General features: G+C 37.9%; 4 protein-coding genes across 6 annotated transcripts; all 4 read right to left on the minus strand.

Annotated features, from left to right (window-relative positions):
• Positions 1-627: 627 nt before the first annotated feature.
• On the minus strand, positions 628-4,061 carry LOC131355676 (E3 ubiquitin-protein ligase TRIM68-like). Its single transcript, XM_058394097.1, is given in 1 exon segment — positions 628-4,061. A coding segment is annotated over 1 exon segment (582 nt). The 5' UTR covers positions 1,773-4,061; the 3' UTR covers positions 628-1,190.
• A 23,492-nt stretch (positions 4,062-27,553) lies between these two features.
• LOC131356259 (butyrophilin subfamily 1 member A1-like) lies at positions 27,554-40,172 on the minus strand. The gene is made up of 14 exons (XM_058395175.1): positions 39,818-40,172; positions 37,840-38,190; positions 37,435-37,704; positions 37,101-37,220; positions 36,396-36,422; positions 35,521-35,547; positions 34,660-35,183; positions 33,650-33,725; positions 33,443-33,604; positions 31,887-32,093; positions 31,611-31,712; positions 29,115-29,147; positions 28,786-28,812; positions 27,554-28,579 (listed from the first exon to the last, which is right to left on the minus strand). The coding sequence occupies exons 1-14, from the start codon at positions 39,873-39,875 to the stop codon at positions 28,041-28,043; spliced, it is 2,523 nt and encodes an 840-aa protein (XP_058251158.1). The 5' UTR covers positions 39,876-40,172; the 3' UTR covers positions 27,554-28,040.
• A 4,458-nt stretch (positions 40,173-44,630) lies between these two features.
• Positions 44,631-51,736, minus strand: LOC131355672 (butyrophilin subfamily 1 member A1-like). Of its 3 annotated transcripts, none has more exons than XM_058394089.1 (9): positions 51,471-51,736; positions 49,976-50,326; positions 48,724-48,993; positions 48,439-48,558; positions 47,262-47,288; positions 46,554-46,569; positions 46,367-46,393; positions 45,936-45,962; positions 44,631-45,667 (listed from the first exon to the last, which is right to left on the minus strand). In XM_058394089.1, the coding sequence occupies exons 1-9, from the start codon at positions 51,526-51,528 to the stop codon at positions 45,646-45,648; spliced, it is 918 nt and encodes a 305-aa protein (XP_058250072.1). In that variant the 5' UTR covers positions 51,529-51,736; the 3' UTR covers positions 44,631-45,645. The 3 variants fall into 3 exon arrangements, with proteins under 3 accessions (XP_058250072.1, XP_058250069.1, XP_058250071.1); XM_058394086.1 differs by having other exon boundaries at positions 46,554-46,580; XM_058394088.1 differs by lacking the exon at positions 46,554-46,569.
• A 13,096-nt stretch (positions 51,737-64,832) lies between these two features.
• LOC131355675 (E3 ubiquitin-protein ligase TRIM39-like) lies at positions 64,833-69,194 on the minus strand. The gene is given in 5 exon segments (XM_058394095.1): positions 64,833-65,952; positions 66,219-66,242; positions 66,633-66,659; positions 67,775-67,801; positions 68,602-69,194. Coding segments are annotated over 5 exon segments (600 nt in total). The 5' UTR covers positions 68,618-69,194; the 3' UTR covers positions 64,833-65,446.
• Between the last annotated feature and the right edge of the window lie 2,895 nt (positions 69,195-72,089).

The following is a 72,089-nucleotide window of genomic DNA, read 5'->3' on the forward strand; positions in this document are numbered from 1 at the left end:
ACTGTTTTGAAAACATTGACCTAAGTTTGCCAAAAAAGTGTGATATGGATTAAGATAAACCCATAGACTTTGACTTGGTCTGCTCTAAACCATCAGACAGTAAGACAAGTTTTTGCTAATGCTCAAAATAAAATAAGCTCATACGAACAAGTTTAATATAATTGAATAAAATATATAATCTTTATTGTACAATACCAGCAAATGCATACATTTTCAAATTACATTTTACATTATTCCAATATATTTATTTTACATTTTTATTTCATTTCTTCATTCCTTGCTTGCTTTTAAGATGTATTTCTGAATGGTGTTTCTCCTAAACACTGTTTAGAATGAGAAACTTTGTGCCAGTCAGTGACAGCAGAGCAGTACTGATCACTAAAAGAAGACTTTACGGAAGTGAGTAATTTTATTCCTTCATTCATCTTCATCAAGTGATTTGTCCTGGTCTGTGTTATGGTGGATCCAGAGACATTAAATTACTCATTTTGCTGAAGTCCTTCATATTCTTGCTCATATTTATATTTACAAATTATGCAACAAAAAAAGACATGGAACTTTTAATAATAATAATAATAATAATAATAATAATAATAATAATAAACACTGTATTTTACTCATGTAAGACATCCGGAAATAGAACAAATCTGTAAATGCCACATTAGTCACAGTTACTAACTACTGCCATGTTAGTGAATGCTCCATACCTTCAGCTGAGATTAAAACTGCAGGTCTGTGGAGAGATGCAGGTCTAATCCCCACATCTAATCACAAAACAAACCTTACTGATCATTTACCAAATATTAACAACATTTACTAAGAACTGACATCATGTTCTGGAGAAAATAAACAGCATTAAATAGCATCCTAACCTGAAAACTCACCTCATTAACAGATATACACCTGGCAAGGTGTCAGATTCTCAACTACAATAAGTGGTGATTTTTAGTGGTGGAGAAAATGTTAGTTAACACTCTAAATTCAACTCAAGTGAGAGCTAGAAAGTAGCACAGATGGCAGCTTTAATGACAGGAATCATATTAACAGCACATAAGCTCTAAATAATCCAGTAACATTCATGCGTCTTTATAAAATTCCTAAATGTCTAGAGTTGAATAAATCCATTAATAATAATAATAATAATAATTATTTACAAAAGTTCAAAATGTTAAAAAATATAAATCAGATATTTATTCAGTAACAGCAGAGATGATCAGTGGTGCTGAATTACCATTTTCACTATACCAAGGATTGAAGTATGGATAAAGTTTCTCAGCGAAAGACTGAGCAGTGAAAGAGTAGATATAAGAGCTGGACTTCACATCATAAAAGGAGACCAGACCCTCCTCATAATCCACAAATACCCCCACCACCTCCACCTTCTCTCTCAGTGTGAGGGGAACATCAGTATCAGCATAAGCCTTATACTCATTCTCATTCCTCAGTCCCACAGTCCAGAATCCAGTCTGAGGACTCCGTGGAATCCACTCCTTCCTGTTAATGTTCTCTCTTACAACTCCTAATGTCCATGCAGATTTCTCTCTGACCTGCACCTCAAAATAAAATCTCCTTTCCTAACTCTGCTTTCCCAGAACACAGAGATAATTAAATCTCTGTGGTGTATCAGGGAGATCCTGTCATGTGTCTCCATGTGTCACTTGTTTTCCATCATCAGACACAGTGAGTTCAGGATGAGCTGTATCAGGATCCAGAGTCACATCCACTGAGAGAAACACACAGAAACATTTTATACCATAGCACCAATTATTCATTCAGAGAAACTGTGTATGAGTGCATGAGAGAGACTGAGTAATTATTGTTATGTTATAAATAATCATGATGAATAACAGCATCCTGATGTTGTTTGTGAGGTTGACGTTGCTTTAAAGAGAGCGCACACAAACAAGATCAACATTCACACAAAAAACACAAACACAGCACAGACTTTCATTTCATTAGACTGAAGAAAATGTTGAAATTGTTCTTACCTGCAAATAACCTCTTCTTTAGTTAATATTTAATATTTTCTAATTTTGTAACACTTTCAATTGTCTAACATGTATTCAGGATCAGCTACTGCTCACTCTGATTTCAGTCTAAAAGCCTTCTATGATTTATATGACCTGAGCTGAACGGAATTTGTTAGGATTCTTTTAAATTAACTTAGAAGGAGCTGGAATTTCTACCCTCTGCTCAGATCTGCACCTTTTTGTGAACCTTCACAATGTTAAATTGTGTCTCTAAGTCAAAGAGTCTGAAACAGTCTAACATCCTCACAGTTACCTTTATGATTCCTCTGATGTTATATAATTGTTAAATGATTAATTTCACTTCACAAAGTGGAACATGATGTTACAGGTCAGTTATGGTCATATAGCAAATGTCATTTAATGTCCAGGGACCGATGATTTTGATTCTCTAATCTTCTTACCGAACCCTTTATGGAGTGAAATCAGAGTCAATAGAATCTGTACCTCTAATTTGAATGATAAGTAGAAAAATGTTACATTTTCAATCTGAAATTCAAATATTGAAAATGTAGGTTGAATTCACTCAATAAATCTATTTCCTGTTTACTTCCGGTTTACTGAATTTGCTAGCATTCATTAAAATAAACATGAGAAGGAGCTGAAATTCTGCCCTCTGTCCTGATCTGCATCTTCTTATTAAATTGTGTCTCTAAGTCCAAGAAGCTCAAACAATCTAATAACCTTACAGCTTCATTTGTGATTACGTTTGATCAGTGATATTGTTTTTTTGATATTGATATTTATTATTGATATTTATTGATATTGATATTTTATTTTCAGTGATATTTATTTTAGTTATTTAATCAGTATGATTTATAAAAAAAAAAAGTTCATTGTTACCTGCATTTTGCTTGTATTTTTGAAGTTCTGAGGAAAAAATATATACATTTGTTTACAAAACATATAAACAAACTAACTAACTAAAATAAATTAATTTGTCAGTAAGTAATATAATGTACTATGACTGACGTGTTTGTATAACCAACACTTTTTTAACACAATTGTTGTAACCAAGTAAATAATATATGCACACTAACAGTAAACGGATGTAGTCATTTAAATCACAGTTTCTTAGATAGCACATGAGTATGCAGGGACTAAGCAGGGTTATGTTAATGTTAATAGTCAACAGTAATAAAACCAATAATTAGTTCATAAGTACATACTGAACAATTAACCAGCACTCATTGGTAGTTAGTAATATTGAATATTTTGTTGATTCTTGCTCTGCCACAGCTAGCTGGAGCTGGGCATGTTGCCATGGTAACAATCAGATTGGCTGACAACAATCTGTTTCACTATTGTCTGCTAGCACCTTACTATAACATTACTAAAACATCAGCCATGCAGTGTGGAGGATTAGCAGCAGTATAGCATGCTGACAGACAAAACAACATGCTCTCTACTCATAGTTCTTCCAGCCCATGCCTGCTGCTGAACAAGGGCTCTAGTACATTAGTACATTAGCTTTCAGAAAACCAGGGTGCTTAGGAGAAGCCTGATGTGTTTTATTTTTATCCTTGTAGCCTTTTCTGATTGTAGATTACTCATAAATACTTTTTTCAGATGTGGTAGTGTGAGCTTGATTATGTTAAATAATTATTCTGCCTCATATAACAACATTCTGATGTACAGGGTGAGGCTCTATACTCTCCCAGTTATTTTTTATTAATGAAGTATCCTTTCACTTTTGTAGAAAGAGCTTGTGGGAATAGAAGTGAATAGATTGAGGTGAGAGTTTGAGTCCATACTGATTTAAATCACTCTTTACAGACAGCATGGGCAACTCTGGACTACTGACTAAAACACAGGTTCTTTATTCTTGGGGTATTAAAGTGAGAGCATTAAAGCAGGAAAAACATTATGTCCTGGATTTCTCCAGGAACACAGTTGGGAATCTGTGTGGACAAAAGATAAAAAAGGTAAAACTGCAGTATGATTTAGATATTACCTTTCTCGTAACCAAAGTCAAAGTCAAAGTCAAGTCAAAGAAGCTTTACTGTCACTTCAACCATATATAGCTGATGCAGTACACAGTGAAGTGAAACAACGTTCCTCCTAGACCAAAGATGCTACACATAACACAGACAAAGTACAGTGACGCAGACAAACATTGAGATAAACATAGAGATAAAACTAAACTATACTTAAGGTGCAAGAAAACTAGACATACAACAGAAGTGCACAGGATGACAAGACAGGACAGTGCAGACAGACAACATATAGACCGACTCTGTGTAAAAGAACAGTGTAGACAGTGAGTGCAAATATTAAAGTGACACATGTAAACAGGAAGTGTAAAGTGTAATGTAAAGTGACATATGCGCGCAAACAGGACAATTTGTGTGTGTGTGTGTGTGTGTGCGTGTCCAGCTCAGTTCAGTTCTCTGTTGAGATCAGATCTTGGTTGTATATGTGTGTGTGCGTGTGTGTGTATGTGTGTGTGTATGTGTGTGTGTGTCCAGCTCAGTTCAGTTCTCGGTTGAGATATCTGATTGCCTGAGGGAAGAAGCTGTTCAACAGTCTGGTTGTGCGGGTCTGAATGCTTTGGTACCTCTTTCCGGATGGCAGGAGGGTGAAGAGTGTGTGTGAGGGGTGTGTGGGATCATCCATAATGCTGTTAGCTTTGCGGATGCAGCGTGTGGAGTAAATGTCTGTTATAGAGGGGAGAGAGACTCCAATGATCTTCTCACCTGTCCTCACTATCCGCTGAAGGGTCTTGCGATCCGAGACGGTGCAATTCCCAAAACAGGCAGTGATGCAGCTGCTCAGGACGCTCTCGATGGTCCCTCTGTAGAAGGTGGTCAGGATGGGAAGTGGAAGATGAGCCTTCCTTACCAGATGAGGTCCTCCGCCAGGTGAATGCCAAAGAATTTTGTGCTCTTGACGATCTCCACGATGGACCCGTCGATGTTCAGTGGAGATTCCATAAAGTTGTATAGGACAGTCAGGAGAGTCACACACAAAAACATCCCTGAAAGAGTTTATCTTTATCGCTCCAGTCTGTTTCACAAGATAAATAGCACTATACAAATTACACTAGGTGCACAATTCATCTGATCTCAAAACTCAAAACACTTAATAATTAGTTGTCTTAATAAATCGCTAAAAGAGACCCTTTGTCTCACAGCTCTGCATCATATTGTTGTTTCCGTGCACCAGCCCTTATAATACACCTGTTTTTCTGGTTTTGGAGTGGGGGTTTTGGAGTGGGGGTTTTAGGGAACTTACAGTGGGAAGTGAGAATATTCAAACTAAACCACACACTCGGTTATTAAAGGGATACTCCACCCTGAATGATTTCTATAGTACTCTACAGTGTTGTATAAAGTACCCAAAAGCCGTACTTGAGTAAAAGTACAGGTATTTTGTTAGAAAATGACTCAAGTAAAAGTTAAAGTCAACCATTATAATTCTACTTGAGTAAAAGTCTTAAAGTATTTGAAATAAACTGTACTTAAGTATCAGAAGTAATATTTTCATGAATGTATTGAGAGTAAAAGTAGAAGTAAATTAATAAAAAAAAAGCAAGACTGTAATAATTTGGAGAATTATGAATTTTATTCTGTATTGCTTTCTTTCTTAAACTTCTCAATAAGTGCACCACCAAAAAATAAGACTTGCATGAAAGAAAGGAGAGGCCTTTAGAACTGTATTGTAATGAAGTGTACAGTATCAGTGTTTCCATACATGTGCGCTTGTAGCTAAGGCCATGTCCACACATAGCTGGGGATTTTTAAGAAGGGAGATTTTTCTCTGTGTTTTGACCTTTTGTCCACATGCTAATGCAGTTTGAGGTCGTTGAAAAACTCCAAAGTAAAGATTTTCCAAAACTCCGTTTTGAGTGGTGTTGTGTGGACAGGGGAAACAGAGATTTTGACAAATTGACATCATTGTCTGTGTGCCCGTCTCCTTGATTTGATGTCAGCCTTGTTTATGAAGATATTTTGTGCAATAGCAGACTTGCATAAACTTGCGTAAAACGTTTCTTACTGGACTTTTTACATGCGTGCACATACACGCGCTGTTACTCACACATTACGTTCATGAACAGAGGGCCGGAATGTAATACGGAGCTCACTGCTGCTGCATACAGAAGTCCCACAACACACACAGCAGTGGCGGTTCTGGATGAGACCCGGTTGGACTTCTACATTCTACAATGAAATTTTCGCATGTCAAGGGCATCGCTTTCACGCGACACGCCATTGTTGTTAAACTACCGGAACCGGTAATAAAGTTTTGTCTTGGCTTCTGATTAACTAGGCATGCTCCTGAAAGCACTTAACAGGGCGTTTTGCGTTTTCATGTGGACAAAGATATTTTTAACACGTAGGTCGTGTGGACAGAATAAATAAAAACAAAGAAAAATCTCTGTTTTTAAAAATACCCAGCTACGTGTGGACATGGCCTAAAGTCATCACTAACCACAAACTTCCTTTACCGCAGATTTGGACGCAGGTTTTTTTTGTAGTAAGTAACGAAAATGCCGAACAGAAAATGTGTCGGAGTAAAAGTATAGAATTTGTTTCAAAAAAGTAGTGAAGTAAAATTAAAAGTTGACAGAAATATAAAATCTCAAGTAAAGTACAAAAACTCTCAAAAAATACTTAAGTACTATAACAAAGTAATTTTACTTTGTTACATTACACCACTGGTACTCTATGTAATTATCTCTAAATTAATTTTTGTAATGACATTGCAGGTTGACTGTATTAATTTATAGTGTTTATTATTCTAGAGTGATGCAGCAGAGCTTTAGTCCTTCAGTCTGTCCAGCTCTCTGAACTCCTCATCTGTTTATGAGACTTAAACAGAGCTCTCCTTGATCCTGTTTTACACCAGACTGCTCTAATGCTGTGATCAATGCACTTCCAGATTCATTAAACTGCCCTTTACACCAGACACTGACAGAGTATTTCATAACAAACAGCACATGTGTAATGTTTCCATCTGCAGACTCCTGTAACAGTGAAATCTCTGGCATCAGTTCAAAGTGCCACAGTGCATAGACGTAAAAATCAAAGTTTATGTAATAATATATAGTGGTAGTGCATGGTTAATTCTGTTTCAGTTAAATGTTATTTGTAAAGCTATTTTAATAATGGACATTTACAGGAATAAATCATTTTAGTAAATACAGTAAATGGGCAGTGAAGCTTGGGACATGCAGAGAGAGAGAGAGAGAGAGAGAGAGAGAGTTTCTATCTTGGATATTTCCCAGAGAATCGAATGGAATTGATTTGAATGGAAGCAACACTACTGCTACTATGGCGACTCTATCAACTTGGAGGATTATACAGCATCAGTGACCAGATACATAGGCCAGTGCATTAATGATGTGACTGTCTCCAAGACCACCACACACCCCAACCAGAAGCCATGGATGATTGCAAAAGTGCGTGTGCTGCTGAAAGCTAGAGACTCCGCCTTCAGATCAGGGGACAAGACGGCCTTAAAAACAGAAAGTGCCAAACTGCCCCGAACCATCAAAGAAGCAAAGCCACTTTCAGGACAGGCGATCACAAAGTATAAGACCACTTCACCTACCTGTGATAGTGACGCCTCCCTCTCAGATGTGCTGAACGACTTCTATGCACGGTTTGAGGTACAGTACAACGAAGCGGTGAGGAAGACCATCCCTCCTCCCAACGACCAGGTGCTCTGCCTATCCATGGCTGATGTGAAGAGAACTCTATGCTGAGATAACCGACAGAAGTCTGCTGGACCAGACAACATTCCTGGCAGAGTGTTCAGGGAATGTGCAGAATACCTAGCCGATGTCTTCACTGACACCTTCAACATTTCCCTGAGCAGCACTATTCTTCCTACGTGCATCAAGACAATCCCCATGCCAAAGAAGCTACCACCCCCACTGGACCCCTTGCACTTTGCATATCGTCCAAACCGCTCCACGGACAGTGCCATTACCAAAACTTCCATCTGGCCCTCACTCACCTGAACAATAGGGACTCATACATATGATTGCTGTTCATAGACTTCAGTTTAGCATTCAATATAATCATTCCTCAGCACCTGATTGAGAAGCTGAGCCTGCTGGGCCTGAACACATCCCTTTGTAAAACGGATCCGGGAAATTCCTGACCTAAGTCAGTCCAAATCGGGAACAGCATCTCCAGCACCACCACACTGAACACTGGAGCTCCTCAGGGCTGTGTGCTCAGTCCACTGCTGTTCAGTCTGCTGACTCACAACTGCGCAGCAATGCACAGCTCAAACCACATCAAGTTCATCGATGACATGAACGTGGTGGGTCTCATCAGCAAGAATGATGAGGCAGCATACAGAGATGAGGTGCAACAGCTAGCAGCCTGGTGTAAAGCCAACAACCTGTCTCTGAAAGTCGACAAAACTAAAGAGATGGTTGTTGACTTTAAGAGAGCACAGAGTGGCCATTCTCCGCTGTACATTGATGGATTCTCTGAGGAGATCGTTAAGACTACCAAATTCTTTGGTGTTCATCTGGTCACTCAACACCAGCTTAATCACCAAGAAAGCCCAGCAGAGTCTCTACTTGAGGAAAAGCAGCTGGAGGTGCATTTATATGACAAACTTGATTCCTGTGTGAACAAATAAGCAAACTGGATGTGTTTTGTGGTGTGTGTTAGTAACCCAGTGTACATCTTGTAGATTGTAATTGTTAATGCTATGTGAGTATGTAAATATTGCTAATTTAAGTGAATTTTGAACGTTATGCCACTGAAAAAGCAAAAAAATAAAATTGTTTAGATCACCACTGTTTTGAAAACATTGACCTAAGTTTGCCAAAAAAGTGTGATATGGATTAAGATAAACCCATAGACTTTGACTTGGTCTGCTCTAAACCATCAGACAGTAAGACAAGTTTTTGCTAATGCTCAAAATAAAATAAGCTCATATAAAAAAGTTTAATATAATTGAATAAAATATATAATCTTTATTGTACAATACCAGCAAATGCATACATTTTCAAATTACATTTTACATTATTCCAATATATTTATTTTACATTTTTATTTCATTTCTTCATTCCTTGCTTGCTTTTAAGATGTATTTCTGAATGGTGTTTCTCCTAAACACTGTTTAGAATGAGAAACTTTGTGCCAGTCAGTGACAGCAGAGCAGTACTGATCACTAAAAGAAGACTTTACGGAAGTGAGTAATTTTATTCCTTCATTCATCTTCATCAAGTGATTTGTCCTGGTCTGTGTTATGGTGGATCCAGAGACATTAAATTACTCATTTGCTGAAGTCCTTCATATTCTTGCTCATATTTATATTTACAAATTGTGCAACAAAAAAAAAGACATGGAACTTTTAATAATAATAATAATAATAATAATAATAATAATAATAATAATAATAAACGCTGTATCTTACTCATATAAGACATCCAGAAATAGAACAAATCTGTAAATGCCACATTAGTCACAGTTACTAACTACTGCCATGTTAGTGAATGCTCCATACCTTCAGCTGAGATTAAAACTGCAGGTCTGTGGAGAGATGCAGGTCTAATCCAAATACATCCCCACATCTAATCACAAAAATCTTACTGATCATTTACCAAATATTAACAACATTTACTAAGAACTGACATCATGTTCTGGAGAAAATAAACAGCATTAAATAGCATCCTAACCTGAAAACTCACCTCATTAACAGATATACACCTGGCAAGGTGTCAGATTCTCAACTATAATAAGTGGTGATTTTTAGTGGTGGAGAAAATGTTAGTTAACACTCTAAATTCAACTCAAGTGAGAGCTAGAAAGTAGCACAGATGGCAGCTTTAATGACAGGAATCATATTAACAGCACATAAGCTCTAAATAATCCAGTAACATTCATGCGTCTTTATAAAATTCCTAAATGTCTAGAGATGAATAAATCCATTATTTACAAAAGTTCAAAATGCTAAAAAATATAAATCAGATATTAATTCAGTAACAGCAGAGATGATCAGTGGTGCTGAATTATCATTACTTCAGTCCTTGGTATAATTATCACTATACCAAGGACTGAAGTATGGATAAAGTTTCTCAGTGAAAGACTGAGCAGTGAAAGAGTAGATATTTCCCTCTGACCTGCACCTCATAATAAAATCTCCCCGAGGAGAAATTCTGCGTTCCCAGAACACAAAGATACATAAATCTCTGTGGTGTATCAGGGAGATCCTGTCGTGTGTCTCCATGTGTCACTTGTTTTCCATCAGCAGACACAGTGAGTTCATGATGAGCTGTATCAGGATCCAGAGTCACATCCACTGAGAGAAACACACAAAAACTTTTTATACCACAAAACCAATTATTAATTCAGAGAAACAGTTTGTGTGTGTGTGTGTGTGTTACTATTATACAATATTATAAATAATCATGATGAATAACAGCATCGTGATGTTGTCTGTGAGGTTGACAGTGCTGCTCAAAACAAGTTATTTAACACCTACTACACCTTTTAGTTTGGACAGTTTAACTCGTTATAATTGTGTGTGTGTGTGTGTGTGTGTGTGTGTACATGTTTGAGAGAGAGAGAGAGCACAACACTCGCACAAACACATACATAGCAGAACATTTACTATACTGAAAAAAAACATTTAAATTGTTCTTACCTGCAAACAACTTCTTTGTTAGAAGCTCTAAAGAACAAAACAATAAAATAGTTACTATTTAATATTTCCTAGATTTTCTAATACTTTGAATTGTCTAACATGTATTCAGAATCTGATTTCACTCATAAAGCTTTCTTCCTGTTCATAAATCTGGAGATATGACCTGAGCTGCCTAGAATTTGTTAGGATTCTTTGAAATTAACATGAGAAGAAGCTGTAATTTCTACCCTCTGCTCAGACCTGCACCTTTTTGTGAAGTCAAAGAGGCTCAAACAGTCCAACAGCCTTACAGTTACCTTTATGATTAGAGTGATATTGTCTGTTTAATTTATTACAATTATATAATCACTAAATTATTTTAAAGCACAAAACAATACTTACCTGCTCTTTGCTTCTGCATTTGAAACTCTGAGGCTGGAACAGAGAAAAATGTTTTGAGTATTTTCTGTACATTCTATATAAATAAAAGTATACAGAGATTCATCAGTGTAATGTAATGGTAAGGTAAATGGACAACACAAATCAGATTGTAGAAATAAAATTTGATCTTCTGATGGTATATACAGTATTTGTTAAATGATCAAGTTCACTTCACAAAGTGAAACATGATGTTACAGGTCAGTTATAAATCATATAGAAAACAAGTCATTTAATTTACAGTGACTGATGTGTTTGATTCTCTGCTCTATGCTCAAAAAATGTGTTAAGATTTGATTGATAAGTAGAAAGATCTTAAGATATTTTGATATTTTGATTTTGACTGAAATTTAATCTGAAATTCAAATATTAATAATTTAGGTTAAGAAATTCAGGTTATAAAAATGACTTTGATTTCACTCAATAAGCCTACTTCCTGTTTACTTCCGGTTAAATGAATTTGCTAGCATTCATCAAAATACAGTGGCAGGCCATGCATTTCACACCTAGGCCTTCACTGGTGTCCTTCCTGAATTAATCCACCTCTATACCATCATTATGATGCCATGGCAATAGATACTATGTAACAAATTTTTACTTTTTTCTTGTTCCTGGGGAATAAGTGTTATTTTCCCATTCTTTGTAAACCAAATAAGGAGGAAAAAAAAAACAAACCTTAGCCATGAAAGTTTGGGTTTGAACCCTGGGAAATGGGACTCTCAAATTCTCATAATTCTCTAAACATGTGAAAAAGAAAGGTTCCAAAAAACCTGTTGAATTGCAATGAAACTTTGAAAATGTACTATAACTACCTTTAAAATTAAGTAGAAATTTCTGAAATGTTTCTGATAGCCACCCATTTTTTCTAGAATCATCCAGAAATTTGAAGACATTCTTGGAAAAAACAAGAAATTTGGAGAAAATCAAGGTCTCTTTTTCTGGAATATTCTAGAACTTTGTTTTTAGAGTAATTTAGATTTTTCAAGAACGTTCTAGATTATTTGGAATGTTCTGGATAGAATATTCCAGAATTTTCTATTAATTTCTGTAACTTTCTATACCTTTCCATATTATAGCAGAAGCATCAGTTGGAAGTCACTAGAAGGCTGTAGATTTTGCAAGAAGTTTTGAGAATATTCCAGAATTTCTCTAGCAAGCTATAAATTCAGAAGCTCATCACTGGCCTCCTCAGTCTGAACAGCTCTAACTCAGAGAAAAGATGGCTTCAAGAAGTTGTAAGCATTCTCCAGATAACTTCTGCTATAGTACATATGTGGTGAGTTCATCAAGAAAAGGGGGAAGAAGTACTCTGTGACAACCTCAACAAAGATGTGAGGCTTACAAGGCATATTTTGGAATGCCAGTTGGTGATCAGGACAAACCTTGGGCACATCATTTTGTGTGTGAATAATGCAAGAAAACTCTGGAAGGTAAGACAGGGAAATCTAATAGGAAGAATTTGATAATGAAGAATTTTTCAAGAAGCTTAAGAAGAAGGAGAAAGAAGCATGGAAGTGCTTTGGTGCAGTAGTTAAAGGTGTCTTAGGCAATAACAAGGCAGAAAACTAAGTAGAACTGGTTGAAACTATGGTAAAGAACTACAGTAAGATGGGTTGTAGAATGTATCTCAAGGTCCATATCCTTGACTCACATTTGGAAAGCTTCAAGGAGAACATACTCTAGAGCTGGGGTACTCAATAGGCGGACTCCGTTCCGCATCTGGACCCAGACACGGTTAAATCTGGACTGACGCCAAAACCAACATGCTAATTTAATAATAATCCAAATGAGTTCTCAATGGAGAGCGCAATTGTGATTCCGCGCTATATATCTTTGAGGCTTCTACTCGGTTTGGCTGCTTCATCTATGTCCAATCACAGCAGCTGTAACAGCATCGCTATAGCAATGTCACCACTACTCACTCACTCACTCAAGGCAGCCAGATTTATCTACCGGTCACATGCTCTGGGCCAGGCAGGAGAACAGGCAGTCACATCGTTTGCGAGCAGTGCAAGTATCGATAACTGACTTTTTTTTGTTGACTGAAAGTGAAAATGGTGTGCTCAAAGCTGGCCGTTGATAAGAAAAGAAAAGCTGATTTTAAAAATCGCGAATTTAAGAGTGAGTGGACAGAAAATTATGCATTTGTGCTCCCCGTGGGAAGCAGAAAACCAATGTGTTTAATCTGCAACGAGACAGTAGCAATAATCAAAGTGGTAACGTGAAACACCATTATGAAACCAAGCATGCACATTTTGAACAAAATTACTCTCAAAATACAGAGGTAAGGACCACAAAAATAAACCAGCTGAAATCATCCTATGAAGCTACAAGCAGTGTAATAGTTAGATCAGCCACACAACAGGAGCGGGAAACGGAAGCCTCACTAAGAGTAGCATGGGTCCTGGGAAAACACAAGAAACCCTTCTCTGATGCTGAAATAGTCAAGGAGTGTATGAGTGAAGTGGTGACTGCTTTGTTTGAAGGGACTCAAAAGGATGAAATAATCCAGAAAATAAGCCAAATACCCTGTTCTGATTCCACTGCTGCAAGACAAACTGAAATACTTGCTGGTGATTTGCTTGAACAACTTAGCTCTGCTATAAAAAAAGCCAAATTCATTTCATTGGCTGTGGATGAATCCACAGACACCACAGACAATGCACAACTCTTGGTCTTTGTCAGATTTTTTGATGAAGAAAATGGATAATTTCATGAAGATGTTTTGGGTCTCAAACCTCCATGGACACACAAGGGGGGATGACATTTATGAAGCAGTGACACAGATGCTTAGAGACAGAGAGATAGACCTGAAGCATGTTGTTTCCATTGCTACTGATGGTGCGCCATGTATGATTGGGAAAGAGAGGGGATTGGTGTCATGCTTGAGAACTCACCACCCTGACCTCATGGCATACCACTGCATAATTCACCAGATGGTTTTGTGTGCCAGCCTTGGAGAAAGGTACTCAGAAGTCATGACAACAGTCATGAAACTTGTCAACTGTCTGAGAGCATCCTCTGCTCTGCAACATCGTTTGTTGCGCTCATTTCTAATAGAGGTGAATGCAACATTTGATGATTTGTTCCTTCACAACAATGTCCGGTGGCTTAGTAAAGGCAAGGTACTGGAGCAGTTTTGGGCACTGCGGAAAGAGCTGGACATATATCTGTTGGATCAGAAGAGTGCAAAAGCCAAACCGTTTGTGGATTTCATGAAGAATGAAGAGGAAATGGAAATTGTTGCTTTTCTAACTGACATTACTTCCCATGACCTTAATATGAAGCTCCAGGGCAAAAACAGCACAGTGTGTGACCTCATGTCAGCTGCCCGTGCTTTCCAGAGGAAGCTGGAGGTGTTCAAATGTGACTTACAGCAGGACCTGCTTCGCTTCCCAAGACTTTTGGATCAGACTGCAGGAAAACATCACCATCACAATTATGCTGAATTCCTGGACAATCTGATTAAAAATTTCCAAACTTGCTTTCAAGATTTCCCTCTGGGAAAACATGTCTTGCTGTGCATCGAAAATCTATTTCTTGTCAAAAATATTGCAGAATTCTCAAATGAAGCCACGAAAGTCTTCCCATGGGCCAGTGCTGCTTCTCTGAAAACTGATCTAACTTTGCTAATTGATCTCCAAGAAAACCTAGCACTGTGACCGTGTCACCTTCTGGACAAAAATGGTTACTGCAGCAGGTGTTCCTCTCCTGCAGAAGATGGCCCTTCAAATTCTCACCAAGTTTCCCTCAACGTACTGCTGTGAATCTGCCTTTTCAACTATGAACATGGTGAAAAACGCACTTACATCAGTGCCTCTGCCTGGCCCTCACACCTTTTATGCCCAAGTTTAAACAACTGGTGGCACAAAGAAGGTGTCACCTTTCACACTGAAAGGCCTACCATGTTGTTTTTTGTGTATAGTTCGAAAGTTTTGGGGATTGCCTTTTCTTTGTTGGAGTTCTCTATTTGGAATTTGACTGTCACTTTTCCGGATCTCAGACTGAATGGAAATTTGGTAAGTGGACCTTTCAAATTTAAATTTGAGTACCCCTGCTCTAGAGGAACAAGGAGACAGCTTCCACCAGGACATAATGGACTTTGAATACCGCTACCAAGGAGTGTACAAAACATGATGGGAGACTATATTTGGGGGCTCATACGGAAAAGTTACTTACAGTATAGTCCCAAGTGTCGCAAAACTATTCACTTTTAATTGTTTAGTTCTTTTAATGTTAAAGTCTATTCAATTTGTAAAAATTTCTTGTGGCTTATTTTATGAAAAAACATTCATAATTAGGCAGTTTTTTTTAGTAAAATGGGCTAATTTTGAGGTTTTCGTTCTCTTAAAAGCCCAAACCCAAACTTAATGGCTTAATAGCTATTTATTATCATTTTCCATCGAGAGTAATTGGAAAATGTCATTCACTACCCAGGAACAAATATCGTGTTACATAGTGTAATCAACCAAAAATATCAACTAAATAGCAAAGTAAAAAAGAATTTAGGCAACAGTATTTCATACCTCACAAGAAATAGTCAGTTTTTTTACAGTCTGCCTTGAAAATGCATTTGTAAGGATGTCTGCAACCAAATCGATTTCTTCTCCTCTGTCAGCCATTGTAAGTTAAAATATATATATTTTTTATTTAGTTTGTGCGGTTGGCTGCCTCTGACTACTCCAACTATCCAATCAAAGGACGGGAAACTGCTGACGTAATCGTATGCCTGCTAGATGGCCCCAGTGACGCCAACCTGAAATCTGATTGGTTAATGTTACAATTTCATTGCCACTTATTTTAAACTACGGGTGCCTGCACTATTGATTCTGAAGGCTTTAAGGCAGATTTCTTTCACCCTGGCAACACATGATGTCAGCCACTGGCTGAAATATGATTGGATAAATTCTCTTATCATAAATATACACTACTGGAAGCAGCACAACCAAGAAAAAAGCTATGAAATGTAGAGAATAGACTATTGGGGATAATTTAATACACATTCATGGAAAAATATATTAAATATATTAAAATGCAAGTCAGTGATTCAGATCTCTGCTGTTTAGGCCTTGCTGGCCCTGACAGCTGATTTTTTAAATGAAAAAAGTTCATCGTTACCTGAATTTTGCTTGTCTTTTTGAGGTGCTGAGGATAGAATAGGTACATTTGTTTACTAAACAAATCAACAAAATAACTAACTAAAAAAAAATTAATTTGACAGTAAGCAATATAATGTACTCTGACTGATGTATGTAATGTATGAACACTAACAGTAAATGGATGTAGTCATTTAAATCACAATTTCTTAGATAGTAGATGAGTATGCAGTGACTAAGCAGGGTTATGTTAATGTTAATAGTCAATAGTAAACAAAACCTATGATTAATTTAATAATAAATACTGAATAATCAACCAGCACTCATTGGTAGTTAGTAACATTGAATATTTTGTTGATTCTTGCTGTCACAGCTAGATGGAGCTGTGCATGTTGCCATGGTAACAAACAGATTGGCTGACAACAATCTGTTTCACTATTGTCTGCTAGCACCTTACTATAACATTACTAAAACTTCAGCTAGTGCAGTGTTGTCACGTCACACGGGGAGGCTGAACACCAGAGAGAGCCCTCCCCCGAACTCTAATCACGCCGTTTCAGTTCCCACACATATAAAAGAGACACGCTCACTTCATTCAACGCAAAGTATCGATCACGTGTGTTCATACCAAGCCTTCTCTTCATTGTTATCTGTGGATTCTGTGTTTGACCTAGTTTTTGTGACCTCGTTCTTGTGATTTTTACCTAGTGATTTGGATTTGTCTCTGCCTCTCTGATTTCCTGGTTTGACCTGATTTGCTTCCTTTCTGACCACGTTTTTGCCTGCTGTGATTGTTCGAATACATCTGCTTATGGATTCCAACACTTTCACCTCCGGCGCTTCCTTACAAGTGTGGAGGATTAGCAGCAGTATAGCATGCTGACAGACAAAACAACATGCTCTCTACTCATAGTTCTTCCAGCCCATGCCTACTGCTGTACAAGTGCTCTAGTACATTAGTACATTAACTCATGGAAAATCAGTGTGCTTCGGAGAAGCCTGCTTTTTTTTTTTTAAATCCTTTTCTGATTGTAGATTATTCATAAATATTTTTTTTCCCAATGTGGGAGGGTGGGCTTAATTATGTTAAATTATTCCACCTCACATTAAAACATGGAATGTAACTGGGAATGAAAGTGAATAGATGAAAAGATTGAGGTGAGAGTTTGAGTCCACACTGATTTAAATCACTCTTTACAGACAGCATGGCCAACTTTGGACTAGTGACTAAAACACAGATTCTTTATTCTTGGGGTCTTACTATTTGTAGGACAGGAAACCCCCTGTCCTGCACATAGTACTTTTTTCTGTGCTCCAACACACCTGGTTCAGATAACCAGCTGATTTAAAGTCCTTCCTGAATTATAGTAAGTGCATTAAAGCAGGAAAAACATTTCTCCAGGACCACAGTTGGGCATCTTTTTGGTATAAGGCTATGGTATAAACTGCAGTATAATTAAAGCTAAATATGTTATTAAGGAAAATGATTTAGATATTACCTTTCTGGTAACAAAAAGCTATTAATCCAACAAGACAGGTTACCAGCAATCCAACAGCAAGACATGATGAAATTATAATGATGACAAACCTCCTCCAAACACCAAAGACTTTACCTAAAGTGAAACCAAGATTATGAGATTGAGATATTTTTAAGAAAGTGTGTAAGAATTATTAAATAACTACAAAACAAGCTCTTACAAAGAGAACTGCTGCCAGATCATCAACAGATATAATGAAAAATAATGCAGAAATACTGATGCATAAATTGTGTTTGTACTATTGAGTAGATTGTTACAGTCTAACTCTATGTGGTGTTTAAATCATAAACACTTACTATTAATGATAATGTCAGTCTGCATCATGTGATGTTTTTGTTGAAGTCTGCAGTAAAACCTGTTGGAGTCGCTAGAATCATAAACAGTGATGTGGCTTTTAACACTGAAGCCCTCAGAGTCCTTGTGTATCTGTATATCTTCAGCAGGCAGAGTGACTCCTTCTCTGTCCAGCCACAGAACCTTAGGTTCAGGTTTCCAGCCTCTGGACTCACACACTAGATTAATCCCTCCTGAGTGATCATAACTCTCCATCCTGATCACTGGGTGGCTTCCTAGAACTGCAGGCAATAAAAAGTATTCTTTTAAATATTTTGAAATCAATCAACTGTCAACCCCAATAGTTTATTATTTTCTGCTCATTGTCAGTGTAAAGACTGTTTAAGACATGGTCAAAAATAAGTGTGACACTAAATGTTTGTATTTGTAAATATGATCTTTGGAACGTAACACTTTTTTATTGTGCTACATTAGAAGTATACTTGTGTAATGTAGTGCAATTCTTAACAATATCTTGTGATAATTAATTGTGTTTTCAGGGAAGCTAATGTTTTCTGTAATCCTTCCTGTTGGCCTGTATGCTGTTCTGCTCCTAAACAATATGTAAATTTATTAATATTTTAACAACAATTATCCCATCTTCTTAATTGTGAATAATTTGGACATGTGACCTGCTTATAGAGACTTTTAGACAGTACTACACTTTAATTAAATTTGCACATCCTGATGTGCTGTAACCAGTTTAGCTTTTTAGGGGGGTTCATGACATGTACTGATGTATTGATCATTGAATCATTGAATTAATCATTGGAGATTTTTACAGGAGGCTTGGACATCTTGACATTTTCATGAACTTAAGTTAGTCTTTGTGTGCTCAGAGCTCAGAGCAATTAACTGCTTTTCCTGTCCTGTAGAGACACCTTCACAAGCTGAGCCTGTATTAAAACCTCTGAGTGTAAAATATTCAGAGAGAGATAAAATAAAGTTTGGTTTGATTCTTACAGAAATTAACAGAAAGCCTATTCAAATTCTTTATTCCTGTCAGTGCTTAAATTCAAGAGAGGTCAAGAAAAGTCAAATTGATAAAACATCTGTAATCAGACACAAACTATGTAGCTTTTGGAACAGTTTTTCAACAGACTATAACAGGGGTGTACAATATTATCAGGAAATGACTGGTGTGTGTGCAGGTTTTCATCAAACAGTGTTCAAACTAGACATGACATTTTGGTGTTCACTTAGCTCATTTGTCATATTTTAGTAAAGTTAGATTAAATTAACCATGAAAGCACACTGCAGCACTAGTTTGAAACACACATATTTAAAATAATAACAATAATAATAATAATAATATTGTCTCAACTTGGATAAAACAAAGATGAATTTTAATTTATAATATATATAATTATTATATTCATCATAAGCTGTATGAAGACTGATTATTATTATTATTATTATTATTATTATTATTATTATTATTATTATTATTATCATTATTATTATTATTATTATTATTATTGCTGATTGATGTATACAACAAAAGTGGGAAATGGGTGTGTTTTCTGTGTCAAAAGTAAAATAAATGGATCTTAAATGGATCTTACCCTCGACAATAACATGAAGAATGATGTCATCATACCAGGATTTGTTCTCAATTAGACACCTATATTTTCCTTCATCAGAGACTTGGAGAGCTGAGAGTTTGAGTGAAGCGTTTCCTTTCTGTAGCTCCTCTTTAAACAGTGATGTTCTTCCTCTGTAGGACTGAGCCTGACCTTCATTTCTGTCTTTATGATCTCTATAGAGATGCACTAATAAAGGTCCTTCCTCTGGTCTCAACCACTCCACAGTCATGTCCACAGTACTGGTGTTGGGTTTGATGTAACAAGGCAGAACCAGATCTTCACCAGCTACAGCAACAAGAGGAGCTTCTGGACCAATCACCTGCAATTGCTCTGTGTTTTTGGAAAAGAAACAAATACTTAATATAATATAATTTAACTTTTTTATTGTGTAAATTAACAATAGTTATTACGGTCATAACAATATAAGAATGAAATTGTCAACAAATATATTTACAATTCAATTTTTGTAAAAAAAAAAAAAAAAAAAGTTTGTTGCTCTACAGCAGCTGTTTGCTCTGACTGAAGAAGCATTAGAGGCAAACTGAGTTTCACCAAAGTAAATTTTTAACTTATATAAAATTTATGTGCAATTTGAAATAGGCATTGTTTTAGTTTTAATAATGTAGGCTGTTATAGCTATATCAGCCCCTCCCTGAACCGCCACCTTATTGTGGTGGAGGGGTTTGAGTACCCGAATGAGCCTAGGAGCCATGTTGTCAGGGGCCTAGTGCTCCTGGTAGTCTCCCAAGGCAAACAGGTCCTCGGTGATGGGTCAGTCTAAGAGCGGTTTAAATCATGAGTGATAAAAGAGCCGTTACGTCGCCCGGACTGGTGTTCCCGGGGCCCCACCCTGGAGCCAGGCCTGGGGCTGGGGCACGCAGGCAAGCACCTGGTGGCCGTGTCTTTGCCTATGGGACTCGGCTGGGTACAGCCCGAAGGAGTGACATCCGCAGGAAGGAGCATAAGGGGTCAGTGCTATGTGGTTTGGGCAGCAGTCATGGGCGGGGGCCTCGTCGACCCAAACCCTGGTCAAAGAATCTGGCGCTTGGGACATGGAATGTCACCTCACTGGGGGGAAGGATCCTGAGCTGGTAGGGGAGGCTGAGCGGTACTGGCTAGAGACAGTCGGGCTTGCCTCCACACACAGCCTGGGCTCTGGGACCCAACTCCTTGAGAGAGACTGGACCCTCTACTACTCTGGTGTGCTTCATGGTGAGAGGCGGTGGGCTGGGATGGGCATGCTTATAGCCCCACAGCTCAGCTGCCATGTATTGGAGTTTTCCCTGGTAAACGAGAGGGTGGTTTCCCTGCACCTTCGGGTCGGGGATTGCATCTCACTGTTGTTTCGGCTTATGGGCCGAACAGTAGTGTGGAGTACCCGACCTTCTTGGAGTCCCTGCGAGGGGTGCTGGAAAGTGCTCCGACTGGGGACTCCATAGTTGTACTGGTGGACTTCAACGCCCATGTGGGAAATGACAGTGATACCTAGAGGGGCGTGATTGGGATGAAACTGTGACACTCAGGTGAAGAGAGGGGCTGGGGGACCGGAGCAGGAACTTGGTTTGCATTGCCAGCTCTAAGTCAAACCGGTTCCCAGTGCATGTTCTACTCGGGCAGGGCTGTCCAGGTTCTGTTCATTATTGTTATGGACAGAATTTCTAGGTGCAGCCAGGGGCTGGAGGGAGTCTGGTTTGGGGACCACAGGATTTCATCTCTGTTTTTTGCAGATGATGTTGTCCTGTTGGCATCTTCAAGCCAGGACCTACAGCATGCACTGGGGTGGTTTGCAGCCAAGTACGAAGTGGCTGGGATGAGGATCAGCACCTCCAAATCTGTGGCTATGGTTCTCAACTGGAAAAAGGTGGCTTGTCCCCTCCAGGTGAACCATTTGTTCCTCCCTCAAATGGTGGAGTTTAAGACCCAGGACACGCTGGAGGGACTATGGAGGGACTATGTCTCTCAGGTGACGGAAAAGTTGGAGGAAGTGTCTAGGGAGAGGGAAGTCTGGGCATCCCTGCTTAGACTGCTGCCCCCACGACCTGGCTCCGGATAAGCGGGAGACAATGAATGAATGAATGAATGCTATAGTTATAATGTTATAGCTATAGCTACATATAGTTGTGCTCAAAAGTCTGCATACCATGAAAGAAATTGTTAAACATTGCCATTTATTTGGAAAATATGACTGATAATGCCAAGCCTGATGAAAAGTTTACATATCCCTGAATGTTACATTATAAAAACACACAGGTTGACAAATCAGAGGTTTAAATTAAAAGGAAGTTTCCACACCAGTGACTCATTGTAATTGTAATTAGTGTCTGTGCATAAATAGTCAGAGAGTTTCTCAGCTCATGAGGTGATGCACTGACTTGGCAACTTGGCTGAATACTGCCCCATGCGGAAGACAAAAGAACTGCCAGTGGTCCTGCATAATTAGGTAGTTGAACTTTATAAAGCAGGAAAAGGACATAAAAAAATCTCTCCACACTTGAAAATGGCATTCACTACTGTTCAAACTTTAATAAAGAGGTGAAAAATAAGATGTTCTGTTGATACTAAAACACGGTCAGGTGGACCAAGAAAGATTTCACCCACTACTGCCAGAAAAATTGTTTGGGACGCAAAGAAAAACCCACAAACAACTTTTAGAGAAATACAGGCTGCTCTGGAAAAAAGTGGTGTTGTAGTTTCAGGGAGCACAATAAGGAGGTACTTGAGCACAAATGACCTGCATGGTCAAGTTGCCAGGAGAAAGCTGTTACTGCACCCATGCCACAAAAAGGCCCACTTTTAGTACACCAGACAGCAACTAGACAAGCCTCACAGCTTCTGGAGCAGAGTCATTTGGAGTGTTGAGACCAAAATTGAACTTTATAGTCACAACCATGAACACTATGTTTGGAGAGGAGTCAACAAGGCCTAAAAGTACACCATCCCCACTGTAAAGCATGGTGGTGGGTCTCTTATGTTTTGGGACTGTGTGAGCTCCAGTGGCACAGGGAAGTTAGTCAAAATTGATGGCAAGATGAATGCAGCATGTTATCCGAAAATACTGGCAGACAATTTGCATTTTACAGCATGAAAGCTGCGCATGGGATGCTCTTGGATGTTCCAACATGACAATGATCCGAAGCACATGGGCAAGTTGACAATAAGTTTACAAGTTTACAATATTTTGTAAAGCATGATATGAAACAGAGGATCTAAGCCATAACATCAGTATAAGTGTAATATGTGCCTGCAATTCTAATTATGATGTATAGTCATATTATAACATTTTAGAAGTAGTCAAATTTAACAAGAGTCATGCCTAAATGTCTATTAAAAAAGCTGGATGATAATTATAATTAAAATGATTGTGGAAGTAGGGGGTGCACTTTTTCCTACTAGGTTTCTAAATACTAGTTTACTTAAAAAGAGACTACAGAGAGAGAGAGAGAGAGAGAGAGAGAGAGAGAGAGACTACATACTGAAAACTGTGGTGTTCTTGTCACCAGAGGTTATTTGTTTATAGAAGTTGGTGAGGATCATACAGTTGTTATTTAGGCTCTGAAAAATCTAAACTTGAGGTGAAATACTAGGTAGGGTATGGTTTCTCTTTCCTGTGACACAGCTGATAGTAGGTATAGAGAAGCAGGTTCAAATAGCCTAGTCAGTAGTTTTGAGTTTCTGTGTCAACCTCTGTGACTAATGCAGTTTTCCCTGTTCACTGCTTTGCTATTCTATATAAATACACCAATCAGCCATGACATTATGACCAACACCTGCCTAATATTGTGTTGGTTCCCCTTTTCCTGCCAAAACAGCCCTGACCAGTCGAGGCATGGACTCCACTAAATCCCTAAACGTGTGTGCTGTGGTATTTGGCACCAAGATCCAAGAGTTATGAGGGAGGGCCTTCATGGATCGGACTTGTTTGTTCAGCACATCTCACAGATGCTTGATTGGATTCAGGTTTGGGGAATTTGGAGGCCAAATCAACACCTCAAACCTGCTGTTGTGCTCATCAAAACATTTCTCAACCTTTTTTGCTTTGTGACATGGGGCATTATCCTGCTGAAAGAGGCCACAGCCAAAAGGGAATACTGTTTCCATGAAAGGGTGTACATGGTCTGCAACAATGCTTAGGTAGGTGGTACGTGTCAAAGTAACATCCACATGGATGGCAGGACCCAAGTTTTCCCAGCAGAACATTGCTCAAAGCATGATAGTGCTTAAGTGACGCACACGCACGTGATTTAAAAGAAAATGTCATTCATCAGACCGGACCTCCTTCTTCCATTGCTCCGTGGTCCAGTTCTGATACTCACAAGCCCATTGTTGGTGCTTTCAGCAGTGCACAGGGGTCAGCATGGGCACCCTGACTGGTCTGTGGCTATGCAGCCCCATACACAACAAACTGTGATGCACTGTGTATTCTGACACCTTTCTATCAAAGCAGCAATTAACGTTTTCAGCAATTTGAGTAACAGTAGCTGATGAACGACTTTCTGTTTGCATAGAGGTAGGACTGAGATATTACACCGGTGCTTTCACTATTCATTAACACATAACATTAGTCTGATTGTGTGCATCCAGACATATTGTAGCACAAAATAGTGCACTTCCTTCAACACAAAAACCACCTACATTTCTTAGCCCTCTTCCCTCTAAGGCAGTTCAACTAAATTTCATTAACATTAAAACTGCAGCTTTTCCCACAACAAATTGTACTCGAGGCTGAGCAAAAAAGTATTACATACACCACGTTTCATTTAAACCAAGTCTCACTCCACCGTTTTCAACAGGCTTTACCCTACTCAGATTTACAGAACCTCTGACGCACTAAAAACAACTGCTATTAAACCAGCCGCTCTTCCCTAAAGCACGGTTTAATCAAACCACACGATGATTTCAGCGGCGCAGCTTTTAGACACTAAATGGTAATAGAGCAGATGAGTTTCAGTTTCGCCCAAACACAAAGCAGCTTGCTACAAAACGATGCTTTTTAAGCCATTTTAATTGGACAATTAAAATTGGTAGACAACAAACCCACTCATATCAGTTTATGGTAATCTACCTATTAATTTTATTGTAAGACGCTCTTTTTTGCGCTATTTACCGCTAAGAGTCTAAAGGACGCGCAACTTAAAATCTACATGCGGCTAGATTTACTGGAATTTCAGAAAAAAAGCAGGTTTAACCACATTTTTAAAAAATTACAGCTTAATACACACACACACACACACACACACACACACGTAGTATGTTACCTGATTGAGATTCCATAAAGCTGAAGACAGTCAGGAGAGTCACACACAAAAACATCCTTAGAAGAGAGTTTATCATTACCGATTCAGTCTGTTTCACAAAATAAATAGCATAAAACGAATTACACAGTTTATCTCATCTCAGAAACTCAAAACTTAGTACTTACTTAGTAATTAGTTATTTTCTCAACAAAACGCTAAAATACAATAAAAGAAAGCCTTTGTCCAAAACATCCTATTGTTGTTTTCGTTTTCGTGAGCCACGCCTGTGTGCACTACACCTGTTTTCCAGCTTGTAGTGTGGACTTAGTGATAATCCATCATGAAGGATTTATATTGTACTTTATATTACATATTATTTATTGAATTATCTTGATATTATTTTTGTAATGGCATTGCAAGTTTACTTTTTTAATGTAAACTTTTTATTGTACATGTTGGTGATTTAAAGTTTGGTTTACCCACAATGCCATTCGATGTCTTTGAGATTTAAGTCTTGCTACATCTCTTCCTAAAGAGAGCAATGCAGCAGAGCTTTAATCCTTCAGTTTGATCAGCTCTCTCTCTTCCTCATCTGTTCATGAGACTTAACCAGAGCTCTCCTTTACCAGAATGCTGCAACGCTGTGTTCAATGTTACTTTCTTGTTGATCAAACTGCCCTTTACACTAGACATTGACAGGGTATTTACATAACAATGTATATTGTTCGCAAAGTTCAAACAGGGACTCCAGCAAAACTAGCTATGACAGCATAACTAAAAGGGAGAGCCAGAAAGTGACACAGACAGGAGGGCCTCCTGAGACATAAAGCCAGTTACCATCAATAAACCTGTGTGAATGCATGAGAGTGGAGAGGCCACAACATAAAAAAAATCCAGTTAACCACAACACTATGCCACTGATCCCTCCAGATGTACTTCTTTACCTAAGAAAAAGACTCACAAAAAGCTTGACTAAACAAATGTGTTTTCTGCCTGGAAACACCTAGACTGTGTATGACTCGCAAACACAAATAAGAAGGCTGTTCCATCTACAGGCTTTGTACTGGACTTACTAGAGCTTGCTAATGAACCTACTGGAACATCCAGACAGTATTGCATTACAATAACCTTTATAAGCTTTCGAAATATTTCCACATGATTTTTACTAAAAAAGTGCAAGAAAAGTACAAAAATGAATTCTTCATGACCTGACGCATATGGGCCTTAATGCTTTGGGTGTATTATGGGCTTCACACTCAGGATATTATTAGATGAACTGCTACTATTTCCAAGCTGTTACTTTAAGCTCTTAAACAAGGCAAAAATGAAATATTTGTTAGAATGATAAGTATTGTAACAAAAAAAAAACATACACTCCATATAACATTATCAGTTAAATAAACCAGCAACAAGATCATTGCAGTACCAGGCGAATGGAAGAAGTACTTTAATGAACCTTTATAAAATAGAGAGAGAGAGAGAGAGAGAGAGAGAGAGCGAGCGTGTTTCTATCTTAAAAATATTTCCCAGAGAATTAAAATTGAATGTAAGGAACACTACTGGTAAACACTAAGCAGGTGAATTTCTCTTAGCTGTGATAGTCACAAACGAAACACTACTTCGTTTAAAAAGTTATGAGGTTTGTCAGTGTGATGTTGTGTGCACTGTGTGTGTGATTGCACATCCTTCAGAGTGACCTTCATTGTCTTCCTCTCAGACACCCTGCATCCACATGAGAGCGTGAAAGGTAATACATTAGTGTATGGTATTATTGGCTTGTGTAAAAGCAGTGTCCATGTAGAAAGTGCCCCTTCTAAACATGGACTCTTCCAGTCACCCAGTCTTTCAGCAAGAAGTGCACAAAGTACAGGTAAAGAGAAAGTGTGTATTCAAATTCAAATTAAAATTCAGATTCAGGTCGTAAAGGGAAGTGAGTAGGATCAGTATGCTGTAAAATGTTATAGAGGAAAGTCAGCAAGTTTTCTGTTCATACTATTACACTCTGCTGCTACTGCATTGTTGCACTTCAGGTCATATGCATGCACTCAAGAGATGCATGCACTCTTGAGATATCAAGAGGAGAGCAGCCAAGCTCATGTGCCCAAGGCATGCACAAATCTTCTGGTGTAAAATGGGCTCCACATTCATGATAGTATTACATGAACTGCAATAAACTGTTGCTACCATTTCCTAGAAGTTATTTTAAGTCCTTAAACTGGACCATTAAAATGAAATAGTTGTTGAAATGATCAATATTAATAAAAACAAACAACTAAACAAATAAAAACAAATTCACACAAAAATAACAGTTAAATAAACCAGCAACAAAATCACTGAGGTACCATGGGGACAGTTGTCTCCATTGTTCACCTGACTAACACATGCTAGCAATTTAAGATACCAGATTTGCTATGAGTCAACTTTGAGAGTCAACTCCCTCCAGGTGAAGAGGAGAGTCTGCCCCAGGTGGAGGAGTTGAAGTATCTATGTTTCTTGTTCACAAGTGATGGAAAGGATATATATATATATATAAATAGGAGATATTAATATAGCAACATTCAAACAGGAAGATAGTATAAAATGCAATATATATATAATATAATATATGGTGTATAATAATATAATAGTATAATATATACTATATATTTTCAAATTATGCAACAAAAAGAAAAACAATAATCCTTATATAATAAAAAAAAAAACCCTATAGCTTCTTCATATAAGACATCCAGAAATAGAACAAATCTGTAAATGCCATATTAGTCACTAACTACTGCCATGTTAGTGAATCCTCCATATCTTCAGCTGAGATTAAAAGTGCAGGTCTGTGGAGAAATGCAGGTCTAATCCAAATACTTTCACAAAACCAATTACAAAACAAACCTTACTGATCATTTACCAAATATTAACAACATTTACTAAGAACTGACATCATGTTCAGGAGAAAAACAGCACTAATCAGTATCCTAACCTGAAAACACATCTTTGACAGCTATACACTCGCCAAAATGTCAGAACCTCAACTATAATAAGTGGTGATTCTTAGTGGTGGAGAAAATGTCATATAAACACACTTCTTGACTCTAAGTTCATACTGTTTAGAGTTTATGTTTATATAAAATTAAAATAAATTAACTGATTATATCAAGCTGTGAAAAAGTAAAATGTTAAAATGTTACAGAATGTAAACAGATATTTATTCAGTAACAGCAGAGATGATCAGTGGTGCTGAATTACTACCATCTACTAAGTATCGAGGACTGAAGTATGGATAGAGTTTCTCAGTGAAAGACTGAGCAGTGAAAGAGTAGATATGAGAGCTGGACTTCACATCATAAAAGGAGACCAGACCCTTCTCATAATCCACAAACACCCCCACCACCTCCACCTTCTCTCTCAGTGTGAGGGAGACATCAGTATCAGCATAAGCCTTATATTCATTCTCATTCCTCAGCGCCACAGTCCAGAATCCAGTCTGAGGACTCCGTGGAATCCTGTCCTTCCTGTTAATGTTCTCTCTTACAACTCCTAATGTCCATGCAGTTTTCCCTCTGACCTGCACCTCATAATAAAATCTCCCTAAGGAGAAACTCTGCTGTCCCAGAACACAGAGATACATAAATCTTTCTGGTGTATCAGGGAGATCCTGCTGTCTCTCTGCTCGTGTCACTTGTTTTCCATCAGCAGACACAGTGAGTTGAGGATGAGCTGTATCAGGATCCAGAGTCACATCCACTGAGACCAATTATTATTTCAGAGAATTGTGTGTGTGTGCACCTGTTATGTTAGATTCTGTTGTGTTAGACAATTTATTTTTATTTTTATATCTCCTCCCTCATCTCTCTCTCTCTCTCTCTCTTTCTCATTTCTGATAGATAAATACACACAGCAGAGACTCTGATTTTACTGTACTGAAGATAAAAAGTTCAAATTGTTCTTACCTGCAAACAACTTCCTCTTTAAAAGCTCTTATGAAAGAAAAAAAAACAATAAAATAATTAATATTTAAACTGCAGAGATAAAAAATACAAACCAATAAAATAAAACTACTTTAAAATATCACAAGTTCCATCAGTAGATTTTTTTTGCACCATTCCTGTGAAACTTCACCAGGTTAAATTGTATCTATATCAAAGAGACAAAATCAGTGTAACAGCCTCCTAGTTATCTTTATGATTGTATTTAATAAGGGTAATATTGTCTGTTACATTTAATTAATCTAATTATATAATCATTACATGATTTTAAAGCACAAACAGTTCATTCTTACCTGCATGTTGCTTCACCTGTTGAAGCTCTGATACTAAAACAGATAAAATAGTTTTTAGTATATTGTGTGAATTTTACACAAACAAAAGTATAAATAGATTAAGCCGTGTAATGTTAATGAGAAGGTAAATGGACAACATACTCAGATTGCAGTTATGAAATGTAACTGTGCTTCTGATGTTATATAATTGTTAAATGATTAAATACACTTCATAAAGGGGAAACTGATGTTACAGGCCAGTTATAAGTCAAATAGAAAACAAGTCAATTACTGTACAGGAACTGATGTGTTTGATTCTCTACTCTTCTTACAGAACCCTCTATGGAGTGAAATCAACAGAACCTGAACCCAAAATGCACAAAAAGAAATGTGTACATGTGTACTAAAGGATGTTAATGATTGTAATCACTTAAAACCAATCAAAATGAACCTATCACAAGACACAGGACAAATAAAACATGATTAACAAAATACAATGATAACATGGAAACCTAGCACATGACAGCAAAAGAACAAACAAACAAACAATGACTGACAAAGACAGGTACAATAGGGCTGATATATATAGGCCAGAACATTAGGGTAAAGGGGAACAGGTGACATGGCGGGAAAGCAGAACAAAAGATGGGGCTTGGCACAAAACACGTTGGAAATACACATACAAAAAAGCAGGCTATAATGAATCACCTGCCAGCACCCCCTCTGGTGGTCTGGTAGGGAACTGTCCCAGCACTTCCTGACAGCTGTATAGAACTGTGCATGTTACCATGTGTCACGTTGTACACTGATCCTGGCCGCCAGAGGGAGCCCTCGCCTGAGTATTGACTGTTTGCATGTTGTTTCCGGTTTCAGGACTTTTAAGCAGCGTGCTCCCTCTGGCTGTGTTTCTTCATGTGTTCCGTAATTTCGGCCTACCTGAAGACATCGTGTCTGACCGAGGGACACAGTTCACGTCCCGCATCTGGATGGAGTTCTGTCGTCAGCTGGGCATCAATGTCAACCTGAGTTCCAGTTATCATCCGCAATCTAACGGCCAAGTAGAACGCCTCAACCAGGAACTGGGGAGGTTCCTTCGAACCTAATGCAGCCGCGAACAACAAAGGTGGAGCGAGTTCTTACCATGGACCGAGTATGCCCAGAACTCCCTCCATCATTCATCTACAGGTCTGACCCCGTTTCAATGCATCTTGGGCTATCAACCTCCACTATTCCCCTGGTCTGGTGAACCCTCTTGTGTCCCCATTGTGAAGGATTGGTCTAGGAGAAGTCAAGAGGTCTGGGAAAGGGCTCATGTGAGGCTCCAGCGTGCTGTTAGGAGGCAGGAGATACAGGCGAATTGCCGGCAACGCCCCCACCCTACATACCAAGTGGGACAAAAGGTATGGTTATCTACTAAGAACTTGAAATTGCGATTGCCATGTAGGAAGTTATGTCCCAGGTTCATTGGTCCTTTCAGGGTCATTCGGCAAGTTAATCCTGTCTCCTACCACCTTGAACTACCGCATTTCACCCACCTTCCACGCTTCGCTGCTCAAACCCTATCACGAACCCTCCGGCGCCACCCCTGTGACTCTGGAACCACCTCCTCCCTTGGATATTGACGGCACATTAGCCTACCGGGTGAACTCACTCCTGAACGGGGTGGTCAGCTGCAGCATTTAGTGGACTGGGAGGGTTACAGGCCAGAGGAACCGTGTTGGGTCAATGCAGTGGACATTCTGGATCCTGCTCTCACAGAGGAATTTCACCGAAACTTCCCTAACAGACCCGCCCTTAGGGGGCGTCCTTGTCGGAGAACACCAGGAGGTGTTCCTAGAGGGGGGGTTCTGTCACCTTGTACACTGATCCTGGCCGCCAGAGGGAGCCCTCGCCTGAGTATTGACTGTTTGCATGTTGTTTCCGGTTTCAGGACTTTTAAGCAGCGTGCTCCCTCTGGCTGATCGCGAAGTATTGTTTCCTCGAGTTACGTACCAAACCTTGATATATTCTGATTTAGACATTTTTGTGTATGCTCCCTGCCTGTTTCCCGGTTCTACGATTCTCGGTTTCTGTTTTGGTTTTGTTCGCTCAGTATTTGCTTTTCCGGTTTTGACCTTTTGCCTGCCTTCCCGTTTCTGATTCTGCCTGCTGTTTATTAATAAATCTGCATATGGATTCTACCTCTCACGCCTCCAGTGCGTCGTTACACCATGGTAATGAACAGAAGTTTTCTCTGCTCAAAACTTACTATAACATTACTAAAACTTCAGCCAGTGCAATATTGTTAGATATCAAACTTGTTTCATTCCAGAGCTATCTATTTATTTGCTTACTTACTTATATAGTGTTTACAATATAGTCTTTGACATTTATTTGTGTCAAACCAAATAATATTGGGATATGCTCACTGAATTTTGTATTGTGTGGTGAATCTGTGGACTTAAGCTATGGTATAAATGTAATATAAAATCTAATATCATTTTAGCTGTATAGGCAGGAAAATTATTTGAATATTACCTTTCTTGTAACCAAAAAACACAGTTACTATCAATCCAACAGCAATAAGACATGCTACAACTGAAATGCCGACAGCCAACTTCCAAACACCAAAGACGTTATCTGAAATGAAAACAATATCTCTACGTTAGAAATACATTACTTACAAAACACATGCGTACAGAGAGAACTGCAGCCAAATCACCAACATGTGTCATAAAAAGCAACAACGCTGCAGTAATGATTATAGTAGAATGTTACAATCTAAATCTAAAAGTTTTGTTTGTAGACACTTACTATTAATAATAATGTGTGTCTCCATCATGTGATGTTTTTGTTGAAGTCTGCAGTAAAATCTGCTGGAGTCATAAACAGTGATGCAGCTTTTCACACTGAAGCCCTCAGTGTCTCTGTGTATCTGTGTATCTTCAGCAGGCAAAGTGACTCCTTCTCTGTCCAGCCACAGAACCTCAGGTTCAGGGTTCCAGCCTCTGGACTCACACACTCAGAAGATTAGAAGGCAAAATTATAGACAAGCACGTCAAAGGTAAAGGCTATAAGAGCATCTCCAAGTAGCTTGATGTTCCTGTGACTACAGTTGCACATATTATTCTAAAGTTTAAGGTCCACGGGACTGTAGTCAACCTCCCTGGATGTTGTCAGAAGGAAAATTGAAGAGACAGGTATTACAAATGGTAACCAAAGAGCCCAGAACAACTTCCAATGAGATTAAAGTTGAACTCCAAGATCAAGTTACATCAGTGTCAGATTACATTTACAGTGTAAATTACATTTACGTTTCCTGCATTACATTTACATTTCTGGCATTTGGCTTTTTTTTTTTTAATTACACATATAACAATACATAAACATGGAAAGATAATAGCCAGTTTAAGTGCTTCAGGAAAAGGTTGGTCTTAAGACATCGTTTGAAGACAGTCAGAGACTCTGCTGTATGGACATCTAGGGGAAGTTCATTCCACCACCTCGGTGCCAGAACAGAGAAGAGTCTAGATGAATACCTACCTTTTGCCCTGAGAGATGGTGGGACCATGGTTACCCCAAGGTTGGGAGCAGTGGCTGAAGGGGAGATCATTGAGTCGTTCAGAGATAATGCAAGATCCTGGGCTGGGGATGAATCACCCAGGATGACCAGCAGTTCAGTTTTGCTGGGATTACGTTTCAGCTGATGAGCTGTCATCCATGATGAAATGTCCGCCAGACACGCTGAGATCCGGGCAGAAGCTGTGGTATCTGAGGGAGGGAATTTGTCCTGAACAATCAAAATCCCTTCCACTGAGATAGAATTGTTATATAAAGAAACAAGATTAAAGATTTTCTCTTCTTTCAACATATTGTCCTTTAAACTTGTTTTTGAAATTTTGCTAATCTAATGGGTAAATTACCAAGTGAGAAGGGGCACTGTAACAAAATTCAATTCCTCCAGTTTTCTTAAAAAAAACAAAAAACCACAAGAGGTCACTAGACTCACTGTTTGCTACAGGAGGAAATCAATTCATGACCAAATTAAGGAACGAATAAATCTCTTGAATGAAAATTAAGTCACTTCTGAGTTCTTTGCAGAAACCTATGGCTTTAATAGAACATAACTTTAACACCACCAACAATGGCAAACTCAAACAAATAAAAAAAGTAAACTATTATAATATAAACTATTATTAGTAAAAAGTACTATTAAAGAGAAAGAAAAAACTCTTATCTCCTTCTATATTTGAAAATATAGACAAACAGCCATATAGTAATTGTAAACTAAAACTTTTGTCAGGTCTTCTCCTAAGCATAGTTTGCGTTCTTCGCTGTTTTTTTGCACTTTTCCAGACGAAGACTCTCACCAGGCGCAGCACAAAAAGGATGATAATGAACCTCGCCTGGCAACATGGGCCTGCCCAGTTTATGAGCTACATCCACCGCCTCACTTATCTTTGCCGTGAGCTCAGGTGCCACTTCCTTGCATATCTCCATCACCTTGACATTTTCATTTTCCACTTCTGGAACTTCGTATAGTCATAAACACCACCTCTGTTTGTAACACTCTGCACCTATGATTCTGTTTTCCAACTGAGATATAGCTCTTGCTTGTTCGGTAACTTTGGCTGTTAGTACGACTTTAGATTTCTACAAATTGACAATTTCTGTGTTGAGAAATAGGAGGGATGATTTCAACTCTTCAATAGTGGAGTCAGTTCTCTTGTTGAGGGCAGTGATGATGTTCTCTTGTAGCTCATGTAATGAGAGATCAGCTTTAGATTTCTTTGATGCTGGGCTATTTGATGGTGTTCCAGGGAGAGGTGTACACAATCTGCCAAGTTCTTTTGAAGAACCTCTTGTCATGTTAGATATTGCAGGGTACGAGTGGTCCAAAAGTTTCTAAAGGCCTTTCTTTTGCTTTCCATTTATGCCACACATTCTAACATGGTAGCAGTCTTGGCTCTATTAATTCAAATTCATTTCAATTCTTTTAAGGTTTTTTAAGCCAAATTTTACTTTGAGTTCAAGCATTCCAACTTGCATTGTCAGCGCCACCTTGTCACCTTCCTCATTATGTTATTATTTGAATTATAGCAACGTTATAAATAATCGAACCTGCCGTAAATCTTTTCGTCATACTTCAGACAAGAAGAAGACACATTTCCACACATGCACAGTACAAATCATGTTTCCGGTACGGATCGAATAGTAGCTTAACCTATATAGCAGTAACCCAGAAGCTCAGGCATGAGCCAGAAGTGTCAATATTCTGGTGATGTTTCCCTCTGGCGGTTGGATGGTGGAATTGCCACTGATGACGTTACACATCCCCACATCCAATCACAAGACAAACCTTACTGAACATGTACAAAATATGAAGAACCTATAATAAGTGGTGATTCTTAATGCTGGAGAAAATGTTAGTTAACACATTCAACTTAAGTGAGAGCTAGAAAGTAGCACTTTCCAAGATGTCAGCTTGACTGATGCATCTGATTCAGCTTCCTGAGGCATCTAAATCTTCATTCTTCAAAACAGTTCAAAATGTTAACAAATATAAATCAGATATTTATTCAGTAACAGCAGAGATGATCAGTGGTGCTGAATTACCATTTTCACTATACCAAGGACTAAAGTATGGATAAAGTTCCTCAGTGAAAGACTGAGCAGTGAAAGAATAGATATGAGAGCTGGACTTCACATCATAAAAGGAGACCAGACCCTCCTCATAATCCACAAACACCCCCACCTTCTCCACCTTCTCTCTCAGTGTGAGGGGAACATCAGTATCAGCATAAGCCTTATATTCATTCTCATTCCTCAGCCCCACAGTCCAGAATCCAGTCTGAGGACTCCGTGGAATCCTGTCCTTCCTGTTAATGTTCTCTCTTACAACTCCTAATGTCCATGCAGTTTTCCCTCTGACCTGCACCTCAAAATAAAATCTCCCTGAAAAGAAACTCTGCTGTCCCAGAACACAGAGATAATTAAATCTCTGTGGTGTATCAGGGAGATCCTGTTGTGTGTCTCCATGTGTCACTTCTTTTCCATCAGCAGACACAGTGAGTTGAGGATGAGCTGTATCAGGATCCAGAGTCACATCCACTAAGAGAAATACACAATTTTCACACAACAAAACCAATTATTAATTCAGAGAAACACTGTGTATACGAGTGGCTGAGTAATTACTATTTTAATTACTATTTTTTAGCATTTTTACATCATATAAATAATCATGATGCATGTTGTCTGTGAGGTTGACAGTGCTGCTCAAAACAAGTTATTTCACGCCTACTACACCTTTTAGTTTGGACTATTTAACTGAATTGTGTGTGTGTGTGAGAGAGAGAGAGCACTTGTTTAAACAAGCAAACACTTGTATAATACACAACAGAGGCTTTCATTTAACTGTACTGAAGAAAAACATTCAAATTGTTCTTACCTGCAAACAACTTCTTCATTAGAAGCTCTAAAGAACAAAACAATAAAATAGTTACTATTTAATGTTTCCTAATGTTTCTAATACTTTGAATTGTCTAACATGTATTCAGAATCTGATTTCACTCATAAAGCCCTCTTCCTGTTCATAACATTTTGGCAGATGCCCTTATCCAGAGTGACTGAGCAATTGTAGGGTTAAAGGCCTTGCTCAAGGGCCCAGCGATAGCAGCATAGTGGACTTGGGATTCAAGCTTACAGCCTTCCGATCAGGAACCTAGGACCTTAACCACTAACTTACAACTTCCCTCAAATATTATATCTTTGGAACATGATGTTACAAGTCAGTTATGAGTCACATAAATAACAAGTCATTTAATATACAGGAAATGATGTGTTTGTATCTCTTCTCTTCTTACAGAACCCTCTGTGGAGTGAAATCAGAGTAAACAGAACCTGAACCTGTAATGCTCAAAAAATGTATGAAAAAATGATTCGACTGATAAGTAGAAAAATCTTAGGATATTTTAATATTTTGGTTTTGAATGAAATTTAATCTGAAATTCAAATATTGAAAATTTAGGTTAAGAAATTCAGGTTATAAAAATGACTGATTTTACTCAATAAACCTATTTCCTGTTTACTTCCTGTTTATTGTATTTGCTAGCATTCATTAAAATAAACATGAGAAGGAGCTGAAATTCTGCCCTCTGTCCTGATCTGCATCTTTTTATTAAATTGTGTCTCTAAGTCCAAGAAGCTCAAACAATCTAATAACCTTACAGCTTCCTTTGTGATTACATTTGATCAGTGATATTGTCTGTTAAATCTATTTCAGTTATTTAATCAGTATGATTTATAAAAGAAAAAATAGTTTACCTGCACTTTGCTTGTGTTTTTGATGTTCTGAGGAAAAAACAGACGCATTTGTTTACTAAACAAAATAAATGAAATAAATAAAATAATTTGACAGTAAGTAATATAATGTACTATGACTAATATAAGTAATATATGAACACTAACAGTAAATGGATGTAGTCATTTAAATCACAGTTTCTTAGATAGTAAATGAGTATGCAGGGAATAAGCAGGGTTATGTTAATGTTAATAGTCAATAGTAAACAAAACAAATGACTAATTTAATAATAAATACTGAATAATCAACCAGCACTCATTGGTAGTTAGTAACATTGAATATTTTGTTGATTCTTGCTGTGACAGTTAGAGGATTAGCCGTAAAGCATGCTGACAGACAAAACAACATGCTTTCTATTCACAGTTCCTCCAGCCCATGCTGCTGCTGAACAAGAGCTCTAGTACATTAGTACATTAGCTCTTGGAAAAACGGAAAACCCTGTCCTGCACATAGTACTATTTTTCTGTTTCAACACACCTAATCCAGATAACCAGCTCATTTATAGACCTTCCTGAATTAAAGTGAGAGCATTAAAGCAGTAAAAACATTATGTCCTGGATTTCTCCAGGAACACAGTTGGGAATCTGTGTGGACAAAAGATAAAAAAGGTAAAACTGCAGTATAATTAAAGTTAAACATGTTACTGAGGAAAATGATTTAGATATTACCTTTCTTGTAACCAAAAGCAGTTAGTATCAGTCCAAAAAGACATGTTACTAGCAATCCAGCAACAAGACATGCTGAAACTGCAATGTAGACAGGCCTCTTACAAACACCAAAGACTTCACCTAAAATAAAAGTTAGAAATATTTTTAAGAAATTGTATAAGAATAATTTAATAACTACTAAACAAACTCTTACAAAAAGAACATCAGCCAAATCACTAACAGATAAAAATGAAAAATAAAGCATAAATACTGATATTCCACCCAATACATATTGGGTGGAATATTGAGTAGATTGTTACAGTCTAACTCTGTGTTTCAAATCACAGACACTTACTATTAATGGTAATATCTGTCTCCATCATGTGATGTTTTTGTTGAAGTCTGCAGTAAAACCTGTTGGACTCATAAACAGTGATGCGTCTTTTCACACTGAAGCCCTCAGTGTCTCTGTGTATCTGTGTATCTTCAGCAGGCAGAGTGGCTCCTTCTCTGTCCAGCCACAGAACCTCAGGTTCAGGTTTCCAGCCTCTGGACTCACACACTAGATTAATCCCTCCTGAGTTATCATAACTCTCCATCCTGATCACTGGGTGGCTTCCCAGAACTGTGGGCAATAAAAAGTAAATAAAAAGTATTCTTTTAAATATACTGAAATCAAATAACTGTTAACCCCAATAGTTTATTATTTTCTGCTCATTGGCAGTGTGAAGATTGTCCATGACATGGTCAAAAATCTTACCCTCAACAATAACATGAACAGTGATGTCATCATACCAGGATTTGTCCTCAATGAGACACTTATATTCTCCTTCATCAGAGACTTGGAGAGCTGAGAGTTTGAGTGAAGCGTTGCCTTTCTGTAGCTCCTCTTTAAACAGTGATGTTCTTCCTCTGTAGGACTGAGCCTGATCTTCATTTTTATCTTCATGATCCCTATAGAGATGCACTAATGAAGCCTCTTCCTCTAGTCTCAACCACTCCACTGTCATGTCCACAGCACTGGTGCTGGGTTTGATGAAACAGGGCAGAACCAGATCTTCACCAGCTGCTGCAACAAGAGGAGCTTCTGGACCAATCACCTGTAGTGGCTCTGTTTTCAGAAAATAAACAAATACTTAATATGTCTATCTGTCAGGGACAATTCCCTGCCAGACCTGCAGAGGGGGTGCTGGCAGGTATATTGCTATACCTTGTGAATGTTGGTCATGTGGTTTATCTCAAGTGCATTTAAGTGAAAGTTAAGCGCACTAATGTCCATCGCTTTGTCAGAGAGCGAGAGAGGAAAAAATGAAACGTGTTAGAATAGGAGAAAGAATAATATGGTGTAAGCTGCCTATTTTAATAGTTCCCATTATTATCATCAACAACAAAGTTGTTCACACTGGACATCATGTCACACCACCTTCTGTTGGGTATCTGAATGTTCTGAAGCAACATGAAACTGCAATGAAATCGACACATCCAGTGTGCACCTCCTCTATAGGCAATCCAAAACTATCCACTATAGGCAACTACAACTTTTCACAATATTCTAATTCTCTGAGACACAGAATTTTGGGTTTTCCTTATCTGTAAGCCATAATCATCACAGTTTCAAGAAATAAAGGCTTGAAATATTTTACTCTATGTGTAATGAATCTATATAATATATGGGTTTCACTTTCTGAACTGAGTGACAAAAAATATTGACCTTTTTCATTATATTCTAAATTTTGAGATGTACCTGTACACATCTATGTGTATCCACTCATGCACATTTCAATCAAATGGTCTGTAAATGAAGACTGGTCAGAAAAAAAAATCTAACCTGCTTTAAAACCCATCTACACAACTGTAGCTGTACAACCACCCAACAGCAACACAGCTTTAACAAAGAGTTATATATATTTCCACAATTCATTTATACCGTTTTAATATACATTTACACCATTGTCCAGGCTCCTCCCTCCTGTGTGCAATGCGTTGTGGGCAATATTACCTGTTAGAGTGTGCATCGTTCTGCACTTTGAATTTCTACCGGAAGTAGTAGACCATCCAGGAATTTTTGGAATACTCTTTTCAGTATACTGCGATTTGGGGCATACTAATTCTATTTTTGAATACTATTTAGGACACATAGTATGAGAATTTGGACACAGCATACATTTTGTGTGTTAACTAACATCATTACCAATGTGTTGGTGGTGTATAATATACAAAGCATATCTTCGTCCATTTTGTCAGAAATTGATCAGTTGAGCAATTGAGTTAAAAAAATTATGGAAAACCACTGAACTTTACAACACGTGACGCTACAAGAGTGAAAAAAATCATCCTATGATTAATGTAACTACTTTCTACTCAATGACCTTGACAGAAATGTAGTGGAGTAAAAAGTAGAGTATTTGTCTTTCAAATGTAGTGAAGTTAAAGTAAAAAGTATCCAGAAAAAATAATACTCAAGTAAAGTACAGATACTCAAAAAGTGTACTTCAGTACAGTACTCAAGTAAATGTACTTCTTTACTGTCCACCTCTGCTCATATCAGTTTACTGTAATCTGCCTAGTAATTTTATTGTAAGACGCTCGTTTCGGCGCTATTACCGCCAAGAGTCTAAAAGCCGCGCCCGTTAAAATCTACATGCGGCTGGATAGAACAATGCTTTCAGAAAAAGGTTTAACCACAGTAAACAATAACACACACACACACACACACACACACACAGTCGGTGTGTTACCTGATTGAGATTCCATAAAGTTGTATAGGACAGTCAGGAGAGTTACACACAAAAACATCCCTGAAAGAGTTTATCTTTATCGCTCCAGTCTGTTTCACAAGATAAATAGCACTATACGAATTACACTAGGTGCACAATTCATCTGATCTCAAAACTCAAAACACTTAATAATTAGTTGTCTCAATAAATCGCTAAAATACGCTAAAAGAGACCCTTTGTCTCACAGCTCTGCATTATATTGTCGTTTCCGTGCACACCCCTTTGTGCCATGCGCCTGTTTTCCGCTCTGGAGTGGGGGACTCTGAGGAAACTTATTTACATAGAGTATAACCGTTATAACGAGAAGAAGTGAGAATTAACCTAAACCATACACTCGGTTATTAAAGGGATACTCCACCCTGAATGATTTGTATAGTACTCTATGTAATTATTTCTAAATTAATTTTTGTAATGACATTGCAGGTTGACTGTATTAATTTATAGTGTTTAATGTACATGTTGATGATTTAAACTTTGGTTTAACCAGATTCTAGAGTGATGCAGCAGAGCTTTAGTCCTTCAGTCTGTCCAGCTCTCTGAACTCCTCATCTGTTTATGAGGCTTAAACAGAGCTCTCCTTAATCCTGTTTTACACCAGACTGCTGTAATGCTGTGATCAATGCACTTCCAGATTCATTAAACTGCCCTTTACACCAGACACTGACAGAGTATTTCATAACAAACAGCACATGTGTAATGTTTCCATCTGCAGACTCCTGTAACAGTGAAATCTCTGGCATCAGTTCAAAGTGCCACAGTGCATAGACGTAAAAATCAAAGTTTATGTAATAATATATAGTGGTAGTGCATGTTTAATTCTGTTTCAGTTAAATGTTATTTGTAAAGCTATTTTAATAATGGACATTTACAGGAATAAATCATTTTAGTTAAAAAAAATAATAATGAATAAATAACAAGACACAGTGTAAATGAGTGTTAATGGGCAGTGAAGCCTGGGATATGGAGAGAGAGAGAGAGAGTCAGGGAGAGAGAGAGAGAGAGAGAGAGAGAGAGAGAGAACGATAGTTTCTATCTTAAATATTTCCCAGAGAATTTAATGGAATTGATTTAAATGGGAGGAACACTACTACTAAGGAAGAGGAGGATTACACTGCATCAGTGACCAGCTACATCAAGTGCATTACTGATGTTACCATCCCCCAGACCATGCACCACGTGCCCCAACCAGAAGCCACGGATGACCGCAAAAGTGTGTGTGCTGCTGAAGGCTAGAGCCATCAGAGCAGGGGACAAGACAGCCTTAAAAACAGCAAAGGCCAAACTGTCCCAAGCCATCAAAGAAGTAAAGCATGCGCATGCCCTGAGAATCCATGGCCACTTTCAGGACAGGCAATCACAAACTACAAGACAACATCACCTGCCTGTGATAGTAACGCCTCCCTCCCAGATGTGCTGAACAACTTCTACACTTGGTTCAAGGTACAGAACAATGTAGTGGTGAGGAAGACCATCCCTCCTCCTAACAACCTGGTGCTCTGCCTGTCCATGGCTGACATGAAGAGAACTGTATGCAGAGTTAACCCATGGAAGTCTGCTGGACCAGACAACATTCCTGGCAGAGTGCCCAGGGAATGTGCAGAACAGCTAGCAGATGTCTTTACTGATATCTTCAACATCTCCCTGAGTAGCCCCGTTGTTCCTATGTGCCTCAAGACAACGACCACCGTCCGATGCCAAAAAAAGTCTACAGTTTCCTGCCTCAATGACTATCATCCCATCACAGTCACAGTCATCATGACAAAGTGCTTTGAGAGGCTCGTCATGAGGCACATAAAGACCCAGCTACCACCCTAACTGGACTCCTTGCAGTTTGTGTATCATCCTTACCACTCCATGGACGATCACCACAACCCTCCATCTAGCCCTCACCTACCTGGGCAATAAGGATTCATACATACGAATGCTGTTCATAGACATCAATTCAGCTTTGAGTACAATCATCCATCAGAACCTGATTGAGAAGCTGAGCCTGAACACCTCTCTCTGCAACTGGGTCCTGGACTTCCTGACTGGGAGACCTCAGTCAGTCTGGATTGGGAACCGCATCTCCAGCACCACCACACTGAGCACTGGGGCCCCTCAGGGTTGTGTGCTCAGCCCACTGCTGTTCACTCTGCTGACTCATGGCTGTGCGGCAATGCATAGCTCGAACCACATCAAGTTCGCAGATGACCCAACCGTGGTGTGGATCTCATCAGCAAGAATGACAAGTCAGCATACAGAGAAGAGGTGCAACAGCCTGGTGTAAAGCCAACAACCTGTCTCTGAACATCAACAAAACTTAAACAAAACTCTCCTTTATCTTTGTCAAGAGCACCAAATTCCATGGTGTTCATCTGGTGCAGAACTTCACCTGGTCACTCAACACCAGCTTCATCACCAAGAAAGCCCACCAGAGTCTCTATACAGAGGGACCATCAAGAGCAGATGCATTACAGCCTGGTTTGGGAATTGTATCATCTCTGATCGCAAGACCCTGCAGTGGATAGTGAGGACAGCTGAGATCATTGGAGTCTCTCTCCCCTCTATTACGGATGTTTACTCCACATGCTGCATCTGCAAAGCCAACAGCATTATGGACAACCCACACACCCCTCACCCACACTCTTCACCCTCCTGCTATCTGCCATCTGGAACCTCACACCCACACTGTGTAACTGTTTCTTTCGTCAAGCCATCAGGCTTTTCAAAAACTCTCTCTCTTCCTCTCTCTCTTCCTCTCTCTCTCTCTCTCTCTCTCTCTCTCTCACACACACACACACACACACACAAACACACACTCAATTGTGTCAACTGACTTGTGTCAACTGTGTAAGATTCAACACATACATCTACAACCCTACCCACACTATAAAAGTTTACATTTTGTAACACACTTATTCAGTTGCTGCTACTGCTATTTTTGCACACAACAAACTATACAGTTTCTCGAGTTTGCACATTCTATTTTGTTGCACTTTTTTTTTTTGGTGCTATGTGTCCTGTACTGTCCTCTGTTGTTTTGGCATTTTCTGTTTGCACTGTTTGCACATGTTGTACTTTTTTATGTAGCCAAGGCAAACTTTCTGATTTGGATCTCATTGTGAGAAGACCTGTTCACTAGCTCAGCCACCAAAGTGTAATTAAAAGGGAGACACAAAAAGTAACAGACTTGAGGGCTTCCTGGGACATTAAGCAGAAAACAAACCTAAGAATGAATGTGTGAGATCTGAACATTTAAAAATCTCAGTTCACCAAAACACTCTATACCCATGAACACCCAAGATTTCCCCCTTTACCTACAAAAAACTGGAAAAAGTTTGACTAAACACGTGTTTTCAGCCTAGACTTAAATAATAAGACTGTGTATGAATCCAAACCTTAGGCTGTTCCAGCTGTATTTATTAAACCAGAGTGTAGTAAAGTTCAAAAATGAAATTAAAATGTATTTTTATTTTGGATTTTATGTATGTATTAAGCAGCTATCAAAATAGACCAAAAAGTGAAATCACGAGTGCACCTCCGTCAACAGCATTTACAGCTCCTACGACGAGTGTACACACTCAAACATGTAATATAACCTTCATGCTGGTTTTATTTCTTCTGGACTCAGCATCAGTTCTGAGATATACAGATTTGAGAGTATAAAGATTTTTTTTTACAAGATTACACAACAGTGCTACCTGTTGCAGAAACACAAACTAAATAAACGACTGTATTTAGTTATTCTGTGTTACATGCTACTGTATTCATGTCTGTAGGTTATTAGTATATTTTTAGTATTAATATATTTTTCTTTGAATTAGCCACAAAATATAAGTCTACCAAGTCAGTTTGGCTATTTATTTACAGACCATCAGGGCCACGTTCTGAATTCCTCTGTGAATTTGTTTATTTCATCTCAAATCTTTTTTAGACAAAACATTAATTACTAACATTCATTTTGACCCTCTGAGAACAGCGATTGTGTCCATTGTCGATTCACTAGGGGTTAATCCCCACATAATGTACATAACAGGGCTCAGTCATAATGGTGGTCACATTCTTCTAACACAAATATCAGTGATTATATAATGACAGCTCTTTAATCTGTTTTTTATTATTATTCTCAGATCATGTGGAACATCTGAATGAACTGGTACTATAGCAACAATAACATATTAAAGCGTGAGCATTAATATAAGCCTACCACTTTACAGTTAATATTATATAAACACATTAATAAATAATAATATTCAGATCTGTACTGTTGTAAAAAATTAACACGTCATGATTTGAGAATTCTAATCTAGTGTTGTGGTATAATTATTTTAATCATCAATCAATCAATAATCAATTAAATAAAATATATCATCTTTAAGCAATAAGCAATTGAATGAAATATATAATCTTTATTGCACAATACCAGAAAATGTATACATTTTCAAATTACATTTTATATTATTCCATTATAGTGATTTAACATTTTTCCTTAATTTCTTCAGTTGCTTTCTTGCTTACTTGCTTTTAAGTTGTTTTTTTTATGTTTGTTGTTTTCTTATGTAGTTTCTCATGTAAAGCTGCTTTGAGACAATGCTCTTTTTTTCTTTTTTGTTAAAAGCACTATACAAATAAAATTGAATTGAATTGAATTGAATATTCATATTTACAAATTATACAACAAAAAGAAAGACATGGAACTTTTAATTAGACTACTACTGCTAATAATAATAATAATAATAATAATAATAATAATATAATAAATATTATTATTATTATTATTATTATTATTATTATTATTATTATTATTACTATTATAAACCCTGTATTTTCTTCAAACAAGACATCCAGAAATAGAACAAATCTGTAAATGCCACATTAGTCACAGTTACTAACTACTGCCATGTTAGTGAATCCTCCATACCTTCAGCTGAGATTAAAACTGCAGGTCTGTGTAGAGATGCAGGTCTAATCCAAATACATCCACACAACCAATTACAAAACAAACCTTACCGATCATTTACCAAATATTAACAACATTCACTAAGAACTGACATCATGTGGAGAAAATAAACAGAATAAAACAGCATTAAATAGCATCCTAACCTGAAAACGCACCTCATTAACAGATATACACCTGGCAAGGTGTCAGATTCTCAACTATAATAAGTGGTGATTTTTAGTGGTGGAGAAAATGTTAGTTAACACTCTAAATTCAACTCAAGTGAGAGCTAGAAAGTAGCACAGATGGCAGCTTTAATGACAGGAATCATATTAACAGCACATAAGCTCTAAATAATCCAGTAACATTCATGCGTCTTTATAAAATTCCTAAATGTCTAGAGATGAATAAATCCATTATTTACAAAAGTTCAAAATGTTAAAAAATATAAATCAGATATTTATTCAGTAACAGCAGAGATGATCAGTGGTGCTGAATTACCATTTTCACTATAGCAAGGATTGAAGTATGGATAAAGTTTCTCAGTGAAAGAGTAGATATGAGAGCTGGACTTCACGTCATAAAAGGAGACCAGACCCTCCTCATAAGACCCCCCACAGTCCAGAATCCAGTCTGAGGACTCCGTGGAATCCACTCCTTCCTGTTAATGTTCTCTCTCACAACTCCTAATGTCCATGCAGATTTCCCTCTGACCTGCACCGCATAATAAAATCTCCTTTCCTAACTCTGCTTTCCCAGAACACAGAGATCATTAAATCTCTGTGGTGTATCAGGGAGATCCTGTCATGTGTCTCCATGTGTCACTTGTTTTCCATCATCAGACACAGTGAGTTCAGGATGAGCTGTATCAGGATCCAGAGTCACATCCACTGAGAGAAACACACAGAAACATTTTATACTACAGCACCAATTATTCATTCAGAGAAACTGTGTATAAGTGCATGAGAGAGACTGAGTAATTAATGTTATGTTATAAATAATCATGATGAATAACAGCATCCTGATGTTGTTTGTGAGGTTGACAGCGCTGCTTTAAAGAGAGCGCACACAAACAAGATCAACATTCACACAAAAAACACAAACACAGCACAGACTTTCATTTCACTAGACTGAAGAAAATGTTGAAATTGTTCTTACCTGCAAATAACCTCTTCTTTAGAAGGTCTTATGAACAAAACAATAAAATAGTTAATATTTAATATTTTCTAATTTTTTAACACTTTCAATTGTCTAACATGTATTCAGGATCAGCTACTGCTCACTCTGATTTCAGTCTAAAAGCCATCTATGATTTATATGACCTGAGCTGAACAGAATTTGTTAGGATTCTTTGGAATTTACATGAGAAGGAGCTGTAATTTCTACCCTCTGCTCAGATCTGCACCTTTTTGTGAACCTTCACAATGTTAAATTAAAAGTTATGTTAAAAGTCAAAGAGGCTGAAACGGACTAACATCCTCACAGTTACTTTTATTATTACACTGGATCAGAGAGATATTGTCTGTTTAATTTATTTTCCAATTATATAATCATTAAATGATTTTAAAGAACAAAACATTGATACTTACCTGCTTTTTGCTTCTCCATCTCTGAGGCTAAAACAGATAAAACTGTTTTGAGTATTTTGTGCTAAATCTATATACATAAAAGTATAAATAGATTATGCAATGTAGTATAATGATAAGAGAAATGGAATTAAGTTTCCTCCAATTAAATAATCAGTATGACTTTAAAAGCACAAAAAATCCTTCTCACCTGCAAGGTTCTTCTCCTCATGAAGCCCTGAGGTGAAAACAGATAAAATTGTTTCAAGTATTTTGTGTAAACTGTATATGAATAAAAGTATAAATAGATTCAGCAGTGTAATGTAATGAGAAGGTAAATGGACAACACAATCAGAATGCAGTTATGAAATGTAACTGTCCTCTGATGTTATATAATTGTTATATAATTATGTTCACTTCACAAAGTGGAAAATGATGTTACAGGTCAGTTATGAGTCAAATAGAAAACAAGTAATTTAATGTCCAGGGACTGATGATCTTGATTCTCTACTCATCTTACAGAATCTCTAATCTGAATAAGTAGAAAAATGTTACATTTTCATTCTGAAATTCAAATATTGAAAATTTAGGTTGAATTCACTCAATAAATCTATTTCCTGTTTACTTCCTGTTTACTGAATTTGCTAGCATTCATTAAAATAAACATGAGAAGGAGCTGAAATTCTGCCCTCTGTCCTGATCTGAATCTTCTTATTAAATTGTGTCTCTAAGTCCAAGAAGCTCAAACAATCTAATAACCTTACAGCTTCCTTTGTGATTACATTTGATCAGTGATATTGTTTTTTTGATATTGATATTTATTATTGATATTTATTGATATTGATATTTTATTTTCAGTGATATTTATTTTAGTTATTTAATCAGTATGATTTATAAAAGAAAAAAAGTTCATTGTTACCTGCATTTTGCTTGTATATTTGAAGTTCTGAGGAAAAAAACAGATACATTTGTTTACAAAACAAATAAACAAACTAACTAACTAAAATAAATTAATTGACAGTAAGTAATATAATGTACTATGACTGACGTGTTTGTATCTCTACTCTTAACCAAGTAAATAATATATGCACACTAACAGTAAACGGATGTAGTCATTTAAATCACAGTTTCTTAGATAGCACATGAGTATGCAGGGACTAAGCAGGGTTATGTTAATGTTAATAGTCAACAGTAATAAAACCAATAATTAGTTCATAAGTACATACTGAACAATTAACCAGCACTCATTGGTAGTTAGTAATATTGAATATTTTGTTGATTCTTGCTCTGCCACAGCTAGCTGGAGCTGGGCATGTTGCCATGGTAACAATCAGATTGGCTGACAACAATCTGTTTCACTATTGTCTGCTAGCACCTTACTATAACATTACTAAAACATCAGCCATGCAGTGTGGAGGATTAGCAGCAGTATAGCATGCTGACAGACAAAACAACATGCTCTCTACTCATAGTTCTTCCAGCCCATGCCTGCTGCTGAACAAGGGCTCTAGTACATTAGTACATTAGCTTTCAGAAAACCAGGGTGCTTAGGAGAAGCCTGATGTGTTTTATTTTTATCCTTGTAGCCTTTTCTGATTGTAGATTACTCATAAATACTTTTTTCAGATGTGGTAGTGTGAGCTTGATTATGTTAAATAATTATTCTGCCTCATATAACAACATTCTGATGTACAGGGTGAGGCTCTATACTCTCCCAGTTATTTTTTATTAATGAAGTATCCTTTCACTTTTGTAGAAAGAGCTTGTGGGAATAGAAGTGAATAGAAAAGACTGAGGTGAGAGTTTGAGTCCATACTGATTTAAATCACTCTTTACAGACAGCATGGGCAACTCTGGACTACTGACTAAAACACAGGTTCTTTATTCTTGGGGTCTTACTACTTGTAGGACAGGAAAACCCTGAAAAATTACAGTCCTTCCTGAATTAAAGTGAGAGCATTAAAGCAGTAAAAACATTATGTCCTGGATTTCTCCAGGAACACAGTTGGGAATCTGTGTGGACAAAAAATAAAAAAGGTAAACTGCAGTATAATTAAAGTTAAACATGTTACTGAGGAAAATGATTTAGATAGTACCTTTCTTGTAACCAAAAGCAGTTAGTATCAGTCCAAAAACACATGTTACTAGCAATCCAACAGCAAGACATGCTGAAACTGCAATGTAGACAGGCCACTTACAAACACCAAAGACTTCACCTAAAATGAAAAGTCAGAAATATTTTTAAGAAATTGTGTAAGAATTATTTAGTAACTGATAAACGAGCTCTTACAAAAAGTGAACTGAACATAAAGAACATAAATATTGTGCAGGATATTGAGTAGAATGTTACGGTCTATATGTTTTAAATCACAGACACTTACTATTAATGGTAATATCTGCCTCCATCATGTGATGTTTTTGTTGAAGTCTACAGTAAAACCTGTTGGACTCATAAACAGTGATGCGTCTTTTCACACTGAAGCCCTCAGTGTCTCTGTGTATCTGTGTATCTTCAGCAGGCAGAGTGGCTCCTTCTCTGTCCAGCCACAGAACCTCAGGTTCAGGGTTCCAGCCTCTGGACTCACACACTAGATTAATCCCTCCTGAGTTATCATAACTCTCCATCCTGATCACTGGGTGGCTTCCTAGAACTGTGGGCAATAAAAATGTATTATTTTAAATATTCTGAAATCAATCACCTGTTAACCCCAAGAGTTTATTATTTTATGTGTCAGTGTCAAAAATAACGCTATGAAGTGTGACACTAAATGTTTGTATTTGTATATATGATCTATGACACATACCTCATTTCTGTTGTGCTACATTAGAAACATACTATATGTAATGTAATTAATAACAATAACTTAGTTAACTGCATTTTCAGATAATTGGCCTACTCAGACCATCTTAGAATTGGACTGAGGAAAATACAGACAGATAGAGGCCACATATGTAAATAGGTCAATATTCAGTCTTTTATTTGCATTTCATTTGTTCAGCTCCTGTACCCACAAGAACAGCATACTGTCTTCAGAAGATCATGTATTTTATGAAGTGTTCAGTCATTCCTGGTGAGGAGAAATGATACACTGATGTGAGATTATACGTGATCAATCTTAGCCGCATGAAAGCACTCAAGTTCTTGATTGATTGTGTGGATTATATATAATGTGCTATGCAGCTTTTAAATCTTCAACCTTTTAAATTTTCAGTAATGTTTACTGATTAATGATTAGTGCAGTTTTTTGTGTGTGTTGTCCCAAGAACAAAAGGAGGGAATTGTGATGTAAAAAAGGAGAAGTTGTTTAACTTATAACTTTTAATAAACTGTGTACATTTTTAATCTTGCCTGTGCCTACCAGTGTGCTATTTTCTAAAAATTTTCAAAGCACACACAAATGCTTAGATAATAAAATGAACAGAATAAGGAAATTTAGAAAGATAACTATAGAGCAGGAAATACACTGTACATGGCAGGAGTTAGAAACCTTCGAATTAGTCAGTCAATGAGTGAACTAATCTAAAACCCACTCAAATAAATAAATAGAATTAAAATATAGACTTGCTACAGATTTTATTAATAATCAGCATAACATTCACTGTATAAAGCTGCAGTGCAGAAATGGAACTTACCCTCAACAATAACATGAACAGTGATGTCATCATACCAGGATTTGTCCTCAATGAGACACTTATATTCTCCTTCATCAGAGACTTGGAGAGCTGAGAGTTTGAGTGAAGCGTTACCTTTGTGTAGCTCCTCTTTAAACAGTGATGTTCTTCCTCTGTAGGACTGATCCTGATCTTCATTTTTATCTTCATGATCCCTATAGAGATGCACTAGTGAAGCCGCTTCATCTACTCTCAACCACTCCACTGTCATGTCCACAGCACTGGTGTTGGGTTTAATGAAACAGGGCAGAACCAGATCTTCACCAACTGCTGCAACAAGAGGAGCTTCTGGACCAACCACCTGTAGTGGCTCTGTTTTCAGAAAATAAACAAATGTTTAATATGTGTATATCTGTCAGGGACAATTCCCTACCAGACCACTAGAGGGGGTGCTGGCAGGTACATTGCTATACCTTGTTGAATGTCAGGTGGTTTGTCATGTGCATTTAAGAGGAAGTTAAGCTCACTAATTTGCATTGCTTTGTCAGAGAGCAAGAGGGGAAAAATGAGTCGTGCTAGAATAGGAGAAAGGATAATATGGTGTAAGCTGCTTATTTTAATAGTTCCAAATATTATTATCAACAACAAGGTTGTTCACACTGGACATCATGTCACACACCTTCTGTTGGGTATCTGAATGTTCTGAAGCAACATGAAACTGCAATGAAATCGACACATCCAGTGTGCACCTCCTCTATAGGCAATCCAATACTATCCACTATAGGCAACTATACTTCCAGTATTTTTACTTAGTTTCCACCTTCTTTCCACATTATTTACAGTTGTGCAGAGAAGAGCTGATTTTATGTTTTACTTGCAACAATAGATATTTACTTGCCTGCAAAAAATTATGTGTATACATTTTAATCAGTTGCATTGTGCAATCATTTGGACTGTCATTATGCCATGTATAATTTATTTTAATGAAACAAGTACACTTTTACACAAAGAAAGTAAAATTTATTAAGTAATAAGTCAAATATATATTAACTTACTTAACACTTTTTAGAAAACTGTATTAAACAAACCAAATAAAACTACATTTACTAAAAACATCAAACCATGAATAGTTTTAAAAAGTGTAAATTGGACATTTAAAATTTCATTTCCACTCCCATCAGTTCACAGTGACCTACTCTATACTCATAATAGAAATGAATTCATTTTACTGCAGACTTTTAGAGTAGTTGTTCTTTAATTAGGCCAGAAGGCACTTTTTAAGTCATTATAATTGGAAAATGTAAAATTGAGTGGGTGACCCACTCATATCAGTTTACTGTAATCTGCCTAGTAATTTTATTGTAAGACGCTCGTTTCGGCGCTATTACCGCCAAGAGACTAAAGGCCGCACCCCTTAAAATCTGCATGCGGCTGGATAGAACAATGCTTTCAGAAAAAGGTTTAACCACAGTAAACAATAACACACACACACACACACACACAGTAAGTGTGTTACCTGATTGAGATTCCATAAAGTTGTATAGGACAGTCAGGAGAGTCACACACAAAAACATCCCTGAAAGAGTTTATCTTTATCGCTCCAGTCTGTTTCACAAGATAAATAGCACTATACGAATTACACTAGGTGTACAATTCATCTGATCTCAAAAACTCAAAATACGTAATAATTAGATGTCTCAGTAAATCGCTAAAAGAGACCCTTTGTTTCACAGCTCTGCATCATATTGTTGTTTCCGTGCACCAGCCCTTCACACCTATGCCTGTTTTTCCGGGTTGAAGTGGGGGACTTTTAGGGAACTATAAGTCAGTACTACTGGGAAGTGAGAATATTCAACCTAAACCATACACTCGGTTATTAAAGGGATACTCCACCATGAATGATTTGTATAGTACTCTATATAATTATCTCTAAATTAATTTTTGTAATGACATTGCAGGTTGACTGTATTTGTTTATAGTTATTAATCCACATGTTGATGATTTAAACTTTGGTTTAACCAGATTCTAGAGTGATGCAGCAGAGCTTTAGTCCTTCAGTCTGTGCTGCTGAAGGCTAGAGACTCCGTCTTCAGAACAGGGGACAAGATAGCCTTAAAAACAGCAAGTGCCAAACTGCCCCGAACCATCAAAGAAGCAAAGCCACTTTCAGGACAGGCGATCACAAAGTATAAGACCACTTCACCTACCTGTGATAGTGACGCCTCCCTCTCAGATGTGCTGAACAACTTCTATGCTCGGTTTGAGGTACAGCACAACGAAGCGGCGAGGAAGACCATCCCTCCTCCCAACGACCAGGTGCTCTGCCTATCCATGGCTGACGTGAAGAGAACTCTATGCTGAGATAACCGACAGAAGTCTGCTGGACCAGACAACATTCCTGGCAGAGTGTTCAGGGAATGTGCAGAATACCTAGCCGATGTCTTCACTGACACCTTCAACATTTCCCTGAGCAGCACTATTGTTCCTACGTGCCTCAAGACAACAACAATCATCCCCATGCCAAAGAAGCTACCACCCCCTCTGGACCCCTTGCACTTTGCATATCATCCAAACCGCTCCACGGACAGTGCCATTACCAAAACCCTCCATCTGGCCCTCATTCAACTGGACAATAGGGACTCATACATATGAATGCTGTTCATAGACTTCAGTTTAGCATTCAATGCAATCATTCCTCAGCACCTGATTGAGAAGCTGAGCCTGCTGGGCCTGAAAACATCCCTCTGTAAATGGATCCGGAAAATTCCTGACTCGGAGACCTCAGTCAGTCCAGATCAGGAATAGTATTTCCAACACCACCACACTGAGCACTGGAGCGCCTCAGGGCTGTGTGCTCAGTCCACTGCTGTTCAGTCTGCTGACTCACAACTGCGCAGCAATGCACAGCTCAAACCACATCATCAAGTTCATCGATGACATGACCATGGTGGGTCTCATCAGCAAGAACAACGAGGCAGCATACAGAGATGAGGTGCAACAGCTAGCAGCCTGGTGTAAAGCCAACAACCTGTCTCTGAAAGTCAACAAAACTAAAGAGATGGTTGTTGACATCCTGACCATGTTATACAGAGGGACCATTGAGAGCAGCTGCATCACTGCCTGATTTGGAAATTGCACTGTCTTGGATCGCAAGACCCTGCAGCGGATAGTGAGGACAGTTGAGAAGATCATTGGGGTCTCTCACCCCTATATCATGGACATTTACACCACACGCTGCATTGTGGACGACCCCACACACCCGTCGCACACACTCTTCACCCTCCTGCCATCTGGAAAGAGGTACCAAAGCATTCGGGCCCTCACAACCAGACTGTGTAACAGTTTCTTTCTTCAAGCCATCAGGCTCCTCAACATCCAGAACTGAAACTGTATCAACTCTCTCTCTGTCTCTCTCTCTCTTTCCCCTACTGTCTCTCTGTTGCTTTCTCTCTCTCTCTCTCTCTCTCTTTCCCCCACTGTCTCTCTGTTGCTCTCTCTCTCTCTCTCTCTCTCTCACACACACACACACACACACACACACTCACTCACTTAAGCAACTTGTTGAATTGACCTGTATCAACTGTGCAAGATTCAACACATACATCTATAACTCCACCCACTCCACCAAACTGTCACCTGCTGCTGCTATATATATACAGCTCTTAAAAAAAAGAGACCACTGCCCAATCTCCAGATTTGACCCCTATTGAAAACCTCTGGAATGTCATCAAGAGGAAGATGGATGGTCACAAACCATCAAGCAAAGCTGAGCTGTTTGCTTTTTTGCAGAAAGAGTGGTATAAAGTTCCCCAACAGCAATGTGAAAAACTGGTGCAGAGCATGGAGCCAAAACGCGTGCAAATCAGGGTTATTCCACCAAATACTGATTTCTTAATGTTATTTAGCCAAAAAAATTAACACAATTTGTTTACAAATTATTTGCATTTTGTTTTATTTGAGTTATTAAAGCTCTGTAAATACTGCATGATCTTGGGTTATTTTGATGTGTTGTCATTTCCTTTAAATATACACTCTAAATAACAATAGATATATTTTGAATTTAGGAGAAATATTGTCAGCAGTTCACAAAAAATGAAACAAAAATGTTCATCTCACCAATAAATGTATATATATTGGTGTACTATTTGCACACATTGCACTTTTTTATGTAGCTAGGACAAACTTTCTGTCCTTAAATCTGTGTTGTTGTTTTTGTTTTGTAGCTATATGTTGTTGTGTTGTCTATGTAGCACCAGGGTCCTGGAGAAACGTTGTTTCATTTCACTATGTACTGCATCAGCTATATGTGGTTGAAATGACAATAAAGCTTCTTGACTTAAACATAAAATTTTAGAGTGATGTTAATGTTATGTGAGTATGTAAATATTGCTAATTTAAGTGAATTTTGAACGAAATGCCACTGAAAAAGCAAAAAAATAAAATTGTTTAGATCACCACTGTTTTGAAAACATTGACCTAAGTTTGCCAAAAAAGTGTGATATGGATTAAGATAAACCCATAGACTTTGACTTGGTCTGCTCTAAACCATCAGACAGTAAGACAAGTTTTTGCTAATGCTCAAAATAAAATAAGCTCATACGAACAAGTTTAATATAATTGAATAAAATATATAATCTTTATTGTACAATACCAGCAAATGCATACATTTTCAAATTACATTTTACATTATTCCAATATATTTATTTTACATTTTTATTTCATTTCTTCATTCCTTGCTTGCTTTTAAGATGTATTTCTGAATGGTGTTTCTCCTAAACACTGTTTAGAATGAGAAACTTTGTGCCAGTCAGTGACAGCAGAGCAGTACTGATCACTAAAAAAGACTTTACGGAAGTGAGTAATTTTATTCCTTCATTCATCTTCATCAAGTGATTTGTCCTGGTCTGTGTTATGGTGGATCCAGAGACATTAAATTACTCATTTTGCTGAAGTCCTTCATATTCTTGCTCATATTTATATTTACAAATTATGCAACAAAAAAAGACATGGAACTTTTAATAATAATAATAATAATAATAATAATAATAATAATAAACACTGTATTTTACTCATGTAAGACATCCGGAAATAGAACAAATCTGTAAATGCCACATTAGTCACAGTTACTAACTACTGCCATGTTAGTGAATGCTCCATACCTTCAGCTGAGATTAAAACTGCAGGTCTGTGGAGAGATGCAGGTCTAATCCCCACATCTAATCACAAAACAAACCTTACTGATCATTTACCAAATATTAACAACATTTACTAAGAACTGACATCATGTTCTGGAGAAAATAAACAGCATTAAATAGCATCCTAACCTGAAAACTCACCTCATTAACAGATATACACCTGGCAAGGTGTCAGATTCTCAACTACAATAAGTGGTGATTTTTAGTGGTGGAGAAAATGTTAGTTAACACTCTAAATTCAACTCAAGTGAGAGCTAGAAAGTAGCACAGATGGCAGCTTTAATGACAGGAATCATATTAACAGCACATAAGCTCTAAATAATCCAGTAACATTCATGCGTCTTTATAAAATTCCTAAATGTCTAGAGTTGAATAAATCCATTAATAATAATAATAATAATAATTATTTACAAAAGTTCAAAATGTTAAAAAATATAAATCAGATATTTATTCAGTAACAGCAGAGATGATCAGTGGTGCTGAATTACCATTTTCACTATACCAAGGATTGAAGTATGGATAAAGTTTCTCAGCGAAAGACTGAGCAGTGAAAGAGTAGATATAAGAGCTGGACTTCACGTCATAAAAGGAGACCAGACCCTCCTCATAATCCACAAATACCCCCACCACCTCCACCTTCTCTCTCAGTGTGAGGGGAACATCAGTATCAGCATAAGCCTTATACTCATTCTCATTCCTCAGTCCCACAGTCCAGAATCCAGTCTGAGGACTCCGTGGAATCCACTCCTTCCTGTTAATGTTCTCTCTTACAACTCCTAATGTCCATGCAGATTTCTCTCTGACCTGCACCTCAAAATAAAATCTCCTTTCCTAACTCTGCTTTCCCAGAACACAGAGATAATTAAATCTCTGTGGTGTATCAGGGAGATCCTGTCATGTGTCTCCATGTGTCACTTGTTTTCCATCATCAGACACAGTGAGTTCAGGATGAGCTGTATCAGGATCCAGAGTCACATCCACTGAGAGAAACACACAGAAACATTTTATACCATAGCACCAATTATTCATTCAGAGAAACTGTGTATGAGTGCATGAGAGAGACTGAGTAATTATTGTTATGTTATAAATAATCATGATGAATAACAGCATCCTGATGTTGTTTGTGAGGTTGACGTTGCTTTAAAGAGAGCGCACACAAACAAGATCAACATTCACACAAAAAACACAAACACAGCACAGACTTTCATTTCATTAGACTGAAGAAAATGTTGAAATTGTTCTTACCTGCAAATAACCTCTTCTTTAGTTAATATTTAATATTTTCTAATTTTGTAACACTTTCAATTGTCTAACATGTATTCAGGATCAGCTACTGCTCACTCTGATTTCAGTCTAAAAGCCTTCTATGATTTATATGACCTGAGCTGAACGGAATTTGTTAGGATTCTTTTAAATTAACTTAGAAGGAGCTGGAATTTCTACCCTCTGCTCAGATCTGCACCTTTTTGTGAACCTTCACAATGTTAAATTGTGTCTCTAAGTCAAAGAGTCTGAAACAGTCTAACATCCTCACAGTTACCTTTATGATTCCTCTGATGTTATATAATTGTTAAATGATTAATTTCACTTCACAAAGTGGAACATGATGTTACAGGTCAGTTATGGTCATATAGCAAATGTCATTTAATGTCCAGGGACCGATGATTTTGATTCTCTAATCTTCTTACCGAACCCTTTATGGAGTGAAATCAGAGTCAATAGAATCTGTACCTCTAATTTGAATGATAAGTAGAAAAATGTTACATTTTCAATCTGAAATTCAAATATTGAAAATGTAGGTTGAATTCACTCAATAAATCTATTTCCTGTTTACTTCCGGTTTACTGAATTTGCTAGCATTCATTAAAATAAACATGAGAAGGAGCTGAAATTCTGCCCTCTGTCCTGATCTGCATTTTCTTATTAAATTGTGTCTCTAAGTCCAAGAAGCTCAAACAATCTAATAACCTTACAGCTTCATTTGTGATTACGTTTGATCAGTGATATTGTTTTTTTGATATTGATATTTATTATTGATATTTATTGATATTGATATTTTATTTTCAGTGATATTTATTTTAGTTATTTAATCAGTATGATTTATAAAAAAAAAAAGTTCATTGTTACCTGCATTTTGCTTGTATTTTTGAAGTTCTGAGGAAAAAATATATACATTTGTTTACAAAACATATAAACAAACTAACTAACTAAAATAAATTAATTTGTCAGTAAGTAATATAATGTACTATGACTGACGTGTTTGTATAACCAACACTTTTTTAACACAATTGTTGTAACCAAGTAAATAATATATGCACACTAACAGTAAACGGATGTAGTCATTTAAATCACAGTTTCTTAGATAGCACATGAGTATGCAGGGACTAAGCAGGGTTATGTTAATGTTAATAGTCAACAGTAATAAAACCAATAATTAGTTCATAAGTACATACTGAACAATTAACCAGCACTCATTGGTAGTTAGTAATATTGAATATTTTGTTGATTCTTGCTCTGCCACAGCTAGCTGGAGCTGGGCATGTTGCCATGGTAACAATCAGATTGGCTGACAACAATCTGTTTCACTATTGTCTGCTAGCACCTTACTATAACATTACTAAAACATCAGCCATGCAGTGTGGAGGATTAGCAGCAGTATAGCATGCTGACAGACAAAACAACATGCTCTCTACTCATAGTTCTTCCAGCCCATGCCTGCTGCTGAACAAGGGCTCTAGTACATTAGTACATTAGCTTTCAGAAAACCAGGGTGCTTAGGAGAAGCCTGATGTGTTTTATTTTTATCCTTGTAGCCTTTTCTGATTGTAGATTACTCATAAATACTTTTTTCAGATGTGGTAGTGTGAGCTTGATTATGTTAAATAATTATTCTGCCTCATATAACAACATTCTGATGTACAGGGTGAGGCTCTATACTCTCCCAGTTATTTTTTATTAATGAAGTATCCTTTCACTTTTGTAGAAAGAGCTTGTGGGAATAGAAGTGAATAGATTGAGGTGAGAGTTTGAGTCCATACTGATTTAAATCACTCTTTACAGACAGCATGGGCAACTCTGGACTACTGACTAAAACACAGGTTCTTTATTCTTGGGGTATTAAAGTGAGAGCATTAAAGCAGGAAAAACATTATGTCCTGGATTTCTCCAGGAACACAGTTGGGAATCTGTGTGGACAAAAGATAAAAAAGGTAAAACTGCAGTATGATTTAGATATTACCTTTCTCGTAACCAAAGTCAAAGTCAAAGTCAAGTCAAAGAAGCTTTATTGTCACTTCAACCATATATAGCTGATGCAGTACACAGTGAAGTGAAACAACGTTCCTCCTAGACCAAAGATGCTACACATAACACAGACAAAGTACAGTGACGCAGACAAACATTGAGATAAACATAGAGATAAAACTAAACTATACTTAAGGTGCAAGAAAACTAGACATACAACAGAAGTGCACAGGATGACAAGACAGGACAGTGCAGACAGACAACATATAGACCGACTCTGTGTAAAAGAACAGTGTAGACAGTGAGTGCAAATATTAAAGTGACACATGTAAACAGGAAGTGTAAAGTGTAATGTAAAGTGACATATGCGCGCAAACAGGACAATTTGTGTGTGTGTGTGTGTGCGTGTCCAGCTCAGTTCAGTTCTCTGTTGAGATCAGATCTTGGTTGTATATGTGTGTGTGCGTGTGTGTGTATGTGTGTGTGTATGTGTGTGTGTGTCCAGCTCAGTTCAGTTCTCGGTTGAGATATCTGATTGCCTGAGGGAAGAAGCTGTTCAACAGTCTGGTTGTGCGGGTCTGAATGCTTTGGTACCTCTTTCCGGATGGCAGGAGGGTGAAGAGTGTGTGTGAGGGGTGTGTGGGATCATCCATAATGCTGTTAGCTTTGCGGATGCAGCGTGTGGAGTAAATGTCTGTTATAGAGGGGAGAGAGACTCCAATGATCTTCTCACCTGTCCTCACTATCCGCTGAAGGGTCTTGCGATCCGAGACGGTGCAATTCCCAAAACAGGCAGTGATGCAGCTGCTCAGGACGCTCTCGATGGTCCCTCTGTAGAAGGTGGTCAGGATGGGAAGTGGAAGATGAGCCTTCCTTACCAGATGAGGTCCTCCGCCAGGTGAATGCCAAAGAATTTTGTGCTCTTGACGATCTCCACGATGGACCCGTCGATGTTCAGTGGAGATTCCATAAAGTTGTATAGGACAGTCAGGAGAGTCACACACAAAAACATCCCTGAAAGAGTTTATCTTTATCGCTCCAGTCTGTTTCACAAGATAAATAGCACTATACAAATTACACTAGGTGCACAATTCATCTGATCTCAAAACTCAAAACACTTAATAATTAGTTGTCTTAATAAATCGCTAAAAGAGACCCTTTGTCTCACAGCTCTGCATCATATTGTTGTTTCCGTGCACCAGCCCTTATAATACACCTGTTTTTCTGGTTTTGGAGTGGGGGTTTTGGAGTGGGGGTTTTAGGGAACTTACAGTGGGAAGTGAGAATATTCAAACTAAACCACACACTCGGTTATTAAAGGGATACTCCACCCTGAATGATTTCTATAGTACTCTACAGTGTTGTATAAAGTACCCAAAAGCCGTACTTGAGTAAAAGTACAGGTATTTTGTTAGAAAATGACTCAAGTAAAAGTTAAAGTCAACCATTATAATTCTACTTGAGTAAAAGTCTTAAAGTATTTGAAATAAACTGTACTTAAGTATCAGAAGTAATATTTTCATGAATGTATTGAGAGTAAAAGTAGAAGTAAATTAATAAAAAAAAAGCAAGACTGTAATAATTTGGAGAATTATGAATTTTATTCTGTATTGCTTTCTTTCTTAAACTTCTCAATAAGTGCACCACCAAAAAATAAGACTTGCATGAAAGAAAGGAGAGGCCTTTAGAACTGTATTGTAATGAAGTGTACAGTATCAGTGTTTCCATACATGTGCGCTTGTAGCTAAGGCCATGTCCACACATAGCTGGGGATTTTTAAGAAGGGAGATTTTTCTCTGTGTTTTGACCTTTTGTCCACATGCTAATGCAGTTTGAGGTCGTTGAAAAACTCCAAAGTAAAGATTTTCCAAAACTCCGTTTTGAGTGGTGTTGTGTGGACAGGGGAAACAGAGATTTTGACAAATTGACATCATTGTCTGTGTGCCCGTCTCCTTGATTTGATGTCAGCCTTGTTTATGAAGATATTTTGTGCAATAGCAGACTTGCATAAACTTGCGTAAAACGTTTCTTACTGGACTTTTTACATGCGTGCACATACACGCGCTGTTACTCACACATTACGTTCATGAACAGAGGGCCGGAATGTAATACGGAGCTCACTGCTGCTGCATACAGAAGTCCCACAACACACACAGCAGTGGCGGTTCTGGATGAGACCCGGTTGGACTTCTACATTCTACAATGAAATTTTCGCATGTCAAGGGCATCGCTTTCACGCGACACGCCATTGTTGTTAAACTACCGGAACCGGTAATAAAGTTTTGTCTTGGCTTCTGATTAACTAGGCATGCTCCTGAAAGCACTTAACAGGGCGTTTTGCGTTTTCATGTGGACAAAGATATTTTTAACACGTAGGTCGTGTGGACAGAATAAATAAAAACAAAGAAAAATCTCTGTTTTTAAAAATACCCAGCTACGTGTGGACATGGCCTAAAGTCATCACTAACCACAAACTTCCTTTACCGCAGATTTGGACGCAGGTTTTTTTTGTAGTAAGTAACGAAAATGCCGAACAGAAAATGTGTCGGAGTAAAAGTATAGAATTTGTTTCAAAAAAGTAGTGAAGTAAAATTAAAAGTTGACAGAAATATAAAATCTCAAGTAAAGTACAAAAACTCTCAAAAAATACTTAGGTACTATAACGAAGTAATTTTACTTTGTTACATTACACCACTGGTACTCTATGTAATTATCTCTAAATTAATTTTTGTAATGACATTGCAGGTTGACTGTATTAATTTATAGTGTTTATTATTCTAGAGTGATGCAGCAGAGCTTTAGTCCTTCAGTCTGTCCAGCTCTCTGAACTCCTCATCTGTTTATGAGACTTAAACAGAGCTCTCCTTGATCCTGTTTTACACCAGACTGCTCTAATGCTGTGATTAATGCACTTCCAGATTCATTAAACTGCCCTTTACACCAGACACTGACAGAGTATTTCATAACAAACAGCACATGTGTAATGTTTCCATCTGCAGACTCCTGTAACAGTGAAATCTCTGGCATCAGTTCAAAGTGCCACAGTGCATAGACGTAAAAATCAAAGTTTATGTAATAATATATAGTGGTAGTGCATGGTTAATTCTGTTTCAGTTAAATGTTATTTGTAAAGCTATTTTAATAATGGACATTTACAGGAATAAATCATTTTAGTAAATACAGTAAATGGGCAGTGAAGCTTGGGACATGCAGAGAGAGAGAGAGAGAGAGAGAGAGAGAGTTTCTATCTTGGATATTTCCCAGAGAATCGAATGGAATTGATTTGAATGGAAGCAACACTACTGCTACTATGGCGACTCTATCAACTTGGAGGATTATACAGCATCAGTGACCAGATACATAGGCCAGTGCATTAATGATGTGACTGTCTCCAAGACCACCACACACCCCAACCAGAAGCCATGGATGATTGCAAAAGTGCGTGTGCTGCTGAAAGCTAGAGACTCCGCCTTCAGATCAGGGGACAAGACGGCCTTAAAAACAGAAAGTGCCAAACTGCCCCGAACCATCAAAGAAGCAAAGCCACTTTCAGGACAGGCGATCACAAAGTATAAGACCACTTCACCTACCTGTGATAGTGACGCCTCCCTCTCAGATGTGCTGAACAACTTCTATGCACGGTTTGAGGTACAGTACAACGAAGCGGTGAGGAAGACCATCCCTCCTCCCAACGACCAGGTGCTCTGCCTATCCATGGCTGATGTGAAGAGAACTCTATGCTGAGATAACCGACAGAAGTCTGCTGGACCAGACAACATTCCTGGCAGAGTGTTCAGGGAATGTGCAGAATACCTAGCCGATGTCTTCACTGACACCTTCAACATTTCCCTGAGCAGCACTATTCTTCCTACGTGCATCAAGACAATCCCCATGCCGAAGAAGCTACCACCCCCACTGGACCCCTTGCACTTTGCATATCGTCCAAACCGCTCCACGGACAGTGCCATTACCAAAACTTCCATCTGGCCCTCACTCACCTGAACAATAGGGACTCATACATATGATTGCTGTTCATAGACTTCAGTTTAGCATTCAATATAATCATTCCTCAGCACCTGATTGAGAAGCTGAGCCTGCTGGGCCTGAACACATCCCTTTGTAAAACGGATCCGGGAAATTCCTGACCTAAGTCAGTCCAAATCGGGAACAGCATCTCCAGCACCACCACACTGAACACTGGAGCTCCTCAGGGCTGTGTGCTCAGTCCACTGCTGTTCAGTCTGCTGACTCACAACTGCGCAGCAATGCACAGCTCAAACCACATCAAGTTCATCGATGACATGAACATGGTGGGTCTCATCAGCAAGAATGATGAGGCAGCATACAGAGATGAGGTGCAACAGCTAGCAGCCTGGTGTAAAGCCAACAACCTGTCTCTGAAAGTCGACAAAACTAAAGAGATGGTTGTTGACTTTAAGAGAGCACAGAGTGGCCATTCTCCGCTGTACATTGATGGATTCTCTGAGGAGATCGTTAAGACTACCAAATTCTTTGGTGTTCATCTGGTCACTGTGGGAGATAATTTTGTAAATGAGAATATATGTATAAGGTATGTGTGAAATAATCAGGGGGACAGCAGGAGTGAGTTCTCAGGTAAAGTTTATTCGTTAGGTCGTTTAAGCTTAAGAACAATATAAGGTTTAACACGGCATGTTGGCCTGTCACGGGCCTTGCACACAGGCTGCAAGGGCTTTGAAGAACAAGTAGTTGTATCAATGATGTCAGTCTGGCAGGCTTTCTCTGCGGTACCAGGCTTTCCAAACTTGGACCAATCAATGGCAGAGGCGCACCCTAGATTGTTATGGTTAATCTTCGCTCCATTGGTACCTTGAGCGGTAGTGAGCTCATCATGAAGTAAACGCAGTGCGTGCTGGATGGCAATGGTGGTACCAGGCGAAATATCTAGAGAACATACGTGGAAGACAGCGGATAAATCAGAAAATCCGTAAGGTGTAAAAGTTAATAAAAGAAAGGGGTGTTGGTCCCTAAAGAACTGAGAACTTACCCATGCTGTCTCCTGAAGAAGAATGAGGTATTGGCGAGAGTGAGGCCAAAGACAATCCCACTGGTGGGGGCGGAAACGCCCAATTTTTAATATAATGATTCAGGAAAGTTTAATTATAATGGTATTCGAAAAGTTGTAAATCCAAAGATAATGGTGTAAAAAAAGAATCTAAAAGGTCAAAAAAGAAAGATGGGTGGGATTGTCTAGGCAAAGAACCAGTGATGTGTTGCATTGGGAAGATAAGGGAAATGTATATAAAGGCTGTAGTTGGAGTTCCCTGAGTAGAGGTTGTTGGGACGTTCATGCGTGAGCATCTCAATTCTTGTATCAGCGCTGATTACAAAATAAAATCTCTTATCTGTATTCATCTAGTCTGTTTGATTGGCTTATTTAGTTTTGAGGCCTTACTAACTATGAGTCTCACTTAGACTGAGCTGTCGGGTCAGTGTGGAGCTGGAGTCAGATTTTAGTAGTGAATACAGTAGATTTTTATTCCACATCACTCAACACCAGCTTAATCACCAAGAAAGCCCAGCAGAGTCTCTACTTGAGGAAAAGCAGCTGGAGGTGCATTTATATGACAAACTTGATTCCTGTGTGAACAAATAAGCAAACTGGATGTGTTTTGTGGTGTGTGTTAGTAACCCAGTGTACATCTTGTAGATTGTAATTGTTAATGCTATGTGAGTATGTAAATATTGCTAATTTAAGTGAATTTTGAACGTTATGCCACTGAAAAAGCAAAAAAATAAAATTGTTTAGATCACCACTGTTTTGAAAACATTGACCTAAGTTTGCCAAAAAAGTGTGATATGGATTAAGATAAACCCATAGACTTTGACTTGGTCTGCTCTAAACCATCAGACAGTAAGACAAGTTTTTGCTAATGCTCAAAATAAAATAAGCTCATATAAAAAAGTTTAATATAATTGAATAAAATATATAATCTTTATTGTACAATACCAGCAAATGCATACATTTTCAAATTACATTTTACATTATTCCAATATATTTATTTTACATTTTTATTTCATTTCTTCATTCCTTGCTTGCTTTTAAGATGTATTTCTGAATGGTGTTTCTCCTAAACACTGTTTAGAATGAGAAACTTTGTGCCAGTCAGTGACAGCAGAGCAGTACTGATCACTAAAAGAAGACTTTACGGAAGTGAGTAATTTTATTCCTTCATTCATCTTCATCAAGTGATTTGTCCTGGTCTGTGTTATGGTGGATCCAGAGACATTAAATTACTCATTTGCTGAAGTCCTTCATATTCTTGCTCATATTTATATTTACAAATTATGCAACAAAAAAAAAGACATGGAACTTTTAATAATAATAATAATAATAATAATAATAATAATAATAATAATAATAATAATAATAATAATAATAATAATAATAATAAACGCTGTATCTTACTCATATAAGACATCCAGAAATAGAACAAATCTGTAAATGCCACATTAGTCACAGTTACTAACTACTGCCATGTTAGTGAATCCTCCACACCTTCAGCTGAGATTAAAACTGCAGGTCTGTGGAGAGATGCAGGTCTAATCCAAATACATCCCCACATCTAATCACAAAAATCTTACTGATCATTTACCAAATATTAACAACATTTACTAAGAACTGACATCATGTTCTGGAGAAAATAAACAGCATTAAATAGCATCCTAACCTGAAAACTCACCTCATTAACAGATATACACCTGGCAAGGTGTCAGATTCTCAACTATAATAAGTGGTGATTTTTAGTGGTGGAGAAAATGTTAGTTAACACTCTAAATTCAACTCAAGTGAGAGCTAGAAAGTAGCACAGATGGCAGCTTTAATGACAGGAATCATATTAACAGCACATAAGCTCTAAATAATCCAGTAACATTCATGCGTCTTTATAAAATTCCTAAATGTCTAGAGATGAATAAATCCATTATTTACAAAAGTTCAAAATGCTAAAAAATATAAATCAGATATTAATTCAGTAACAGCAGAGATGATCAGTGGTGCTGAATTATCATTACTTCAGTCCTTGGTATAATTATCACTATACCAAGGACTGAAGTATGGATAAAGTTTCTCAGTGAAAGACTGAGCAGTGAAAGAGTAGATATGAGAGCTGGACTTCACGTCATAAAAGGAGACCAGACCCTCCTCATAATCCACAAATACCCCCACCTCCTCCACCTTCTCTCTCAGTGTGAGGGGGACATCAGGACCAGCATAAGCCTTATACTCATTCTCATTCCTCAGTCCCACAGTCCAGAATCCAGTCTGAGGACTCAGTGGAATCCACTCCTTCCTCTTAATGTTCTCTCTTACAACTCCTAATGTCCATGCAGTTTTCCCTCTGACCTGCACCTCATAATAAAATCTCCTTTCCTAACTCTGCTTTCCCAGAACACAGAGATAATTAAATCTCTGTGGTGTATCAGGGAGATCCTGTCATGTGTCTCCATGTGTCACTTGTTTTCCATCATCAGACACAGTGAGTTCAGGATGAGCTGTATCAGGATCCAGAGTCACATCCACTGAGAGAAACACACAGAAACATTTTATACCATAGCACCAATTATTCATTCAGAGAAACAGTGTATGAGTGCATGAGAGAGACTGAGTAATTAATGTTGTTATAAATAATCATGATGAATAACAGCATCCTGATGTTGTTTGTGAGGTTGACAGCGCTGCTTTAAAGAGAGCGCACACAAACAAGATCAACATTCACACAAAAAACACAAACACAGCACAGACTTTCATTTCATTAGACTGAAGAAAATGTTGAAATTGTTCTTACCTGCAAACAACTTCTTTAGAAGGTCTTATGAACAAAACAATAAAATAGTTAATATTTAATATTTTTTAATACTTTGAATTGTCTAACAAGTATTCAGGATCGGCTACTGCTGACTCTGATTTCAGTTTAAAAGCCTTCGAATATATATATGACCTGAGCTGAACGGAATTTGTTAGGATTCTTTGAAATTTACATGAGAAGGAGCTGTAATTTCTACCCTCTGATCAGATCTGCAGCTTTTTGTGAACCTTCACAATGTTAAATTGTGTCTAAGTCAAAGAGGCTGAAACTCACAGTCTAACATCCTCACAGTTACCTTTATTATTACACTGGATCAGAGAGATAGTCTGTTAAATTTATTTTCCAATTATATAATAATTAAATGATTTTAAAGAACAAAACATTAATACTTACCGGTTCTTTGCTTCTCCATCTCTGAGGCTAAAACAGATAAAATTGTTTTAAGAATTTTGTGTAAATTGTATATAAATAAAAGTATAAATAGATTCAGCAGTGTAACGTAATAACATAAATGGACAACACAGTCAGAATGCAGTTATGTAACTGTCCTCTGATGTTATATAATTGTTATATGATTAAGTTCACTTCACAAAGGGGAACATGATGTTACAGGTCAGTTATGGGTCAAATAGAAAACAATTAAAATGTCAATTTTAATTTAAATGTCCAGGGACTGATGATTTTGATTCTCTAGTCTTCTTACAGAACCCTCTATGGAGTGAAATCAGAGTCAGCAGAATCTGTACCTCTAACTTGAATGATAAGTAGGAAAATGCTACATTTTCAATCTGAAATTCAAATATTGAAAATTTAGGTTGATTTAACTCAATATATCTATTTCCTGTTTACTTCCTGTTTACTGAATTTGCTAGCATTCATTAAAATAAACATAAGAAGGAGCCGAAATTCTGCCCTCTGTCCTGATCTGCATCTTTTTATTAAATTGTGTCTGTCACGTCCGGGACCCCCACCCTGTGCAGGGTTCGAACCAGAACTGCCATGGTGTTGCGTGCACGTGCCTGCACGCCATGGAGATAGAGACCAATACACAGGATTTAGTGAAGCGCTGCTATTATTACATAAAGACGAGACAGAGGGCAGCTAACTTAACACTAGACATTGCATGGTGTAAAACTACACAAAAGACAAAACCTAAACATGGCAAACCTAAACCTGACATAACACCACAGTTAACAATCACAGACAAAGACATGAACACAAGGATCCCTATTTATAGGGAGAGACATTAGGGCTAATGGAATACAGGTGACACACCAGGAATGAGAACAATGAGAAGGGCATAACACAAAAGACACAAAAAATTAGACTTCCAAGGTTCACCTGCCAGCGCCCTCTCTGGGCCTGGCAGGGAACTGTCCAGCTGTTCCTGACAGTCTCTAAATCCAAGAAGCTCAAACAATCTAATAACCTTACAGCTTCCTTTGTGATTACATTTGATCAGTGATATTGTCTGTTAAATTTATTTCAGTTATTTAATCAGTATGATTTATAAAAGAAAAAAAGTTCATTGTTACCTGCATTTTGCTTGTATTTTTGAAGTTCTGAAGAAAAACACAGATACATTTGTTTACAAAACAAATAAACAAACTAACTAACTAAAATAAATTAATCTGATAGTAAGTAATATAATGTACTATGACTGACGTGTTTGTATCTCTACTCTTAACCAAGTAAATAATATATGCACACTAACAGTAAACGGATGTAGTCATTTAAATCACGGTTTCTTAGATAGCACATGAGTATGCAGGGACTAAGCAGGGTTATGTTAATGTTAATAGTCAACAGTAATCAAAACCAATAATTAGTTCGTAAGTACATACTGAACAATTAACCAGCACTCATTGGTAGTTAGTAATATTGAATATTTTGTTGATTCTAGCTCTGCCACAGCTAGCTATACTAACATTACTAAAACATCAGCCAGTGCAGTGTGGAGGATTAGCAGCAGTATAGCATGCTGACAGACAAAACAACATGCTCTCTACTCATAGTTCTTCCAGCCCATGCCTGCTGCTGAACAAGGGCTCTAGTACATTAGTACATTAGCTTTCAGAAAAACAGGGTGCTTAGGAGAAGCCTGATGTGTTTTACTTTTATCCTTGTAGCCTTTTCTGATTGTAGATTACTCATAAATACTTTTTTTCAGATGTGGTATTCTGCCTCATATAACACCATTCTGATGTACAGGGTGAGGCTCTATACTCTCCCAGTTCTTTTTTATTCATGAAATATCCTTTCACTTTTGTAGAAAGAGCTTGTGGGAATAGAAGTGAATAGATGAAAAGATTGAATGATTGAATGATTTTCACTACACACACACATACAGTAGGTGTGTTACCTGATTGAGATTCCATAAAGTTGTAGACAGTCAGGAGAGTCACACACAAAACATCCTTTAAAGAGAGTTCATCATTACCGTTTCAGTCTGTTTCACAAACTAAATAATATAATACGAATTACACAATTTATCTCATCTCAGAAACTCAAAATACTTAATAATTAGTTGTTATTTTCTCAACAAAACTTTCAGGCCATATGCATGCACTCTAAACTCTAGAGATGTTCACCATTTCAAGAGGATAGCTTGTGTGCAGCAGCCAAGTTCATGTGCCCAGGGCATGCACAGCTTTGTATCAGATATCCACATTTTCATTCCTATAAGTAGTTTTAGATAAAGACTGTGATATTGTATGTTTTGTACATTTTTGTCTACATTTATCATCATTGGTCCCTTTTTTGTCTAGTAATCTACAACAGTATTGTCTTGTGTTTTTATACACATGTATATATTTTCTTATTTTTTGTTTAAAGAACCACACTTCTATGTACAACCACTAAAGGAACTGATTTTGATTTCATTGTGAGATATAATTGTTCTGACTTCACAACCTGTAGCCTTCAGTCAGTTAGAGACTAGCAACAGACTTAGCTTTCCACTAGGTTTTAAATTTGTTATTTGCAGAAAGCCATATAAAGCCTTGCTTAGCCAAAGTGAAATTAAAAGGGAGAGACAGAAGGTAACACAGGCATGAGGGCTTCCTGGGACATTAAGCCAACAAATCTAAGATTGAATGTGTGAAACATCCCAGTAATACTCTATACCCAAGAAGACCACAGATCTGCTCCTTTACCTAGAAAAAACTATTCAGAAAAGATGTGTTCGGTAAACAAAATGTTATAATGAATTTAAAATTTGACTAGGAGCTGATGCAGTGTGGATAAAGTTCTGGACTGGAGCTTTCTTATGCATCTGGACATCCAGACAGTACAGTATTACAATAATCTGGAGTGATCAGTATGATTATTTAGTAGTATTATTTAAAAAATATCAAACAAACTAGCAAAAACACATTCATATAAACATAACAGTTAAATAAACCAGCAAAAAGATTATTGAAGTACCATGGGGACAGTTGTCTACTTTAATTACCTGGCTACACATGCTAGCCATTTAAAAAACAGACCAGTGTTGCCATGAGTCAACTCTGAGAGCCAGCTTCCTCCAGGTGAAGGGGAGAGTCTGACCCAGACTGGAGGAGTTTAAGGAGAGTTGCCACGAGTGAACCGCCACTAGGTTGAGGACCTTGGATATCGGGAATGGGCTGACAAAGCAAGGGGCGAGCTTCCTGCAGGCCACTCTTAGGGGAAGGTCTTGGGTGGACAGCCAAACCCTCTGGCCCACATGGTAATGGGGTGCTGGTAGGTATCTGTGGTTGGCCTACCTGGCATAGCTTGTGGACGTCCTAAGTAGTGTGACAAAGGCTGAGGGGACTGAAGCTTCTAGTTACTGGGTGGACAATAGAGGGGGCTGGTAGTCATGGGGCTTAAAAAGGGGAGAGGCCAGTGGTGGGATGGAGGAGGAGGAATCTTCAGCACACAGGAATTGGAGGCCTTTCTCGAGCTCCTTGTTCAGATGCTCAGTCTGGCCATTGATCTGGAGACTGTAACCAGAAGACAGGCTGGTAGTAACTCCCAAGAGCTGGCTGAATTCCTTCCAGAAAAGAGAAGTGAACTGGGGGGCTCAGTTGGAGACTATACTATGGGGGATGTGTAGGCAGAAGACATGCTGGAGCAGAAGCATGCTGGGTGGTTTCCTTTGCCATGGGAAACTTAAGTAGTGGGATGAAGTGGGCCATGTTTGAGAAGCGATCAACCAGGACCACAGTGTTGCCAGAGGATGTTGGTAGTCTGGTGACAAAGACAAGAGAGATGTGGGCCCATGGTCTACAGGGAACAGGAAGAGGCCGAAGGAAGCCTGATGTGGATTTCTTGGGGCTCTTCTGCTGGGCACAAACTGGGCAGGCTGCCACAAATTCCTGGACATCTTTCTTGAAAGAGGGCCAGCAGAATCACTGCTGGAGGACTAAGAGCACCATAGGAGGACCTGGGATCACAGCTGATCAGGAACAAAGAGTCTTCCCTCTGGGCAGTTTAGGATGGTTGGTGGTGGTGCATCAGACTCTCTTCTCTATGTTCAGGCAAAGGGCTCGAATGGTGATGCCATTCGGAGAATAGGATCAGTGGTGAGCTTCTCAGGGTCTGGAATGAATTGGCGAGTTGGGTCAGGAAGTGACAGGATGGGTGCTGAGGTAAGGAGCATCTCAAACCTTTTGTGTATTTGTGTCTGTACGTGATTAGTATATTTTTCTTTTCTCTGTGAATTCGTGGAATTCATCTCAAATCTTTTTAGACAAAGCATTAATTACTAACATTCATTTTGACTTTTTGAGAACAGCGGTTGTGTCCATTCTAGATTCAATATGGGTTAATCCCCATTGAATGTACATAATAGGGCTCAATCATAATGTGTCTTAGTAATCCAGTATAGATCAGGTTGATTGTAAATGTGAAAGTTATTTGAGTATGTAAATATTGCTAATTAGAGTGAATTTTGAACTTAATGACACTGAAAAAGCAAAAAATAAAATAGTTTAGGCCACCACATTAATTGTTTTGAAAACATTGACCTCAGTTTGCCAAAAAGTGGGATATGGATTAAGATGAACACATTGACTTGTGCAGCTTAATCCACTAATATGCATCTTTCTGACAGCTCTAGCCCATCACACAGAAAGACATGTATTTGTTAATGCTCAAAATAAAATCATCCCTGTGCGTAAGAAGTCTATGGTTTCCTGCCTCAATGACTATTGTCCCGTCGCATTCACACCAGTTGTGGTGAAGCTTGTTATGAGGCACATCAAGACACAGCTAGTTTGTGTATCGTCCTAACCACTCCACGGACAATGCCATCACCACAAAACTCCATCTGGCCCTCACACACCTGGACTGTAAGGACTCATACGTACGAATGCTGTTCATAGATTTTAGTTCAGTATTCAACACAATCATCCCTTAACAACTGATTGAGAAGCCGAGCTTGCTAGGCCTGAACACCTCTTTCTGCAACTGGATCCTGGATTTCCTGACTGGGAGACCACAGTCAGTCCGGATCGGTAACAGCATCTCCAGCACCACCACACTGAGCACTGGAGCTCCTCAGGGCTTTGTGCTCAGTCCACTGCTGTTCACTTTGCTGACTCACAACTGTGCAGCAATGCACAGCTCCAACCATATCATCAAGTTTGCCGATGACACGACCGTGGTGGGTCTCATCAGTAAGAATGATGAGTCAGCATACAGGGAGGAGGTGCAACAGCTAACAGCCTGGTGTAAAGCCAACAAACTGTCTCTGAACGTCAACAAGACTAAAGAGATGGTTGTTGACTTCAGGAGAGAACAGAGTGACCATTCTCTGCTGTTCATTGACGGATCCTCTGCAGAGATCATCAAGAGCAACAAATTCCTTAGTGTTCATCTGACAGA

The sequence above is a fragment of the Hemibagrus wyckioides genome, linkage group LG07, assembly GCF_019097595.1.
Source record: "Hemibagrus wyckioides isolate EC202008001 linkage group LG07, SWU_Hwy_1.0, whole genome shotgun sequence".
Lineage (NCBI taxonomy): Eukaryota > Metazoa > Chordata > Actinopteri > Siluriformes > Bagridae > Hemibagrus > Hemibagrus wyckioides.

Excerpts from the sequence above, each read along its gene's own strand:
- LOC131356259 (XM_058395175.1), bottom strand. The coding sequence starts at position 39,875 with ATGTTTTTGTGTGTAACTCTCCTGACTGTCCTATACAACTTTATGGAA. Across the intron at positions 37,221-37,434 it reads GACAGATATTACCATTAATA|GTGAAGTCTTTGGTGTTTGT; the intron begins GTAAGTGTCTGT and ends CTTTTATTTTAG. Across the intron at positions 28,813-29,114 it reads ACAGGTGAAGCAACATGCAG|AGCTTTTAAAGAGGAAGTTG; the intron begins GTAAGAATGAAC and ends TTCTTTCATAAG.
- LOC131355672 (XM_058394086.1), bottom strand. The coding sequence starts at position 51,528 with ATGTTTTTGTGTGTGACTCTCCTGACTGTCCTATACAACTTTATGGAA. Across the intron at positions 48,994-49,975 it reads TGTTCATGTTATTGTTGAGG|TTCTAGGAAGCCACCCAGTG; the intron begins GTAAGTTCCATT and ends TATTGCCCACAG. Across the intron at positions 46,581-47,261 it reads AATATACAAGCAAAATGCAG|GGCTTCATGAGGAGAAGAAC; the intron begins GTAACAATGAAC and ends TTTTCACCTCAG.